Source organism: Dysidea avara, chromosome 3, assembly GCF_963678975.1.
Source record: "Dysidea avara chromosome 3, odDysAvar1.4, whole genome shotgun sequence".
Classification (NCBI taxonomy): domain Eukaryota; kingdom Metazoa; phylum Porifera; class Demospongiae; order Dictyoceratida; family Dysideidae; genus Dysidea; species Dysidea avara.
In genome coordinates, this window is record NC_089274.1 from 40,730,974 (window position 1) to 40,797,198 (window position 66,225).

Genomic DNA, 66,225 nt, shown 5'->3' on the forward strand with positions numbered 1-66,225 from the left:
ATAAACCGTCTGGCACGCGAAACTAATCGATCCCCTTTTAGAACATGTATTGTATAAGTTTTTATGTAGTAAAGCATCTGTTGTATAATTAATTTTTTGTTTTTTAGTGATGTGCTTGTAATGTTTGCTCTTTTATCTTGTGTTTTTGTAGGTGATATATGCGCTTGCCTTTTACTCACCCTACCCCTCGCCCTACCCTTTGTGGTTAAGTATAAAAAACCAGAGATTAACGCAGCTTCAATATAATAAGTGATTGTTAGTTGTTGCCCCTGCGGGGCTTTGCTAATTAACTCAGTTTCGCAATTATGCGTCATGAATGACATCATGCCGCTGTAGGACTTTCCCAGGGTCTCTCCCAGCGATACCGTTTAACCACAGATGTAGATGACCCAGCATTTTATTGACTGACACAATGAGTTTTCTGTGATGGACGAACGGGAAGCTGATATCAACAGTTCCGTCTACATAATTGTTTTTAGCCTTATAGTTTGTCTGACCTTCACGGTATGGCAATGGTGGTCGTACTCTGCAAAGAAAAAGAAGATCGAGAAGAAGGCTGGATTACAACCTTTGCTGCCGCCACTTCCTAAACATAATATACAACAAAGACAAGAAGTGGTCAAGTCAATCAGGTTAAAATTTACTAGTATCCGTGATCGATGTCCATCTCACGATTCCGTACTTTCGGTATACCTGGAAGGTCCTCCAGCCTTTGGAAAAACGCAAGCAGCCCGTCAGTTTGCTAAAGAGTATTACCGTATGAACGTAAGTAGCTAAGTGTGTTCATAGTTAATATACATATATATATACACTTCATTTCAGCATTGTAAGTGGGCCGGGTCATCTGGATTATCCGGGTCACTATTTTGGGTCACATCTTGTCTGGGTCAAGTGGGTCTTATCCACTTCACTGAATATCTGCCGGATGAGATCACGTGTGACGATAAATTAATAAGCTCGATTGTATTGGAAATGCAGTTGTAAACACTCAAGAAACTTATTTGGAGCCACACCCACTATTCAGGAATGTGCTTTGCTGTCTGTGCAGGATATGTAGAACCACTACACAGCTTCTAATAGTTCTTGCGCGACAACAAAAACAAGCAAAATCACTCTCTGTGCATAGGATTTCGACCAATCAAATCGATTCATTTTTGAACTTCAAACTATAATTACCACACGTGACTTCCGCTTTAAATTTGTCGACGCGCAAGAACTATTAGAACCTGTGTACCACTGTTCTCTGTGGGAATGCATGGCATCACCGGATCTGTGTTGCTACTTGAAATGTAGGTAACTAACTCCTGGAAATTCTTAATTGCTGTAGCTGCATGTAGACTTAGGTGAAGCCACACACCCTTGATAATACATAGCTACTCACTACTTGCAGACAATCCTTTCTATAGTGTAAAAAATGCAGAGTTATCTAATGGAACTTGGAACTTGTGGATGTTTAATCTAGCTCTAGATGCACACCTCTATTTTAATTAAACCGGGTCATATGCAGGTCAGATCCGGGTCCCATCCAGATTACTATTCAGTCAGTGGATCAACCAGTTCAACAGTATTGAACCACTGCTTTATTTATATTAAATATATTGAGAAGAATTCATAATCTATTTCAAATTTTAAAAAAGGTCTTAATTACTAGGGGAGAAAACCTCTGCCAATCCTGTGTCGATGGAATTAAATTGTGTGTGCGTACGTACGTGCATGTGTGTCTGGAAGTATATATTATCTATGGTGTGTTGCCACTGAGATTAAAGTGTTGAAATAATTGTGTCGGTACCAGTTCAGAATAGAATGGCTATTTCATCTGATTTTACTTAACTATGCATTTAAACACACTAATTGTATTAGTAGACAGTGAAAGACATCAATTGTGACAGAAGCAATCCAAATCACACATCAGGGAAAATCAAACGAACACCACCAGTGGAAGGCTATACTATCATACTACTAGTTTTGACCTTCAAACTACTCAAAGCTGGCTTTAACAGATGTCTTTTCTGGGTGGTGTGGAGAGCTCAAATGGCGGTTTCCGGTCTTGTGAAGGACCTGGCTTGGCAAGAATCAGTGGTTCACTGGTGGATAGCCTGATATGTTGGCCAGACGTTTCTTCTGTTGATTTTGCTACATATCAGTCACTAAGCAGACAGCACAGCCCTGTAATCTTGTGTTTGGACTCCAATCATGATCTGCTTCCATTTTGTAGTCTATTTCTTGCCCACCCCTCCACCCCTTTGTGAGCACTCGTGATACTACTTCACTTGTCCAACTGCTCATATTTTCTATCTTATTTGGTGGGAAACTCTACAAGCAGTACAAATACTGGAAGTGGTCTGAAAGGTAATAGATTGTTGCATCTTTTGTGTAAGTCCTTGGCACTTTAAGCTGACTTGAATCCGTTTATCTCGAAACTTCTAATGTGCGATTTGCATCATTTTTCCAAAATCCAGTCACATTTAGCTATGCCTATAATGCTTAACAGACAAAGGGTTAGGGGGATGGGTTCAGCTTTGATTTCTTCATTGATTTGTTCTTTAGTTGACAAATTTATAAGGTAGTATTAACACTGGAAACTGCGGAAAGGCCAACATTTACCAATTCCTAGTTTCCCATCCATGCCCACATCTATGTTTGGCTGCCACATCAGTGTTTATTATGGATTTCATATTTCTAAATAATTTGAAATACATTGTAATTCTTCGTAGTTATATTGGTAGGGCTGTAGTAGAATAAATGTGAGCATAACATTAGGAGCTAAAATTATTCCAGCAACTTGAGAAAGAAATCAGATCTGAAGTTTGTGAATTTCAAGTCTAATAGAACACTCAGCCCACTCTACTGTAGTGATGCACTGGTAAGAGAATTTGCCGATTAGCCAATATTGAAAATCATATAATGGCTGATACCGATAACCAATCCAATGTTTATGTTTACCAAAATTTCACACATATTTTGTAAAATTGCCACTTTTAAACTTTATTTTTGTCTTATTTTTATGAAAACAATAGCATCAGGGTCAGTAAAATTAATCAGCTAAATAATCTGCTAATAATTACCAATACCCATATCGCTGAAATTTGGCCAATAAACCGATTTCCGATTATTTGCTGATTAATCGATGCATCAGTACTCTTCTGCATACTACTCTAATAGAACAATCATAATTATTTATGAACATTCAGAACTAAAGCAACCTATGTAACATAACTGCTGTTTAGATTATAGAATAATAATGCGCGAGCTACTGCTTCTCAGGATAATAGCTATGTATCATGACTATAATGTAATAGATGTGTCAAGAATGCAAAGATTCTAGTGTAGCTAACACCCATTATGAAGTCTATATGTCTGTTCTCCAAAGATAGATAGTTTTATATTTCCTGTGAACAGTGTAAATAGCTACCAAATTAGCAAACTCTTACTGTGAGCAATAGTCTACCTCTTGCACTGAATATTTTCGCACGCATTTATTTTTTTTACATTTTATACATTGTTTCCAACATTATTTGTAAATAATTAAATAATAATAATAACCTCTTACCCTCACCAGTTCAGTGGTATCTAGGAGATGGGAAACAAGGTATTGATAAAATGATGGCCTAAATACACTTCCTGTATACCAGACTACCAGTTAAACACAAAAATTAGTACTATCACGAAATTAACTAGCTACACAAAAATAAATCTAAGTAAGTGTCTATTAAATAACAATTTAAAGCTGTTAATTGAATTAGCATTTACAGTGTAGTCAGGTAAGCTATTCCATTCATTAAGAAACCTGTTTAATTCTGTTATCTTTGTTATCCTTTTCTACACTACTTACTCACACAGTAAAATGACTGTCCTGAGAAGGCAGCTTAATCTTTGCCTTTTGCTTAATATTTACCTTGTTCATTGACTTTCGCTTTGACAATTGCAACTGTAATACAGTGGCTATTAGTGTGACACCCCTTGTAGTCTGTTATGGTTTATGTATGTATATTAAATGATGTTTACTTCAGGCCCAAAAACGTGACGTGGTGGTTGGAACACTGAATGCCTCAACAAGATCTGAACTACTTGACTCATATGTTCAACTGGCTGCACATTTAGGGCTGAAGATAAACATTAATCAAATACCACCAGATGAAAGACTAAACAGAGGACTTCAGTTTGTGTCTAATACTGTAAGAAATTTGCTAAAATCAAAGGATGAATGGCTATTAATTGTGGATAATCTGACATCTGAAGTGAAGCAAATGGATTATGATGGTAAGACTCTGTGTGTGTGTGTGTGTGTGCGTGCGTGCGTGTGTGTGCGTGTATGCAAGCAAGTGTTTGTGCATGTATACATGTGTCTGTGTGTATCTGTGAATCGAAAGGTTCCAGGTTCAATGCCTGGTCATGCCCAGTTGCTATTGTTGCTGTTCTCTTGAGCAAGAAGCTTTACTCACATTGCCCAGCTAGGACCTGGTGTGTCAACTGGAGACCAAGTTGAAACATCAGTGGGTACCTAGAGTTAACTGTGGAAGTAAATTCCATCTGTTAATGTCTCACACAGCAGGTGAAGGTCCAGATGGGACTTTGGGTGCCCACACCATCACCTATGGAACATGGTACAGCCTCCTGCGAGCTACTAGTCCTTCCCTAGGATGATTTTCCTGCGCTAACTCATAGCACCTGAGTAGTGCACATGTGTCCTAGTGCTGGTTCACTAGCATGGTTGACAAAGGCTTTGATTTTGCTTTTTGTACAAGTGCACATGCATATGTGTACATGAGAGTGTTTGTGTGAATGTGTGAATAAGTGAGTGTATGAGTAATACATGTAAATGTGTGAGTGCACGAAGTGCATGAGTAACATGCATGGGCATAGGAACAGTGGGGGCCACAAGGGCCAGGGCCCCCTAGTCTGTGGCCATGGATAGATAGAACAGGTCAGTTTGCAGCAGGAATCATTTTTACAGTAATGCACCATGTGGCACGTAATAATTATAGATCATTGGCCTACTTGGGTGCCGATGTGCTATGTTCCTTCCTCACTGAGTAAAAATGTTGGTCCCAGTTTATTTGAAATAATATTAGAGACACTTAAAATGCTATGATAATGAGCCCACCTCAAGTGTGATTTGTGTCATAAAATAATTAAAGAGCTGTACAGCTGCAGAGAGCTAACTTATGTCTCAGTCTCACTGCCAGAAACTTTTTTTCATAGTTGTAGCAGACCTATTTCAAAGAGACCAGTTGTTAGTGAAGGAGCTTCCAGTAACGGTTCCTCGAGCGGGTCTAGTGAAGGTAGCTTTGTTCTAGCCCTGACTCTAGCCCTAATAACAAACCGTTGATGGAGGAAGCTGAATCAGAGCAGTCCCACTCCCCTGAGGACTACGTATCTGCAAACAAATGCAGAATGTAGTTACTACTTTGGAAGATGTTAATTCATTAATTCATCCATACAAGTAATTGTGACCGGGCCTGCGATAATAGGGCATGTGGGCACATGATTTTTGCCTACTTTTTCACACTTTCATCACTCATAACATTTTGTACCATTATGCTATGGCATTGTAATTTTCAGCTCTTAGTAAGCATTTAATTGGTATCACGATGCAAGTTACAGAATGGAAATATACATTTCCAATACTGAGGTATGACCTGTAGAGTGATGGGGTGTAGTTTGTGCCCACATTCCCTGTTTTCGCAGGCCAGGTCACAATTTGTAACTATCCTATCTATGTGTATTTCTGGAGGTATATGAAATAAGTTCAAATAACAGCCCCTTATTAATTGTGTTTTATGATGTCATCAGTCCTATCACATCATTAACATGGTATACAAAGTTGCTATAAGATTACTTATCTAGCATAACTCTGATTATGATTATTGGCTTAAATTTCCTCCTTATAGTGCCTATTTTTCAAAATTTTCCTAGGGGACATGCCCCCAGACCCCCTATGTTTGCATACTCTGAGTGTGCTTCACGCACTGTGCATGTATCCACAAGTAGCTATACCCTCCTCTGCCACTGCTTTAGTTACCAATAGTACCCCCCCCCCCTCATAATTTTTTACTTTGCTGTGCCCCTGATGTGTGTGCTTATGCAGGCATGTCTGTATGTGTGTGTGTGCATGTGTGTGTGTGCATGTGTGTATGTATGTATGTTAAGCTTACTGTGTTAAACTTACTGTGCTATGTTACTGTGCATGTGTGTGTGCATGCATGAGTGAGTGAATGAGTAAGTGAGTGAGTGAGTGAGTGAATGAGTGAGTGGAGCTGCTCCTTTGATTGTTATGTATCAAAACCCCAGTGGTGGTTCTCATTATTTATTTGGATAATTAGAAATTGAAACCGATTTATGTACATACTCTGTTAACAAAACATACTATACTTTGTAGTCATTTTCATTTGAAGTCAAAAGTGTACAGATCCACATATGAGGATTGAGGATCTAACATGATATGAAAGCTGTATAGAAAAAAACTGTAACGTTATAAACCATTGGTGAATTTAGTGAATTATCCTTTATTTCACCAAACCTTTTCAACAAAGCATAATTCCAGCTGTCCTTAGCTATAGTGTATTGACACGTGGCAGAATGCAGTGACTTGCCAAAGTTTTTTTTTACAAATCAAATTCACCAAAGTTTTATGCTACCACATGCAAAGTTTCCTACTGTATGGCACATGAAATTGATCTAGAGACACTAATTTATTAATTATATGACTCCCTGTATTCACAGACTAAGCTTTCTCAAGTGGGACAGCATTCACTAAGTATACTAGCATAGAGTTTGCTAGTTAAGATAAATAATTATTGCACACTCTTGTAGTTCTACAATTTTATTATAGTAGAAACTGTATCTCTATAAATTTAATTGTCATATACATATTAGGAAAACTTCCATCATGTTTTCCTTTAACCCAATTTGACAGTTACAATTCAGCTGTATACACTTGCTTTGTAGATGTAGAGAGAATTGATTCAAGTCGTATACTTCCTCAAAGTGGATGCGAAGACTGGGGTTATGGGTATGTGCTGATCACCACAAAAGAAGGTTCATTGGTAGAAAAGGGTGGATCAGTGTTCTCTGACTATTACTATCTTGATCATGGATTTTCTGAAGAAGAAGGGATTAAGTTCTTAACTTCTACTTGTGGTATTAATAATGATGATGAACTATCTGATGCTAAAAAGCTTATTAAGAATCTTGAGGGGATACCTCTATCAGTTGCAGCGTGAGTTGTATGTGTATTGACACTTGACACCATGATGTACACTGTACATATGATCAGGACACATGATAGTATGTCATGTGGCCAAGTACAACTAGTGCAGATGCATGTGTATTTTACAGGAACCAAGAAAACACTGTTTTGTAGCTCAATAGAACCTGAATGAAAATTAACCAGTTTTGCTGTGGAAACCCCTCAGGGTACCTCCTATTCCAAATTTGAACTGAATCCACCCAGCCATCACTGAGGTATGCGCCTTCAAAGTTTATCTTATTTTCTTCATATTTTCTTCTTAATCTTCTTACGTAAATTTTCTTTTCGCACACTTCAGAAAATTGCAATACCTTGTGTATGCTTTAGTCAATTGACTTCAAATTTGGAGGGCAGTAAGAACATAATGCAGCACATTTACAGTCCAATTTTTATACAGATCAAACTAAGAACAATGGAATTATGCATGATTTTGAAAATTTCAAAAGCGATTTGTTGTCACACCCACAAGGTAATCCGCTTGATGGAGTAACTTGAAAATTGGTCTGTATATGAAGCTAATATCATAGTGGAAACCTTTTGTGGTTGGAAGTACTGAGAGTATTAGCTAAAGATATAAAGCAAAACCAAGCATGTGAAAAAAGCACAATTAAGATACTCTAATAGAACAGTCACTGAGAAGTAAAATTATGTGCAAAAAGCGTCAGAAAAAAATTCTCCTGAGTTCAAACCAGCGACCTCCACACTTATATACCCAAGCCCTTTACTACTCTGTCACTGCTGTCAATTGCTCACCTCACTTAATTTCTACCTTATAAATGAAAGTTCTGGTTTAATACACTAGAATGATAACTTGTAGATTTATTAGTGGAAATTCTAGAATGTTCTATATACATTGTATTGAAGTGCTCAGAAAAATGTGTGTTCTATTGGAGTATTACAAAAATTATGAAAAAATAGTCTGTCGTTCAGCCAAATACAGTCAGTGTGGGTAGGCAACATACTCAACCAGAAAATGCCATTTACAATTATCTGTTGCAGCCTCTTATATGTAGGTGAGACCCTTTGATATGCAACAGCTAATTATGAGGATGGAGCTCGTGTAGATGTTCTGCTTTAGGATTCAAGGGAGGTAAACATCAGAAGGAATGTTTTGATGTCAAAATGTTTAATGCTATTAGTACCAAATGCACCTTCATATCATGGTACCCATGTATTTATCAACATTTTGAACATGAGAAACAACAGAAGTATGAACAACATATTAGGGAAATTGAGACGGGTTCTTTTACCCCACTTGTATTTCAACATAAAGGGGTGATATGGGTCATGCTGCTGCTGTATTTTACAGAAGGCTTGCTTTCCTTGTCTCTTCAGAAGGAGTTGTCATATAGTTCTGTGATGTCATGATTACGCTTTGCTATTGTGTGTTTGAGAGGAGCTAGATGACATCAGGGCTCACTAGGAGCACTTGACCATGCACTAGCTGAGGGTCAGGTGGCTCTAGCTCATTGATTGAAATTTGACCTTAGTATTTGTCTAGCACTTTTAACATCTTTAGTGTAGGGGTGGTGGCAAGGGGTACTGCAGGTAACCCCTGAAATAATAAAATTTTAGATTTTTTTTAAATTTTCATGCATTCATACTTTCATAGTTCCATAGTGCTTGAATGATAAAATCAGGAGCTTATAAGCGCTGAAGGCGCGAAGGAGCATGATACTAGTAGTTCCAACATTTGACTAATTACTTAAACCTCAGTCCATGTAGGTCATTCATCCTATATTCACTGCTACTCAGTGGTTTATTACATCATCACTTTTAAGCTGTTAATTTTCAAAGGAAGCCATGATGAGTCTAAGTACTTGTGTGCTATTTGTAAACTAAAAGAGACTGAACAACTCTTAACAATGAACTAAGTAGCCATATGTTTTGTAAGCTCTCTGTGCTGTACTGAGGACCAGAAACAGAGCTGTGTTGAAATAATTCTTTTAATTACCCTACCAGTATTACTGACACTCTATGGCTGCATATTAACTGCTAGCACCTGTTAACATAACCAAGCACAGCCCAGGAAATTACTGCTCTCTTTATAAGGACATGTTTCATTAACAAAAGATAGAACACAGCTATATCCTGAGTGTTTCTGCTGTGAAAGCTTCCTCAGGGTAGGGCATCTCCCATTCCTAATTATTTTGAGTCAAATCTGCCCAGCTATTATTGGAGTATACATGCCTTCAAAATTTGTCTTACTTCATTTCTTCATATTGCCATGCAGTCTTCAATGATTCCTGTAGGAAAGGGAAAAAAGTTAAAAGGAGTTATCAATGCCAACCATAGGCTAGCTTTGGAACTTACAATTACAAAAAAATTGATATGTGCACAAACACAGCCAAGCTGTGAAAAAAGGTGTGACTTTAAAAGCCTGGGTGAAAAAGTTGTGAAATCAAAGGTAGCAGTCAACAAATGGCTGCGATAATGTTAATGTCATAATGGCTGTGTGCATTGTTACAATTAATTTTATTAGTATTAATATCATTGCAGCCATCCACCACCTTTGATTTCACAACTTTTTCACCCAGGCTTTTTAAGACCACACCTTTTTCACAGCTTAGCTGTTTTCATACAATAAACAAACAGCCAATATATTAGACAAATCCTGTAAGTATACCTCTGGGTAAAAAAAAAACCGAAAAAAAATTTTAAAAACAGCTTGCCTGTCAGGGTTGAAACCGGGTCAGCATCACTGACCTGAATGGTCCACTATCCTGAATAGTAATCCAGGTCAGGTCATTTGACCCATATGTAACCCGGATTAATGTAGAAGCCTGCACTAGATCCTACATTTCAGGCACTTTTAATTGGTTCTGTGTTATAACAATGTGTTTTAGAAATATGTATATTTAGGCTATATCAAGTAGGCCTGCACCGATTATGCCGGCATAATAGGTAGCCAAAAGCATTAAGCATAATGCCAGCATAATAAGCACAATTTTTGTGCATTGGTTATCAGAGAGGCTGAAACTCTGCCTATTTTGCATAATGTAGAATAGGATAGTGCGCAAACTTGATAAAAATAAGATTTACAGCTATGTTATGAAGAAAAGGTTAGTTGAAGATCTATATACTCTAATAGAACAGTTACAGGATGTTGAAACATCCTAATAGAACATTCACAGATGCATTAGATACTCTAATAGAGCAGTCAAGACACAATTTTATATAAGCATATTTAGAGCATAACTGTGCATAATTGGAGCATAATGTGGAAAAGTTTGGAGCATTGCTCAAAAGCATAATAGGCTCAGGCCTAATATCAAGACACACAGTAGTGTGTCACGCAACCACGAAAACCAGCAGACTATACTGTGTGTATATTTACAAGAAGAAATGAAACACAATATTCATAGTAGCTCCGTGCTCCCTTTTCGAATTGGTATCATTTTTATACTGCAAATTCAGCACCCCCATACCAAATTTGAGCAAGACTGCCTAATGCAATTGTGAAACATGTGCCTTCAAAATTCAGCTTAGTTTCTTGGGGCTCAGGGGGCTTAGATTATCTTTCGTACACTTTACTAAAACCATTGTAAAATGCAAATGTGTAACTCAATTTTCTTGAGCTTTGGTACACTTTAAGAGCATATTGTGGCACAATTATGTACCAAGTTTGGTCCATATCTGATTAATAGTCATAGAGCTATGGACGATTGTTTGCAATTAAAAAGCCAACTTTTTGTCACACCTGCAAGGTAAACCACTTATGAGAATAACTTTAAAATCAAATTGCATATAGTTATAACCATCATAGCTCAAACCTTTTGTGATTTCAGAGAAATTGTCTCAATAGCTGTAGAGTTACAAGACAAAAACCAAACAACTGTAAATTATGGGGTGAAATACTCTAATAGAACAGTCACTGTGGGGTAAAATGGTGCATGGCAAATGTCAAAAAAACTTAGCAGCAGTCAAACCAGGGACCTCTATACTGAACACCCAAACCCTTGACCACTGAGCTTCTGCTATCACAGCTGTTCATCTCACTTAATATAAATGAAAATTCTAGATAAAATCTACTGAATAGTACAAGTTCATAATGTCATAGATCTACCAATGAAAAATCTAGATTGTTCTAGAACATTTTATGTATGTTCTATTAGAAATCCTCAAAAAATGTCCACTCTATTAGAGTATTGCAAAAGTAATCAAATAAACTCTGTAATACAATACCATTGTAACTTCTCTAGTATTCCATCAAATCAAAACTGATATTGTAGCCATTTTGGTGCTTATCAGTAGGGTAGTATACTACTGTTCTGACCTACTCGTGCCAATCATCACCATCATAATCATCATAATAAGTGCTATGCTAGCAAAACTTGTGACAACAGACTGGAAATCATATTCTAGCATAAAAAGTGCAGGGTTTGCTTTGTTAAAAAAATTGAGCAACTGCAACTTATCAGGTTTTGCATGAAAAATGAGATACTCTAATAGAACAGTCATTGCATGAAGAAGCAAGCACAAAATTATAGAGCCATTATTAACATAGATCCATTATTAACATAGATCCTTTGGCTTTAGAATCAGAATGGTAGGTATATTTCTGTATTGGTATAGAACACTAGTTTGTCTTATATGATTGTCATTGTATCTGTAGATAAGAAGAACAATGATTTGTGCAAAAACAAACCTCAAAGCCAGTTTATGGTTGGCTTTGGGGTATGTACTAAAATACAAAGAGAAGTTCCAACCAGTATGTGGCCTTCAAAAAGCCTGGGTGAAAAAGTTATGAAATCAAAGGTAGCAGTCATGAAATGGCTGCAATGATGTTGACAATAATTTTCACTCAGACTTTTTGAAAGCCACATCCTTATTATACAGCGTGGCTGTTTTTTTATGGATATGCATTAACCAAAGATCAATACAGACAAGCCTTATTCATAATGTTGCTCTAATTGGACAACTTTGTTGCATTTTCATGCTGTATTAAAAGTAGTATGTAGATGATGTGAGAATAGTTATCTGCATGTACCTTCCAGGAGTGTTTTAACCAAGCACCGTACAATCAAATTACTCTAATAAAGCATTGTGCAACTGTTCAAAAATGCTTCCACACTCTTATTCTTTTCCTTATTCTGGCCATTCTACTTTGTTTTCAGCTATGTTCCTCTTGTTATACAATGTTATCTTCAATCAATCCAATCACTACAGAACTTACTGATGACTCTCATGATAGTCACCACTGAAACCATGATGTGGCGGTACCTGCAAATCAACACCTACATGGTAATGGAAATGGAGGACAACTTTAAGTCTATAATACATGCATTGTAGCTGTTGCAGTTGGTAAAAAGGCACATACATCTCAGGCCAAAACAACATTTAACAATAAGCCCATAGCCTTTGACCATAGTAAAGTTAGGCTGGCTAAAGGAGTCGAGTCAGTTAGTCAGGCAGTTAAAATTTAGTTAAATAAAAAAAGATAGAAACTTGTTAGAAGTGATTGGGGTTGTTCTGAAGGCATGTTTGGGATTTAATTATGCTTAACTAACTGTCTTGAAGGAAAAGTGGGCTGGTTTTAGGACAGGAAAGCCCAAACTTTACTATACAATACTACTGCACTGTATGATGTGTGTATAGAGGACTTGCAGGGTGACATAATTCATCGTAATTACTAAGCAACCGCAGCTGTCAGCCATGTTTCGGGACAATGTGATGACTGAAAACCACCTTTTCACTATTTGTAATGGTCTATAGTGAAGCAAATGCATATAGTGCTGTTGAATAATAACATCCAGCTCATTAGAAACAGGCACCTGTTTCACGAATCCAATATTGAGGAATTCTATTTCAAACCTAGCTCTGCTTCCCAGTGTCACTATATCTAGCCCTTAGTGAATAAATTTCATTACCTTTGCTCTGACCCAATGTGCGTTATAGGAAGTTGTCCCGAAACATGGCCACCTGACAACCGTTGCTAGCCAGTGTCATCACACATGCGGGTCCTCTATGCAAGCACATACAAGCAATCATAGAAAATTGTTCCTGCTATCTTATTGTTATGACTAAAGCATTCAACATAGATCACCATTTCCAATATTCCTTAAGTTCAATTCAATTGCTTTTGCTGTCATTCTTTAGGGCTGGATGCTACATTGTAAAAGAGCGGTCATACAGACGAAATTACAGTTTCAGCAAATATCTAAAAGATCTTGACAAAACACACCGAGATTTTGCTGAGCAACAGACTAAACAAATCAACAACTATCCATGGACACTTACCACTGCTCTGTTGATGTGCATTCTGCAGCAAAGACCCTTGTACAAGGTAACACTTATGTACTGTATATGGTTTCTTGCAAGACACTTGCATGGACATTTGCACATGATAATCCAGGTTATAAAAATTTCTGTTTAATGAATTATCATTAAAAAAGAAACTTTTATCCACACATTGCATTCTTCTTTATATAATTAGTCATTTTGACCACTTTATAATTGGTTTATACAGGTGTTTTGTTTCCTGTCAAGTTGTGCACATGCACCCATGCCGATGAGGCTGATAGCCCGAGTGCTTAAGGAGGATTTGGAAGTAGTCACTCCTGCAATTCAAGAAGTGCGCGACTCAGTTCTCCTACAGATTGCCTACTGGAGTACAACAAATGATGATGATCCTATTCCAGTGGTACAAACTCATGAAGTAACGTGGAATGTTATGAGAAATCTTTACTATCAAAATTTAGATATTAGTAAGTATATGTATAAACATGCATATAATTGTGTGTTTGTTTGTGTGTGTTTGTTTGTGTGTGTGTGTGTGTGTGTGTGTGTGTGTGTGTGTGTGTGTGTGTGTGTGTGTATGTGTAATGATGTACAAACAAATTAGTATCCACACAAAAACAGCCAAGCTGTGAAAAAATGGTGCAGCCTTAAAAAGCCTGGGTGAAAAAAGTTATGAAATCAAAGTTGACGGCCAATATACTTTTTTCACCCAGGCTTTTTAAGGCCACATCATTTTTGACAGCTTGGCTGTTTTTGTGTGGATTTCACTTCTTTTGTACTTTATAAGGCCCCAAAATCAGGCTATGGATTTTGTTTTTACTCACACTTCTTTTCTATACAGACACAATGATGATTATTGAGGACAGACTTATAAATGTACTGTATTGCATGATTTACTTCAATATTTGGTAGTATTACTATTGTAATACTCTAATAATGTACATATTTTTTTGAGGATCTCTAAAAGAACATACATAGAATGTTCTAGAATAATCTAGTACTTCTATTGGTAGATCTATAAAATTACAAAAGTTTATCTATAAGCATATTTAAACTAGAGTTTTCATTTCTAAAGTAGAAACTAAGTGAGGTTTTCAGCCAAGATAGCAGTGGTTCAGTGGTTAAGGATGCAGGTGGTAGGTATGGAGGTCCCTGGTTCAAACTCTGGTAAGTTTTTTCAACATTTTTTGTTCCCTTTTTTTACCCCACAGTGACTGCTCTATTAGTGTATCTCAATCCCGCGATTTTACACTTGTTTGGTTTTTGCTTTATATATAACTTTGTCGCTGTAGCTCTATTGCTATTCAAACTATCAAAAGGAACTACTACAATGATCAACCAATGTACACACCATTTTGAAGCTATTCCCATACTCGGTTTACCCTGTAACCATGACAGAAGTTTGATCTTTTTTACATGAATAAATGCTCATAACTACTTGAGTATTCATCATATTCACAACAAACTTGGTATGTGACTTAACCTTTATACACGCTTCATTTGTGCCAAAGATTGAGCCAATCAAATCACACATTTATGTTTTATAGCAATATTTGCAAAGTGTGTGAAAATAAATCAGAGTCCCCGTAGCCCCCATATGGCATAAGAAGAAATTAAAACCAAATTTGAATGCCCATATCTCACAAATGGCTGTTGCGAATTTAATCAAATTTGCTGTGTGGCCTACCCTTCCTGGCAGACAGCTATAATACAAAATGGTGTGGTTTGGAGAAGGGGCCATGGAGCTATGCAAAGCTGTTTTCTTTCTTCCTGTTAATATACTCACAGTGTGGAGCACAGGCTTTCTTGGCCCACGACACACTACTGTGTGTCTTGATACATTCATATGGATATTTAAACCCAAATGCAGTCAAACTGAAAATATGTGGTGAGCCTAGCTTCATTCAAAACTACACCCATGTAGTTAATATCCTTTGCTAAATAGGAAATCAATCGATTATTTAATCACTCTACTTACTATGATATAATTAGTCAGTTTTTGTAATACAATATCTGCAATTCCATGTATTTCATCATTTCATAAATATTTTATGCTATGCACCGTTGAGAAAGCGTAACTGAAACTAGCCACTATAAACCACACGTTTTACACAGAAGTACCTTCTTTACTGTTTTACAGTTTGTCTATTGTGTTGTCTCACACAAATTCTCAAGGCAAAGCCTCAAGGTTGAACTTCATTTTTGTATGCATAGCTACACAGGGGATGCACTTGAAGAAATTTGCTAGCCTACGAACTTAAAGAAATTTGCTAGTCCACAAGGCTAGATACATTGTTATCAGCCATTCAATGCCCATAGATTTCTTTTGGGAAAGGTGTTCTTTAAAAACTTGCTTCATATGGATATTATTCCGTAATGATAAACAGTGCTTGGAATTTAATACAGGCCCTATATATAAGTCCTGTATTTCTTACTTAACCTGCCGCTTTTTTCTAAATAGTTTATTAGGACGAATATTTCAATTGCATACTTGTTACAATTTTGGCTGGTTGTGGGTGCACGCCTGGTTAAAAAGATTGTAACAAGCATGCAATTGAAATATTCGTCCACAGCCAGCCAAAGGCCAGTTGTGGGTGCACGCCTGATTTACTGAAATTGTTTTCCAAAATGTGTGTGTGTGTTTGCATGTATGTATGTTTGTTTGTATCTTTGTTTGTCTTTCCGCACCCACACGAGCAAAACTTTGTTCACTAAAAACAGCCTTTATGTGATAAATAAAGGCCATATGTGACTGGATTTTGGAAAAACGATCCAAATCGCACATTAGAAGTTTCGAGATAAACAGTTTTAAAGAATTGAAGCCAGCATAACTCTCCAAGGATGGCAAGCATGCGTATGAAATTTACACAAAAGATGCATCAATCTGTTACCTTTCAGGCCACTTCCAGTACTTGTAGCTGCTTGTAGAGTTTCCCGCCAAAAATCTGAGCAGTTGGACGAGCGAAGTAGTATCACGAGTGCTTACAAAGGGGTGGAGTGGCGGGGAGGGCAAGAGATAAACCTCAAAATGGAGGCAGACCACGATTGGAGTCCAGACACGAGAATACAGGGCTGTGCTGGCTCCTTAGTGGCTGATATGTAGCAAAATCAACAGAGAAAATGTCTGGCCAACATTATAAGGCTGTCTACCAGTAAACCACTGATTCTTGCCAAGCCAGGTCCTTCACAAGGCCTGAAACCGCCATTTGAACACTCCACACCACCCAGAAAAGACGTCTGTTAAAACCAGCCTCGAGTAGTTTGAGTAGTACTGAGGGTCAAAACTAGTAGTACGATAGTGTAGCTATCCACTGGTGGTGTTAGTTTGATTTTGCCTGATGTGCGATTTGGATTGGTTTTGTAAAATCTGGTCACTTATAGAACCTGTAGTAAACTTCTGGATGGGTAAGCTTTGGTTTAAGTTAATACATTCCGGTTTGTAATATGGATAAAACAAGTTTATAAGGACGCAGTGTTGGCCTTTCCCAATGGGCTCTACGGACATCAAATAGCCGAAAAACAACACAGGAGGCCTTCTAGGCTACCGGGTATAACAAATTCCTTCAAGTTGAAAAGGAGGCGTTCCTGTACATATGCGAACGAAAATGAAGAGTAGCTTTGAGGCTTTGCCTGGAGAGTTTGCATAAGAAAATGTTATAGACAAACTATAAAACAGTTAAGAAGATATACATTAAAGTGGTTTGTTTGAGGTACGCCTCCTTAGCAGTGCTTAGCAACATAATTACAGAATTACAAAATATTTCATCAATTACAAATTACTGTGATAATTGAATTTTGTATGTAGCAAAAAAATATTATTTTAGTACACTGTTAGCTAATTAATTCCAGTTAAGTTTGTTTGCTACATGGCGCCTGGTTTTTAGAAGTAGCACAACATTAACTTGTTTGTTTTTATATTATATCACCCTAGCCTTTACTTCAATTATTTTTGAATTTCCAATTGGCATGGTATAGTTGCATAGCCAAGGGTGGGCCTAGGTGGGCATGTGCACACTCAAATTTTCCTAGGACAATGGTGCCTGCTCATTATTGCTATTATGAACAGGAAACATAATTGTATACCCTGGCAGCACAATATTAATTTTCATTGTAAATCAGCAGCTGATTTTGAGAAACATTCAATAATTGCATTATGTAATCCAAAAAGTAGTTCCAGTGCTATTTAGTGCACAGCATCAAATGATCAAAATTTTAGGTGGGGCAGAAAGCAATATGAGGAATCCAGTCTATTTTTCCACATATGAAATACTGAGTTGTGAATAACAGCATGGATTCTTTTGTTGGCGGGGTTAAGTGACCTAAAGTAATAGGTGAAATTAAATTCTGTGGTGTTAGACAAGTCAGTTGGAGATGTAAATTGGTCAGGTGGCTGAAGTAAGCCTTGCGATAATCTCAAGAGTCAGACTGGAGTGTAAAGAATTGTGTACAAGTACAGATGAGTCAAAAGAGAACAAGACAAGGTGTAATTAGTTAGTTTTTATTTCTGTAGCCTCTCATTCATGCAGTATAATTGATAAGCTGCAAGAACAGCAGTGTAGCATATTATGAGCTAGCTAGATATATTTATACACTTTTGAAACAGTTTTTAAACCACATGTAGTGTAGAGTCCACTAAGGATGGACTCGCATTAGTGCTAGTTAGTTTCATGGGGTGAAACATGAGGTCCACCCATTCCTGAAGGCCTGACTACACCACTGGCATGTTACTTTATTTTCAAACCAATTTCAACACATTTCTTCAAGTGGTTTACCCTGCATGTGTATGTGACAAAAGTTTGTAAGTAACTCTGCAAATGTTCATCACATTTCCATTGAAGTTAATTGTTATTTTTAAGCCTCCTTTAATTGTGCCAAAGGAAACTAAATAATGCATTTCTGCCTTAGAGCAGTTTTGTGAAGGAATGGAAAAATGAAGAAAACTTAAGTCATGGATAACTCAGAAATAGATAAGGAAACAATAGTAAGCACTGAGGGTACACAAAATTACATGTGTATAAGAATTTGTTATAACACACCAGTGTAGTGTATTAGCTTTTTTTAATGCACTGTATGACACACTACCAAATGTCTTGATATATGTATGTACATATGATTTGATTTTCTGTAGATAGAAGTCATGAGAACATTGGCCAACAAATTCCAACTATTGCAGAACTAAATAGTATTCAAATTGTGGATTGGTTTTCTCTTGGATTGAAGTTGGGAATTAATGAATATGAACTAAACGTTATCCAAACAAATGATCCAAAGGATAACAAGGCCTGCAAGAGAACAATGTTTAGTATGTGGCTTAGAACTGACCTAAAAGCTACTTTTAGAAAACTGATTTTTGCCTTGGAGGAAATTGGTGAAGTAAAGGTTGCCAAAGATTTAAGAAAGCAAAACAGTTTGTTATCTATTATATACTATCTAAACTAAAACAGCCAAACTGTGAAAAAGGGTGCGACCTTCCAAAAATAGACTAAGATGTTATATCAAAGGTGGAATTCAAGAAATGGCTATATACAATGATAATTCTACTGTCACTTAATTTGTAGCTTGGCTGTTTTGGATTAGATATCATTTATTTTTGTATTTGTATAGCTATGCTGGCTTTTGTCTATCTTTTTTCCTACAGGTAAACAAAAGAACTAGATTTTAAGACACTTTTAGTCTATTGAAATTAATTTTTGAGTTATTTTACTTCATGTTGTATAGTTGCTGAATGTCACATGTATATGACTGCTCTATACAGGGATCTCGAAATGCGCTTGGTACATGCATGTGTGGTTGGTTTTCACATTATAACTCATTGGTATTTAAACAGATTTCCAATACATTACTGAAGGTTTGTACTTTGATAGTTATCTGATCACATGCAAGAAAATTCTGCATAAGAGGTTTAGCCAATAGATGTCCCAAACAAATCACAGACTGCTCTATTAGAGTATCTTAGTTGCATGACTCTTACGCATGACCATTTAAATTTTTTGTAGTACAATAGAGCACACAGTTTTTCTGAGCACTTCTAATACAACACACATAGAATGTTCTAGACTTTCCGTGGATAGATCTATGGATTTATATCCTAGTGTAGTAAACTAAAACTATGTAGAAATTAAGTGAAGTAAGCAACTGACAGCAGTGGCAGAGTGGTAAAGGGTTTAGACATACTGTATAGGTGTGGAGTCCCTGGTTTGAAAGCTAGACAAGATTTGTTCAACAATTTTCATGTAAATTTTACTTCTCAGGACTGTTCTATTAGAGTATCTTGATCGTACTTGTTTCGCATGCTTGGTATATCTCCTTAGCTACTACTCTTGATACTTTTTAACCACAAAAGCTATGTATGTATGTATGTATGTATGTATGTATGTATGTATGTATGTATGTATGTATGTATGTTTGAATTGGTTTGTGCAGGAATTATAAATCTAATGATACACAAATGTTACTGAATTTATGTACAGTATTGATATATCTATAGTGTATATCTATGTGCGTGTGTGTGTGTAGGCCTTTCAAGAGATAATGTTACCTTTATTTATTCCTGGAGTGAGATGAAACAGCTCCTTAGTGAGTTTGCTAACTGTCTCATTATTGAAACAAGTAGTCTAGATGAAATTCCTGTTTCTCCATCTCCTCTTTATGACTACCAGCATCGATTGCTTCCCCACATTGAATCACTGGTCACAATTAAAGTATGTGGAAAATATTTTTTAATGTTTGTATTTTGCACTTAAAGTAAATGAGAAATTATCATATTAAGTTTTATTTCAACAGGATTTTGATGCTCTGTTTAGTCCTGACTTACAATTTCAACTTCGTTATTATGTTGGCCGGCAGTACCTTATCACTGCTCAAAGACAAAAAGCGAAGAGATTATTGGAAGATGCATTGAGTATGATTGAGAGTTGTTCAGATGCAGTTAAACGATCTATTATACATCAAAGAGCTAAATTACACCTTGGTGTTGTTAACAGGTACAATGTGCTGTTGGCAGTGCAACAATTTTAATAGTTATTCCTCATTTTGTAGTCACCTTGGAAGGCCCAATGTTGCTACAACACTGTATGATGAGCTGCTCATTAGACTTACTGACACTTATGGTGATGATAGTGTGGTGTGATCCAATACTGAACAACATGCACACACATACTTTGTATGTAACCTTCTAAGTGTAATGTATTAGCTAGCTATAATTGACTTATACTGTAATGATGTATGACATCATGTGTAGTTGTATGGTTGCCTCTATATATATATTGTGTGTTGTACTTACTATTTATCATTCTGCTATTTATTGTGTTAACTAACTGGCTATTGGTAATAATTGTGAGTAACACAGCAACTAGCTTCACACTGCATGGTGTCAGAAGTGGGATGGCAAGCAACATATCGCTAAAGCCCCCAGCAGCATTCAACTTCCGAAAACCAGATGAATGGCCACAGTGGTTGAGAAGATTTGAACAGTTCCGACTTGCATCTGGTTTGTCAGAAGAAAAGAGTGAAGCTAAGCAAATCAGCACTCTACTCTACTGTTTGGGTGAAGAAGCAGAGAGCGTATTAGCCTCTACCCACATCACATCAGAAGAGAGACAAAAGTATGAAACTGTTGTAGCTAAACTTAATGGTTACTTCAAGATTCACAAAAATGTCATATTTGAGAGAGCTAGATTTAACCGCAGGAACCAATTACCAGAAGAATCCGCAGAAGAGTACATCACCATACTCTACAGCTTGGTAGAAAACTGTGAATATGGAGATTTGACTTCCCAAATGATCAGAGATCGCCTAGTTGTGGGGATCCGTAACACTGCACTCTCTGAACGTCTGCAGATGGATTCTACCTTGACCCTAGACAAAGCTATGCAGATGGTACGCCAAAGAGAAGCTGTACAACAGCAGCAAGTATTCCTAAATCAAACCACCAAACCACAATCATCAGTTGACCATGTGAAAGGCAGGAAATTTAAATCCCTTCCTGCTAAAGGTGCTACATTGAACAGAGACAAACAAACTCAAAAACAGAAATGTATCCGCTGTGGAAACAAACCTCATCCTCGCAGTACTTGCCCAGCTAGAGACTCAGTTTGCCACAAGTGCAAGAAGAAGGGCCACTACAGTAGCCAATGTCTGTCAAAACATGTTCATGAAATGACTTCAGACAGTCAAGAGCCAGATGAAGACCTAGATGTGATCTATCTTGATGCCATAGAGTCTAGGAAAGGCTCCACCTGGAATGTTACAATTGATATCAATGGTCAATCTGTGATGTTTAAATTAGACACTGGAGCAGAAGTCACAGCTGTTACCCAAGAGACAATGACCAGACTTGGAAATGTTGTGCTTAAACCAGCCACCAAGTCTCTGTGTGGGCCAGATAGGAAGCCACTAAAAGTCCTGGGTAAGTTGACTGTAACTTTGTCCTCCACACACCACAAATGTGATCAGGAAGTTTATGTCTTACAGCAGCTAAAACACAACTTGTTGGGCTTACCTTCTATTCAACAACTTCATTTACTAGCTCAGGTTAATCAAATTAACCAAACTCAAACTGACATTGTCCAAAAATTTCCAAACCTTTTCACAGGGCTAGGATCTTTTACAAAACAGTTTGAAATCACACTCAAGCCTGATGCTAAGCCATTTGCCCTTCACACTCCCAGAAAAGTTCCACTCCCACTTCGTCAAAAAGTGAAAGATGAACTAGACCGTATGCAGTCAATTGGGGTGATATCAAAAGTTGACACACCCACACAATGGTGTGCGGGCATGGTAGTTGTGCCGAAAAAAGACAAAACTGTGAGAATTTGTGTAGACTTAAAACCTCTAAACACAAGTGTTCTAAGAGAGATTCACCCTCTTCCAAAAGTGGATGACACACTTGCCCAACTTTCTGGAGCTAAATTTTTCACTAAATTGGATGCCAACAGTGGGTTCTGGCAAATTCCCCTAGCAGAGAAATCTCGCCACCTCACTACATTTGTTTCCCCATTTGGCCGTTTTTGCTTTAACAAAATGCCCTTTGGCATATCAAGTGCCCCTGAACACTTTCAGAAATGCATGAATGAGGTAATTGATGGCCTTCCTGGAGTGTTATGCTTGATGGACGATGTTCTTGTGTATGGCAGTAACCGACATGAGCATGACACCCATCTTGATGCCGTTCTCACCAGAATCCAAAATGCTGGCATAACCCTCAACAAAGACAAATGTGAATTTGCTAAGAATTCTATAACATTCCTTGGTCATGTCATCAATTCAGATGGAGTATCCCCTGATCCAAAGAAAACCTCAGCTATCAGCAGTATGAAACAACCAGCAAATGTGTCTGAGCTACGACGTTTTCTTGGCATGGTGAATCAACTTGGTAAATTTTCACCAAACATTGCAGAGCTTTCACAACCTCTAAGAGAACTGCTTAGTACCAAAACTGTTTGGGATTGGGGTCCTAGTCAAACAGACGCCTTTAACAAGTTAAAACATGAGCTTACCTCCACCCCAGTCCTGGCCTGGTATGATCCTACTGCTGAAACAAAACTCACAGCAGATGCATCAGCCTACGGCCTAGGTGCCGTTCTCATGCAGAAAACTAACCAACAGTGGAAACCTGTGGCTTATGCTTCAAGATCTATGACTGAAACAGAAACTAGATATGCCCAAATAGAGAAAGAAGCTTTGGCCACAACATGGGCTTGTGAAAGATTTTCTGATTGCATCTTAGGAATGAAAATTCATATTGAAACTGACCACAAACCACTTGTTCCTCTCCTTGGTTCAAAGTTTCTAGACAGTTTGCCACCAAGAATTCTCCGTTTCCGTCTCCGCTTAATGCAATTTGATTATACAATTTCACATGTGCCAGGCAAGTTACTTTACACTGCCGACACTCTCTCTCGCTCACCACAACAATTTTCAGAATCTGATCAACAACTTGCAGAGCTTACTGAAAGTCAAATGACCAGTACCACTATTCAATTCCCAACTACGAAAGACAGTTTAGACAAGTATCGAAGAGCTCAAAGAGAAGACCCAATTTGCTCAAAACTCATCACATTCTGCCAAACAACTTGGCCAGAAAAACATGTTATTACTGGAGAGCTTAGCAAGTACTGGAATGTTAGAAATGAACTGACTGTTTGTGATTCTTTACTCCTTTACAGAGCTCGTATTGTTGTACCTGCAAAGCTTCAACATGACACCCTATGTAAAATCCATTGTGGTCACCAAGGTATAGAGAGATGCCGTCTTCGAGTAACAACCTCGGTGTGGTGGCCGGGAGTATCTTCACAAATGGAACAATTCATCAAACAATGCCCCATTTGTGTGAAAGTTACACCTCCTGCCAGAGAACCAATGCTCAGCTCAGAACTGCCTAAATATCCTTGGCAGAAAGTGGCTACAGACCTCTTTGAACTGAATAAACAATCATATTTGTTAGTAGTAGATTACTACTCACGTTATCCAGAAGTCATCAAACTAAATTCCACCACTTCTGCAAGCATTGTAAGTGCCATGAAGACAATTTTCTCCCGACATGGAATACCTCAGACAGTTATAAGTGATAATGGACCTCAATATGACTCTTCAGAGATGAAACAATTCTCCTCAACTTATGGATTCAAACATGTTACATCCAGTCCTTATTACCCACAAGGGAATGGTCTTGCTGAATGCATGGTTAAGACTGTGAAAAGTCTTCTAAGGCAGACTTCCGATATGGCTTTGACCCTCCTTAGTTACCGAGCTACACCACTTCCATGGTGCCTCTTGAGTCCTGCTGAACTCCTGATGGGGCGACGGTTGAGAACAGATGTACCACAAGTTGCAAACCAACTAGTTCCTAACTGGCCACATCTACAAGGCTTTGCAGAGAAGGACAGGCAGTATAAGGAACAGCAGAAAGAGCAATATGATCGCCGCCATAGAGTAAGATCTGCAACACAGCTTCCAGCAGACACAGATGTATGGGTAAACTCCCAAGGTAAACAAGTGCCAGGTACAATCACTTCAAACTCTACCACACCAAGATCATACATTGTCGACACACCATCTGGCAAAGTTAGAAGGAACCGATCTCATATTACAGAACGACTTACTGACGAAACAACTACAATTAATACACACCAAACAAGTGATCCTGACAGACGAATCACTAGATCTCAAACTGGCACACAGATTAGACCACCTGAAAGACTTAACTATTCTTAAGACTTAAGAAAGGGAGATGTGGTGTGATCCAATACTGAACAACATGCACACACATACTTTGTATGTAACCTTCTAAGTGTAATGTATTAGCTAGCTATAATTGACTTATACTGTAATGATGTATGACATCATGTGTAGTTGTATGGTTGCCTCTATATATATTGTGTGTTGTACTTACTATTTATCATTCTGCTATTTATTGTGTTAACTAACTGGCTATTGGTAATAACTGTGAGTAACACAGCAACTAGCTTCACACTACAGATAGCCATTATGTTGCTAAAGCTTTGCATTTAATTGGGGGCTCTCTTACCCCACATCAGAAATATGATAAATCAGAGTAAGTACTAGTGTGCTTTCTATTTCTACAGTACAGTAACAATAGTATTGAATGTTCAGGGGGGTTGTTCTGACAAATGGTTGAGCATACCACAATTTCACATGCTTTACAATAGCCACTGTATCAGTAGCTAACAACTGATGTTCATGCCATCTTATAGGTCTTTAGCCATCTCCACAGAACTATCCAATTATCTCCCTCCATCAAAGTCTGGCGAAAAGTAGCCTGTAATTGTACAAGAACTAAGCCCCAGCTTGTTTTCAAAATGTAATTCAATGGTGTACTCAAGTAGCTACTATAAATGGCTAAAGTGAAAAATTAATTTTCCTACCATAGTCAATAAGGCTTGCTTTTAATTTTTGAATGTCATGTGATGCTTACTATTGCTTACATTTAATGCAGTATCATTTAGTTGGGCTTCGACTGTTTTATATATGCACGTATGTAATTACAGAGAAGTACAATTGTTATGTATTAATGATGTTGTATTTGCACATAGAGAATATTTGAAAAGAGCATTATCCATTATGGAGAAGGTTCATGGTCCAGATCATCCTGAAATTGCAACCATCTTATGCAGCCTGGGAGAAAATATGATTAACAATAGTACAAAAACTAATGACAGTGTGAAAACTCTTAACAGAGCTGTTTCCATAATAGAGCCATTGCAAAGGCACAGGCGGGAGGTGTGTGTGTGTGTCTACATGTGTGTGTGTCTATATACGTGTGTGTGTGTGTGTGCGCGTGCGTGTGTGTGTACATTGATGCAAATAGACAGTTAATAATGGACAGGTAATCATGTACACTACTGTAATCACATTTGGTTCATGAAAACCCTTAGCTGCAACCATTTTTGCTGGTGTTTGCCTTTGCAACAATTGCACAATCTGTTAGCTGTCAACAAGCTGTTAATCTTTGGAAACTGTAAAGTACAACTTTAAACATCCTTCAAGTTACTCAATTGTGTGTAGTAGCATAAGTACTGCTCTGGTCTGCTGCAGCTTTTCAACACTAGATTTGCTCTAGAATTAAAGTGAATAATAATAATTTATCATCTATCCCTTTGCCAAAGGCAAGAAACCTGACATGCATTGGAATTGCTATTATGTGAATTTCATTGGAGTGTTTTGATGGCCTTATACAGTTTACCAAAGTGCACTCTTTTTATTTATTTATTTATTAAGGCTTTACAGCACAAATGCTGAAGGTCTGTAGGACACCTGGTCCTACAGCCTGTTTAAAGTTGTTACAGAAAGTATGTTTGAAAAGGTGGAGAAAGGAAAAAAAATCCATGACTGGACCTGGGCAGCCTCGAACCTGCAGCCATCCGATTAATGCTCGAACGCTTACAGGAGTCTGCCGGGTGGTCAGGATATCTTCTCCTTGTCAATTTCAAGTATATATATCCATTGGAACTCTAGAGAGTGACTTATTATCTCAAATTACCCCTTGTGGAACCAAATGGACATTAGTTTATACTGCCTTGCACTAGATAGACAACTCAACTACATGTAATTGGGTGTGAATTATGAAACCCATTGACAGCTGAATTCCTGGTGACTACTGACTGAATTGCTGAATTGTGTCACATTAACCTTACTATACACAGAAATACTTAGTAACCATACATCTAAATATTTATAAGAATAAGGAACTCAGCTGTGTTGTTTATGTTTACATAATATTAAGCGCAACAAAGTTATCACATGGCAAAATCTAACATTTGGTAAAAACCAGACCAAACAAACAAACAACAGAATCCCAACTAATTGTTTACAAAGCTGCCTTACACTGCATAGAACTATTCTATATACAGTAGTTTACTTCCAGTGCGATCGTCTCCCCCATCTCCATCAATGTATAGCAGAGTCTTCTTGGTAGTACAATAGATTTCAACCAGAAGAACAACTCAACTCACCTATTTTAGTAACAAATGCTTATCAGTGATTGGCATAACAATCGTGCACTTGTTTGGGAAGGATCCGGTTATCCCAGAAACAGGACCCCTATGGGCATGTCGATTTTAGCACTAGTGCATCTCACTATTAAAAGCACTAAACAATTTGTAACAATGCTAGATTTTATTCCTTACATGATTTATAATGCCATGCCATCATATTGTGGCTACAGCAGTTAATGGAATAAATTTTGAAAAACTATAACTAACTGTTGTGCCAAGCAGTGCAATATTGACAACTGACTGAGTATCTCTGATTGAATCCTTGTGTGTCTATATCAGCATACATTTTTATATCAATGTATGTGTCTGTGGTCATGTCTACATACTCCCAAGTTCACCTTTTTTAGTTCAGAATGGAGGTTTACTGGGTACAAGCAATATGACCTATTGCTTGACCAGTTACCAGTATGAGTTTATTTCATGCTGACTCTCTCCAGGCTTCTGTTATTTACTTCTACCTCCAGCAGTAACCATTTTTTGTATCAAACGATATGGTAGTACCGTTTGAGTAGGAATTGCCCTGAAAATTTCGTATGCTGCCCAAAATTCTGCCTTAAAATCATCCTAGAGACATTTTACATGACGAAATCACCTTTACAGAATAGTACGTACTAGTCCACATAATATTCTTTATTTTCTTAATGTATTTATTAAGGCTTTGCAGCACAAGTGCTGAAGGTCTGTAAGATACCTGGTCCTACAGCCTGTTTAAATTGTTACATAATATATATACAGCATTACATATAGCAATACACTTACAGGTGACCGGATATAGAATTTTTTTAAATCGCCAAAACTCAAATTTTAGTCTGACTGCCTCACTGACCACAGTTGCAAGGCTAGAGGCCAAACGAAGCAGCGCATTGCCACCATTTTACCCCATAATAACAAACTCACCAATATGGGATGTGCCTTTTGGGGTTCTGACAAGTGTAGGCCCCTGCACCTTGTCTTTTCTTTTATCTTCAATCAGGCTCCTTGTCTTCTTCATCCAACAAAACCACACTGAGGTGTTAATTTTCCGTATCAACACTTTTCAGCAGCATATATATAGATGCCACAGATATATTTCAGATCTGGATTTCAGAAGCGCTTCAGTCCCGATGCTACTATATGAGATATACTTATACTAGCTAGATATCTACAAGTTCACAATTGAGATTCTGCTCACAATATGTGACTGTCTCTGGGAAAACCGGTCTTATCACCCATTTAAAAGTATCAAGAAATTCCGGTTTTAAATATTCGGAGTATTGTAGCTTGCCAATGGTGGTAACTACGCGTACCAAATTTTCACGTTTTATAAAAATTTATTACCTTCCAATCATCCACTAAAGAAGTAGTCAAAAGCTAAGTTTCCCGCTATTTTAGATAGTTTTTAAACAAGGTTGGCTGTATCAGGCAAGCTCCAAAAGGGGTGAGAGGTGGGGGCCTGGAAAGCGGGCAAGATGCTGTTTAAAATAATTGAAGAGGAACGTCTTGGGATGAATTAGGCCAAGTTATGGGCCATTCAGGGCTCAAAACTGGCTAAAATAAAAGAACATTTACAGCACAGGTCATTGTCCAACACCATGGAGCTGTACAACCACACACAGCCATCTTCTGGTTGACCAGGGTTCCATCAAGACCTCAGACCAGTCGTACAGCTCGCCACTGTGCTTGAAAATAGCAGCTAGCAAAAGCAGACCACTTTACTCTGGTCAACTGTGACAGTGAAATTTGATAGTGCATTCATAAAGCTTTGTGTCTGTGTGAAACATCTAATTTCCTATCTTGGGCAATAAGACCGGTTTCACAGATCCACTCACATATGTGACTGGATCTACGAAAACCGTTCTTATCGCCCAAGACAGGAAGTTTGATTTTTTCACACAAACACAAAGCTTAATGAATGCACTATCAAGTTTCACTGCCACAGTCGACCAGAGTAAAGTGGTCTGCTTTTGCTGGCTGCTTTTCTAGAGCACAGTGGCGAGCCGTACGAGTGGTCTGGGGTCTTGATGGAGCCCTGGCCGACCAGGAGATGGCTGTGTGTGGCTGTACAGCTCTGTGGTGTTGGACAATGACCTGTGCTGTAAATTTCCTTTCATTTTAGCCAGTTCTGAGCCCTGAATGGCCTATAACTTGGCCTAATTCATCCTAGCACGTCTCTTTTTGTAATAGAGTAGTACTATAACTGACTGAACAGCTATTATCATTATTATGTATGATGTAATTACTATATTGCGCATGCGTGAGCTCTTTAATTAGAATATGACTTGTGCCTGAATGTGAGCGCGCCGACAGTGGAGGTCCTACCGAGATCCGAACGTACCGGGACAATCCTGCAGTGAAGCGTCGTTGGAGGACAAGTCAAGGAAGACTGAATGTTTCTTTTCCACTTGGACGCAAGATCTCGGATAAGATCAGGCTGATTCTCACCAAACACGTGCCGCTCAAGGTGTGACTCTTCTGATTTTCACGCAGCAAGTCTGAGCGAAGTTAGCCGTGAGTAACTGTGAGTTTGTCATATTCTCAAGCACTATTTTAACAACAATGAGTAATGAAAGTGCATCGGTAACAGGCGTGGTAGATAACACGCAGGGGGCGGGGTTAGGACGAAACCCTCGTACCCACGTGCACGTAGCTCTTAATTCGGCGCGACTCAAAGCTGGCCAGCTGCGCAGTCTAGGCAAGGCACTAGGTCTGCCTACGTCGGGGTCTTTTGGTGATCTGAGACTCATGATTGAGGGGAAAATCACGGAGCTTGGCCGTGACCCTCGCAACGTACAGGTTGCACTGTCCAGAGAAAAGGACGAGAGGAGCTTCACGCTGTCAGACCATGAGGGAGTGTTCCTCGCAGTTAATCCGGAAAGTGATGAACCGGAAGAACAGGACGACATCAGTGAGCACACACGTGGTCACGAGCCCTCACATTCACCCATGCCCACAGACGAATCCAATGAGCTGGAGACAATTCGTAACGAGAGAGATGAGCTACAAGCCACAGTAGATACACTAACTCAAGAGAAGGCTACTTTACAAGAGCAGCTACAAGCAATGCAACAGGCACTAGAATCCAGTAAGACAAGAGTGAAGGAGATTTGGAAGATGAGCTGTGAGCAAGTAGAAGAATTTGATGAAACAACAGCTGCCAAGGATAGAGAGATTGCAGAACTGAAGCTAAGACTGGCAGGGCAAGTGACAGAGGGAGGTCACTCACCCACACCCAGCATTGATGGCTCAACAGAACTGCCCATAGCTTCTCGACAGTCGAGAAGAGGGAAAGCACCTCCAGTAGAAATGTTCTCAGGAGAGAACACAGGTATTCGCTTAGATGACTGGCTACCTAGTTTGCGTCGTGCAGCGAACTGGAATAACTGCACAGAGGAGGAGCAGTTAATACAATTTGCTGGACATTTGAAAGGGCGAGCCCTGGCAGAATGGAATCTCTTGACAGCTGAGGAAATCTGTACCGTAGAAAGAGCAGCTAAGAGCATGAGAGATCGTCTTGATCCATGTAGTAAGGTCATGGCAGGCCAAGATTTTAGACGAACAATGCAGAGAGATGGAGAATCTGTCTCAGATTTCATCTGTCGACTTGAGAAGGCTTATTCAATTGCTTATGGTACTGAGAAAATGAGTAAGGAGACGAAGGATGTAATGTTATATGGACAGCTCCAGGAGGGTTTGCGTCTGTCAATTGTGAGGAGTCCTAGTGTATCCGGTGCTCTCTCATACAAAGAGCTTTGTATGGCAGCAAAACATGAGGAGAAAAGACTTGCAGAGGTTAAGAAGCGTCAAGACAATGAGAAGTCCTTCACAAACACTAAGTATAGATCTGACAGACAAGTAAGTGGGTCTGGTGCAAGCAGAAATAGTAGTGTGAGCTCAAGTCAGGCAGTAAGTAAAGATGTCAGAAGGTGTTATATTTGTAACAAATTAGGCCATGTAGCTAAGTTTTGCAAGGCATCTAACAAGGAGAAGGAGGCAAGTGGAAACCTCATTAAGAGTGATGATAAAGCCAAGCTTCCAAACTCACAATATACTGGTAGTAAAGGTACTAATAAGCAAGTGAGTACGAAACCTTTAAGTGTTACACAGTCAGAGCCTTCTAGTAGTAGAGTTAGTGTGGATCCTGTGTTGCTATTGTATTCCTCAGATTCAGAGAGTAGTGTTGATATGGTCAGAGTTTGTGACCAAGGTAGCAGACCACAATATGTGAATATTGAGATACAAGGTGTACCTACATCAGGTGTGATAGACACCGGAGCTGACATAACAATTATGGGTGGTGAGCTATTTAAGAAGATTGCTAAAGCAGCCAGATTGAAGAAGAGGGATTTTAAGCAGGCAGACCGTACTTCATGTACATATGACAGAAAGCAGTTTAAATTACATGGAAGAATGGATTTACAAGTAGTATTTGATGGCAAGATGTTAGTCACCCCAATTTACATTAAGATGGATGCTCACGATCAGCTGTTGCTGTCCGAAGGGGTCTGCAGTCAGCTAGGTATCTTAGAGTACCACAAGAATGTGTGGCCAGGTCGTGAATTATTGTCAGATTCCCCAACTAGTTCAGGTGGAGCAGCAGTCCCATTGGTAAGGACTTTTCGTGTTTGTCTTTCAGAGCCGGTGACCATTCCTGCTAATAAGAGCACTGTAGTTTCTGTGCATGTGGAAATGGACAAAGCTGCCAACCCAGTTTCACTGTATTTGGAAGGGAATGGAGCTGTATGTAAGAACACTGGTCTGATTATTGATAGAGCTCTCCTTCAGCCAAGTGATGATGGCAAAGCTTGTTTGAAAATTCACAATGTCGGAGGCTTTACAGAACGGATTGAAGAGGGTGCCTTACTGGGAGATGCAGAAGAGACCTGTGTGATGATCCCACCTGAAAACGACTGTGCTGTACCTGGAGAAGTTAAGCAGATCAGAATGGAAAGTATCCAAGAGAACCAGAGCCGTAGAGGTAGACTTATGGAATTGATCGCTGTTCCAAATTTTCCAGAACCAGAGAAGACTTTGTTATGTGAGTTCTTGATGGACCATAATGATGTTTTTGCCTTAGATTAGATCGATAGAGGGGAGACAGACTTGATACAATTATAGATTGACACAGGAGAGGCACCACCTATCAAGCAGTCATTTAGAAGAATGCCGTATGCCGCACGAGAGGAAGTTGCCAGTCAGTTGCACAAGATGAGGAAGTTGAATGTCATACAACCATCAAAATCTCCCTGGGCAAGTCCAGTGGTGTTGGTAAAGAAGAAAAATGGTTCCTTCCGATTTTGTGTTGATTATAGGAGTTTGAACAGTGTTACCAAGTCTGATAATTTTCCCTTACCTCGAATTGATGACTTGCTTGATGAACTTGGCAAGGCAAAATTCTTCTCAACGTTAGACCTAGCGTCTGGATTTTGGCAAATCCGTGTTCACAGTGATTCTCAAGAGAAAACTGCGTTCTCAACTCCATTTGGGTTGTTTGAATTTCGAGTTATGCCATTTGGGCTTAAGAATGCACCAAGCGTGTTTCAGAGACTTATGCAGCAAGTCCTGGCTGGAGTGAACCCGGAAAATGGACCAAGTTTTGTTGCTGCTTACATTGATGATCTTCTGATATTTTCAGTTACTTTACAGGAACATTTGGATCATCTTCGCCAAGTTATTCACAGACTTAGAGAAGTCGGGCTTAAGGTCAACCCTGGCAAGTGTCAGTTTATTAGAAGTGAGGTAGAGTATTTGGGACATGTGATTACGCCAGAAGGATTAAGGCCCAACAGTAAGTTAGTTGAGGCAGTCAGAGACTACTCTCCTCCCAAGAATGTCCAAGAGTTACGAAGATTCTTAGGTCTAACATCATATTACAGACGATTTGTCAACCACTTTGCAAAAGTAGCAGAGCCGCTTCATCGTCTTACTTGCAAGAACACTGCATTTGAATGGTCCCAGGAGTGCCAAATTGCATTTGATGAGCTCAAGAGGAGGTTAGTTACACCCCCTGTGTTGGCATATCCTAATTTTGATGTAGACTTTGTATTAGAGACAGATGCATCCCACCAGGGGCTAGGTGCAGTATTATCACAGAGGCAGGAGGATGGCAGACTTCACCCTATTGCGTATGCCAGTCGTGCTTTGTCAGGGGCAGAGAAAAACTATGGGATAACTGACCTCGAGACTTTGGCAGTGGTATGGGCTATTTCTCATTTCCACTATTATTTGTATGGCCACTGTGTAACGGTGTATACGGACCACTCTGCAGTTAAGGCTGTGTTAGAGACTGCTAGTCCTTCAGGTCGCCATGCCCGCTGGTGGACCAGAGTGTTTAGTAGAGGAGTCAAAGAGGTAACTATTGTGTATCGTCCTGGAAAGGACAATGTCTTGGCTGATGCACTGTCACGCAATCCTACTGGTAGTGCTCCTGTGAATGGTCTGGCAGAGGAAGAAACCCAAGTTGCAGCTGTGAAATCTGCTCCAACTACAATAGATAGTGTCCTCAAGATGACCCCAGCAGTTGGTTGTTCTAAGTATGACCTGGTGGATGAGCAAAGTAAGGATCCTGATGTGAAACGTATGTTAGATTACCTACGAACCAATGTGCTCCCTGAGGATCAGAAGGAAGCCCGCTGTATTGTGGCCCAAGCACCATCATTTTGTATACTTAATGGAGTGCTGTATTTCATTGATAGCCGACGAGGGAATACAAAGCGAGTTGTAGTACCCCAGTCACTGAGAAGCCTTATCATGACTGAGAACCACAGTGGCCCGTGTGCTGGACACTTTGCAGGTAATAAACTGTACAATATGTTAGTCAGACACTGGTACTGGAGAGGTATGTATGAGGATGTTATGAAGCACTGTCATAACTGTCCCCAGTGTGTTTTTGTGTCAGGAAGTGGCAGGCATGTGAAGTCACCACTTCATCCAATACCTGTTAATAGACCATTTCAGGTGTTAGGGGTGGACATTATGGATCTGCCAGTGACAGAAAATGGGAACAAACACGTGGTAGTGTTTCAGGATTACTTTAGCAAGTGGCCCCTAGTGTATGCAGTACGTGATCAGAAGGCAATTAGACTAGTTGAATTGTTGACCAAAGAAGTTATTCCTCTCTTTGGGGTGCCCGAAGCCCTTCTTTCAGACCGAGGCACAAACTTATTGAGTCACTTGATGTCAGATGTGTGTGCAAGGTTAGGAATTATGAAGTTAAACACAACTGCATACCACCCGGAGTGCGATGGTATGGTTGAACGTTTCAACCGAACCCTTAAAGCAATGCTACGCAAACACGTCAGTAGATTTGGTACACAGTGGGATAAGTATTTATCAGGTGTTCTGTGGGCGTACAGGAATACACCCCACGATACCACAGGCGAAAAGCCCTCATATTTGCTCTTCGGGTTGGATTGCCGATCCCCAACTGAAGCTGAACTCACACCTCCCACAGAGTGGAGTCCCATCTCAGTAACAGATTACAGAGAAGAGTTGTTTTTATCACTGTCTTCAGCAAGACAACTTGCAGTGGAAACTATTCAAGAGGCTCAGAGAAAATATAAGGCTTATTATGATCAGAAAGCAAAGGCAGACAGATTTCGACTTGGGGAGTGGATACTTATTAAGTTCCCACATGAAGAGTCAGGGAAGCAGAGAAAACTCTCCAGACCATGGCACGGTCCATACAGAATCATGAAGTTGACTGACACAGATGTAACTGCCATCAAGATATACTTCCCGGAGGATGGCACCATCAAAGTTCATCAGAACCGAGTGTCACCATGTCCAATGGGCCTTCCAGCCGGTTGCTACTGGTATGGGGAAAAGCATAAATGCCCCAGTTTGCCAAAGTGGGCATTGTCATCATTCCAGGAGCAGGTTGACAGTACTGAATTACATCAGACAACAAATGATTCTGTGTGTGAAGAACAGATACAAAGTGATACTACAGAGCAGAGATATGATACTTCTCAGTCCCATTCATCAGTGAGTGGTAAGGACCTCAATGATAGCAGTCAATTGTCAAGAACACCCAAAGCTCCAACAAAAAGTGATGTTCCCTTGCCAGCTACAAGGAAAACTCGTACCAGGAACATTGTTCTTCCAATGAGATACAGAGATCAGCCCAGGTGTGCTGATAATGAAGGGGAGGGGTGATGTAATAGAGTAGTACTATAACTAACTGAACAGCTATTATTATTATTATGTATGATGTAATTACTATATTGCGCATGCGTGAGCTCTTTAATTAGAATATGACTTGTGCCTGAATGTGAGCGTGCCGACATTTTCAATTTTTGAACACCATCTTGTCCGCCTTCCAGGGCCCCCGCCTCCCACTCCTTCTGGAGCTCGCCTGATACAGACAACCTCGGTTTAAAAACTATCTAAAATGGCGGGAAACTTAGCTGTTGACTACTTCTTCAGTGGATGATCAGGAAGGTAAGAAATTGTTGTGAAACGTGTGAAAATTTGGTATGCGTAGCTACCACCATTGGCCAGCTACAACACACAGAATATTTAAAACCGACGTTTCTCGATACTTTTAAATGGGCGATAAGACCGGTTTTCCCAGAGACAGTCACATATATGTTTGCAATCATGCCCATCAATTAAAGATCTAGGTGGACTAATAGCGATAGAGTACGAAGACCACACCTTCTTAACAATCTAGCTGTTTACTTAACAGTAAACAAGATGACTCACCCCTTATTGGTCTAGCTAGCTGAACACCCCTTGGCTGACTCGAGATATACTCTAATACAACAGTCACAAAATAATTACATTGTAGCTAGCTGTTCTACAACAAAAACTAAGCAATCTAGTATTTTTTTAAATGTAAATTTTAAAATGAAGTAGAGATCTATGCAATACAAAGTAGTGAAACAAGAGATGAATGATTGTATTACAGCATAACTCAGTGGGAAAGTCCCTACTTTGGCATGCACATTAGCTATAACAAGTATTTTGCTCAATACCAAAGTAGGGACTTTCCCACTGAGCTATGCTATAATACAATTATTCATTCCCTGTTTCACTACTTTTTATTGCATGGATCCCTACTTCATTTTAAAATTAATAACTTGTTAAAATACTAGTAATAAGATAGAATTATGTAATATTACTATGATTCCAGATGTTCAAGATAAACTGTGTTACATAGAATTTACTGTAAAGTTACAATACAACAGCTAAGGTTATTGCTATCTAAATTGTGTAGCTGGCAAGTACCCTGGCCATGCTTGGAGCTGCTTACTGCTATGCAAATAAGCCACAAGAAGCCGCACACACTTTCCAAAGATGTCTGGACATATATCAGAACTTGTTTGGAAAGAACAACATATACAATGGAGTTGCTTATTCTGGTCTCTGTGTTTCTCACCATCTGATGGGATGTATAGTTGAAAGTAAAGAGTATTCAGAATTAGCAACAGAAATTTTTGATACTTACCCAGATGTATCATGCTATAGAGGTATGTATGTATGTATGTATGTATGTATGTATGTATGTATGTATGTATGTACAGTATGCATATCATAATTTGTATGAAAGGATTAATGTGCCAAGGATTGCTTTAAAGTAGCAAGGGTAAAGATACAGTATACAGTTATTTAATTTACTTATGGGTGAACTACACAGCTATGAAAAGAATACCTATTATATTTCAGCTCAATCATGTATACAACATTTTAAAGTGATCCTAGATATTTGTTCTACAACCAGAAACAAATTGTATGGAATTCACTAATGGTCTGATGGCTGAGTACTGTAGAGTCACACCATTATACTTATGTGTATAAAAATATATACAGCACTCCAAGGAGTGTGCCAAGACTAATAGAGCATTATTTTTGCCTCATGCTGTATTATGCTCACAACACCCACCCTTCATGTTGTATTTTTGTACACATCTGCAGCAGTGCTTTATGTATTACACAACAGAAATTGTACATTTATAAAATATCAATGTCTAAGTATTATACCCAAGAGCAGTTTGCTTTATAAAAGATTATCCAAATGATTAGTGATAAATGATATCATGATTTTAATTTTTTTGTACAATGTATCTCCTTATACGTAATTTTACAGTTGAAACCCCAGGCATGTGCACGTGCTCAATTCTCTTATTAGAATAGAATTAATTCTTTACACAGTTGCTGCTCTACGTTATCAACACCTAGCTGCAACACACTGTATTCAGGGTGACTATACTAAAACTAATTTGTTGTTGGTTAGAGCTGATGGCATAATCAGAGAAATCAAGGATAATCAACTACACATGTATAGCAGATTTCTTACTAGCTGCAACTGCATTCTAAATGGCAATTTTAAAGAAGCAATTCAGGGCACTGAAATACCACGAGAACAATTTACAGAAGGTATTTATGTGTAGCTGTATATTGTATATATATGCGTGTTTCTGTTTCATATCAAAAACTTTGTCGCATTTACTGTACATTTAATTTTTTACGAATTAAAATTATGGAAAATAACACCGTTTTTCAAACAACACATTATAACTTCCGCATACTTCAATTTATGGACATGGGGTTGCATTTATCAGAATCCTTGATAAATTGCGCTATGCAAAATTTTGTATAGCAACAAGAGAGGAGAGAGCCTTGTACAGTGAATTTATGCATCCAGGTATGAAATTGTACTGTGAAGAAACCTTGTTTTGTGTTTTGTGTTTTGTGATGTATCTTTGTAGAATGGCCAGTTAAGCCATTAGTTCAGGTGGATTCTTAATCAATACAATTCAACTCATCGAATGATATAAAGTTTAGCAAATTTGGGTAAGGGCAACCGAGCACACTTTTGAGGTTTGCGTACTGAGATAACGAATTTCTCCTATGGAAAATTGTATGGAGCACAAATTGTGGTGGAGTCAACTGTTAATAACTTCCAGCGTTACAACAAAAGTTTGGATGCCATTGTATAGAGAAAGTCAAAGGCTTTATTTTTATGTTGGTTTGTTGGGCAAATTATGGATTCTAATGGGTGCACTTTTGCCTTATTTGTAATACATGTATTTTCTATTGGGCAAGAAACAATGGCTGTTGACGTGATTTTTTAACTGATCAGCGGGACCAAGTTAAAGCTACAAAAAGGACTTTTAGGCTGTTTTAATGCATACTTTATAAGAATTAAGGTTCAAATTTAGTGTTTTTAATTTTTCCAAATATGACAATTTCCAATAGCGTTTTTTGATATGTCACATTGTTTATAGAGAAAATTTTCACTATCACAAACAACCATTAGACTTGTTTTATGCTGAAATATACGGTAGAGTATGAATACAAAACATGGAAATTACACTCCTGTATCAGTGACAGTGCATGTGCCTTTATTTGGACAGCAACAGCCATACTGAATTAGGGAAAAGGGTAAAAGGATTGTTTCTTGTACAATCTAGTTAAGAGTTTACCACAACATAGGACTTTCAGGTAACTGTTACATGTATGGAACTCTGTGGTTTCAAAATCTCACTAATGTACAATAATTAAACATGCACTGTTATGGATTCATGTGGAGATAATTTCCTGTTTGTGACTACAGTTACATTATGTGACTGTCTCTGGTAAAACCAGTCTCAATGCCAATTTACATCAAATATTGGTTATTAAGTATTCAGAGTGTTGTAGCTATGTGTGCCAACATTTTATTCCTTCCTGATCATCTACTAAACAAGTAGTGATAGCTAAGTTTCCTACCATTTAAGATAGTCATTAACCAAAGTTGACTGTATCAAGCAAGCTCTAAAAGGGGTGGGTGGCAGATACCAGCAGAAGGGCAACAGGCTGTTTACAAATTTAAAGTAAGGATGAACTTGGCCAAGTTATGAGTCATTCAGGACTCAAAACTGGAAGGAATTGAAATTTACAGCACAGATCGTTATCCAATTCCACGGTGCTGTACAGCCACACACAACCATCTCCTAGTTGACCAGGGCTCTATCAATCATGATCAACACCTAACGAACCCTATTCCTCTTGTTCAACTTTACCATTTTTAGTTTCCCTAGTTTCTGAAATATTTTTCATGTACAAAACAGTTTATAGTACGTGCCTGCAGGTAGATCCATCTCAATTATGACCCTGTCAATTTGCAACACAGCAAACAATTACAGTATACCACTTTCCTTTTAGTAGATAGATAGATACCGTATTTTACCGGTTAATAGCCGCGGCTACTATAACTTTCAGCAAGCAAAACCATGTGGCTACTATGTGAAGGCGGCTACTATCCGAAGGCGGCTACTATGAGCTTGTGTGGCAGCAGCCCGTGGTGTTTATATGGATTCACGAGTGACTGACCTTGTTTAATCATCTGTCAATACTGTCATTCATTTTAACTTCTCTCAAAAATGATATTTCCTGGCTTACTTTGCCTGGTTTCTGCTTCAAACATGTCTATTCAACACTTGCAACAGTATGTTCAGATACAAGCCACGGCTCTTATCCGAGGGCGGTTCTTATGACAATTATTCTAAGCTGTGGAGCGGCTACTATCAGAGGGCGGATATTATATGAGCCGCAACTATTAACTGGTCAAATACAGTAAATCCACTTTGCCTAAGTTTACTGGTAAAAGAAGAGTTGTGAAAAGCATACCACAAAGTAGCATCCTCAACTCCAATTAAAACACTTAGTATGTGGAACACTCTGCTTTTTTGACAACACAGAAAATGAAGAGCTCTATAAAACTTTTAAAACCTGAAACGTTCAGAATTGGATTACAGTGAGTAGCATTTAATTGTTTAGACCATACTAACACATCTTGATGCATTTTATAGTTCCATGCATTGCTGCAAGTGGTGTTTTGAAACATCACTTCTATGGCTGCTTTTGAGCCTATTATGCATCTCAAATTTTAACTCTTGTGCTATATCTTGTGAACACTGCAACGCAGACCTGGGTAAAAATGTTTTAAAAACATGCAATTGATTTTTAAATGCTTAATTCTGCTTGCTGTGGAAGAAGATGGAGATTTGAGGCTATTTTGGAAAGCTCAAAAATGTTTTAAACTATTTTCCTGGTGTACAATAATTATTGGCCAGCCTTAGTAACACTTCAGAAAGCTTTAGATAAGTTATTAAAACATGCCATAATTCGCTTTATTTTTGTGCCAAAATTTATTCATAATAAAAATTTTCGTGTAAGATATTTTCGTGATTTACATGAATGACTGCTCTATTAGAGTAGTTCAATCTTATGCAAAAATTTTCATGTAATAAATTTTCACATAAATACTTGCATCCAAAAATTATTTTACAATGAAATTAATGTTTGACACTCACCTGTACATCTGCCTGTCAACCCAGGTCCTGGATATTCTCATCCTGATATTGTGGCCCCCTTTTTATCTGATGATTAAAGGGGGTTTGGTTGGTGTACAAGGCCTCGACCGCTGCATGGGAAAACCTGTTAAGTTTGGAAGGCTTGAGGGGCAAACATGCTAGCTTAGTGTTATTTGCTTGGGTGAGAGCAGAGGGCACAGTGAATTCGCTCGCCACTGATTCCTGATACTTGATGCCATAGAAAGATTACTACTTTAGTAAGCTTTCCACCCAAGCATTAAATCTTGTGCTTATGACAAACCAGCTGGGCCTGTACACCACCATGCGCGTCTGTCACCATGATTCATATGGAGTGGGCATTATATTAAAGTATAGAGAGGTATAATGAACTGTATGCATAAAACAGCTATGTGCCTGTGATTGCTGCTATAGTGGAAGTTTCTCCTTGTGGCTTTCAACAGTCTTGCCATTGGTAGCTTGAAGTTAGATATTTTGAGAAGCGAGCAAGCTCCTGTGGGGGAGTTTTAATGTATGTCTGGTAGGTATTACTCTTCCATCTTCCCAGCGTTTGAATGGGTGTGTCTGGAATATTCGCTTGCTTAGCAGTAGTAGCTGCCTCAATTCGGAAACTGTGAGTGTTGTACTGAGTGCTGTCAAAACCAAGTCTAGAGAGTAAAGTGTTCAGGATGCTGCTGAAACGCTGGCAGGTCAGGGTGCTGCCATCCTTGAAGATGAAGAGGGGGCTGTTAGGATGATCAGGTCTTATTGCAAGGTAAGGTAGTATGGCTTTAATGGTGCAGAGTGTTGCATCTGTTGCACCAAGATAAATGTCGACCTCCTTTCAGAAGGGGTCCATGTTTGACTGTTTCATTTTGACGCAGAGGAGCTGTGGGTCATCACAATTGTCTACTGAGATGTCCTCAGTGGAGAGGTGACATGTGCTATCATGGCTAGCATCATTGGGCACAGTGAATTCGCTCACTCTGAGGAAGCCAAAGAATGCCAGGCAGCAGGCTGCCCATACCAGGATGTTATCGTATGAATATGGTTCTTGTATTAATAAGTCATTGACAGACTGCATTATCTCCAAGGTGATGGGTAGACGGATTCTTTGAGGGTGGGAGGTAGCTTGGCTCCTCTGAATACCTTTCAGCGTCAGTTGAAGCCGAGGAGTAAGTTGAGTATTAAATTCTTCATGTAGTCCTGCTGTCACATGCATGTGCCGGATGGCGGAAATGTATACTTTGATGGTGGTGTGGGCAATATTGGAAGCTGCTAGGTGTGTGGCGAATAGTAGAAGTGACTTTTCAGAGGCTGGGATTGGAGCAACGTTGATGGCCTGGCAGAAGTTTGCAAATTTTTGCTAACCAGCTGTGTAGGTGGTTCTGGTGTTGAGGGCTAGGCCACTGGTAAGAAATTCTGCTGCCTTGTGTTCAAGGTCAGTGACGTCCAGCTGCTTCTGTGACCTTGGTCCATGCCATCCTGAGGGAGACCCTGCGTGTGGACGAATATGTAATGGTGCTTTTTATTTATTTATTTTTGTATTGAGGTATATATTACATGTGTACTGTTTATTGGTTGTTTGGCATAGTAGTATGCATTAACTGCATGAGATGAAGTGCTTAACATAAATTATTTTGTCAAATGTACAAGAGTGTAACATTATTAAGTGTCTGGTTTGGTTTAAATAGATGAATAGTGTTTTTGAACGTCTGAGTAGGTCCTCCTAAGGAGTCTTCTGAAGCTCCTGGACGTCCAGTCCAACCTTGATGGAGACACAAGGCGCAGGATAGATGGTGGCAGCAGTGTTGGTATGGCTGGCATGTGTGGGTGGGCTTCTAAGAATTTTGAAGCCTGGTTTCTTGACAGCATGTCAGCATCATTATTGGATATTTCCGCTATGTGGGTTGCTGTGATGTGAATGTCAAACACTGCTGTGAAGAACCACAAACACCTGATGAGGTGCATCACTATTTTATCCTTCGAAGAGCCTTTATTAATAGCTGCCACCAGCCCTTGGTTGTCACAGTGAAACTCAGTGTTTTTGTGTTGAAGTAGTGGTCCCTAAACCGCACAGCTAACCACTATAGGCACCAGTTCCTTTGCCATGATGGTAATAGTGGACAATTCTGATGACCATGGTAGTTGGAACCAATGGCTGGCAAAAACAGCTCTGAAGCCCCATGAGCCAGATGCATCAGTAAAAATATGATTCTGAAAGGTGGGATTGGCTGGGCGGAGGAAGCTGACACCGTTCCAGCTGTTAATGAAGATGTTCCACCAGTGGAGGTCCAACAGGAAGTTCCTGTTCAGGCGAGAGAAATGCAGCATATTCTTTATTTTTGCAGCAGTGTTGTACATTCTAGCCACAAATGTTCGGCCTGGTCTTACTACTTTGCTGGCATGTTGGAGTAACCCAACCAATGAAAGTATCTCCCTCTTTGTTGCCTTCTTTCAGTGTAACCATGTAGAGAGTTGGCACTTTATACACATCAATTTGTCATCAGGCAGTCTTGCTTGCATCTTCTGCGTGTCAAGAACAATGCCGAGGAAGGTGAGGCAATGAGATGGTCCTTCCAGTTTTTCCATGGCCAAGGGGATTGCCAGGTACTCAGCTATGTCCATCATTTTGTTCAAGTTGTTGAAGCATGTGGGGTCGCCAGCTGGTCCCATCGTGAGGAAGTCATCCAAATAGTGAATGGTGGGAGATGCTCCCTGCTGATTTAGTAACCATGACAATAGGTCAGCCAGAATGTTGAACAGCTTGGGAGCTGACCTGAGGCCAAATGGGAGGCGGGTGTCGATGTAAATTCCCCCATTCCACTCCATTGCTAGCAGGTGGCGGTCAGCCAGGTGCACTGGCAGTAAACGGAAAGTGCTCTTGATATCCATCTTGGCTAGCAGAGCCCCAGAACCCAACTTAGTTATATGGTCAATTGCCGTATCCACTGAGATGTAGGTGAGACTGCACAACTCCTTAGGGATTCCGTCATTGACGCTGAACTTTGATGGATGTGATAGATCAACGATCAGCCTCCATTTGTTTGGTGTGTGGTTCTTCGGGATGACGCCGAAATGGCTGACATGTGCAGCTGGGATGTCTTTCTTGTGGAAGGGGCCAACAATGCGATGTTCAGCAATCTCTGCTTTGAGGTAATCATCCACCACTTGGGGGTGTTGGAGAGCTCCAATTAGGTTCTTACAAGCTGATCGGAGCTGAGATAAGGGTTTGTTGAAGCCAACTCTGAAACCGTTTATAAGACTGGTGATAAAAAGGTTTACCAGGGCTTGATCAGGGTATGTGCTCAACAATCCATGCCATTTGTAGGGGTGTAAAGGAGTCGTGATAGCTGTCGCGTCAGAAGGAACCAAAACTTGGTATGAAGCATCTGCCATGTAGGATATCCATTCTGATGTCCATGTGGAGTAAGTGTGAGACAGGAGGTGTGGTCCATTATCAGTTAGTGGGGCTGCAATTAAAGAATATAAGTTGTATCACTTATAATGCATATGTGAATAGGTTACCATATACATAAAATTTTTGAGGGGGAAAACTTTCGTTCATTACATTTCACTAATGAAAATTTTCCTCCGGATCTAGCAATTATGCAAATAATTAGCAAGAGTAACTGCCTACAGCTACAAAAATTTTCCTCCGAATCTTGCCATAGTTGCTCATCTACGAAAGTTTTCTATCTCGAAACTTTTTACGTATACGGTAACAACTATCATAGCTCAAACTTTTTCTGATTTTAAAGTAAGTGGACTAATACCCACAGAGTTATAATGCAAAGACCAATCATTGGTAACAAACATGCAATCTAAATTCATTGAAAAAACTGATTGTTTGTCATGCCTACAGTACAAACCGCCTATGGGACTGAATTGAAACTTGGTGTGTGGATCATCTACCCATCACCCTTTTGTAGTTGGAGGTAAATTAGAGTAGCAACTATGGAGTTATGATGCAAAAGCTAAGCATGTGTGAAAAGCACTTTTAGGCCCCCTTGTAAGCCACCTTTATTTTCACAACTATATTCACCCTGGTTTTGGTTTTGAGGGACTCACCCAGATATACCCAGCGTAACTCATCTTGTAAATATTTGTAAAAACAAATTGCTGGGTACACAAATGTGACTGGATCAATTTGGAATATATCACAACTGGTTCTGTCGTGTACATATATATATATGCTTTGTGCTTTGTAAAATGAGTGTACTCTGTAATGTATGTAGCTACGTATCTCCACATGCTCAGTAAGGTTATCTCCACATGCTCAGTAAGGTTGATACAATAATGAATTTAGAATGTACAATTTATTTGATTGAAGTACACGTTTAGTATGCACTGTATTTACAGCACACAGTGTCATCGTTTCCACCTATGGAATTGTTTGTTTGGAAATGGGAGATGTATCAAAACTGATAGCAGTTCAAAATGCACTGAAATCTCGTCCCTTGCTAAAAAAGGTAGTTGTTTGTTTATAGAGCTGTAATCTGTGATTGATTAGTGTACACTACTGAAGTATGCCAATAACATGCACTTATTATTGTGGGAGATTTACAGCAGCGTTGTAAGTGGGTCAGTACTGTTTACCCGGTTGACCCACTGACCCAAATAATAATCCAGATGGGACCTGGATCTGACCTGCATGTGACCCAGTTTAATTAAAATAGAGGCGTGCCTCAAGAGCCAGATTACAAGTCCACAAGTCCCAAGTTCCATTAATTAACCCTGTATTTTTTACACTATAGAAAGATTGTCTGCGAGAAGTGAGTAGCTACGTATGTATTATCAAGTGGGTATGGCTCCACGTAAATCTACATGCAGCTACAGCAATTAAGAATTTCCAGAAGTTAGTTAATAATAACATGGATCTGGTCTGGTGATGCCATGCATGCCCACAGAGAACAGCTGATACAATTCCGATAAGTAGGTGTTGCTCTACATATCCCGCACAGACAGCAAATCATATTCCTAAATGGTGGGTGTTGCTCCACGTAAATTTCTTGAGCGTTTACAACTGCATTTCCACCAATACAATCGTGCTTGTTACCTTATAGTCACATGTGATCTCATTCAGCCAGATATTCAGTGAAGTGGATAAGACCCACTTGATCCGAACTAAATGTGACCCAAATGACCTGGATAATCCGGATAACCTGGCCCACTTACAACAGTGATTTACAGTACTGACTGTACAGATGCATTAATAGTTCTTGTATGACTGGCTACCATATAAATTGAAATTACGTGTATACATAATAATTAATTTCAATCACTTAGAAGTTTGAAAAGGAGCAATTGGATTGACTGAATTGTTGACTGTCTCATACTCACACAGAACTTACTTGGTATAGGTATCAATACTACATGATAAAGCCATTCTTTAGAAATTTTGACTAACTACATTAACTATCCATTGATTTCTTACCATAAGTTGGATGAGTCACATGCAGTTCCCCCTTCCTACAGCACTGCCCTTGACTACTTTTTTGCAACTGTAATACTTCTATAGGCATCGGTGATTATAATATGTGTATATATGTTAAAAATATAGCAGTAAAACCAGATGTGTAATTGCATAGGTTTGACTGCATATTGTATCCACAAATATTATTTTATATTCTATATTCTGTAGCTACTTGCTTCTATGCTTACATTGGTGAATTACCCTACTCAGCCATACAAGATACCAACTATTCACATATTGGCAACTCTTGTGAACACATATCTTAGCAGGAATCACATAACATGGCCGCCATTCAATGCTGCTTTAAAAGGAATTTTTCTTTTGCAGCAAGGCAAACACGAAGAAGCAGAATGCTACCTTCAATCAGCTGTTGATCAGTACACCAAAATGTTTGCACAAAGAAGCCTGTTAGCTGTAGAGGCAAAGCTATATTTGGCCACTTGTGTGCTGCAAAGAGATGAACAAAAAGCACTGGATATTTTGAGTAAAGCTCGAGTGGAGCTTGAAAGCTTTTCATGCAATTGTCACCCCCTTTCAGCAAAGCTGTCTTACTTGACTTCTCTGATTTATTATAAGCTGAAAAATTTAAAGCTTGCACAGTTTCATATAACTGCTACACTGGAAAAGGTACAATCTTACTGTAGTGAAATTCACCCATGGGTGGCTGAGCTGCAATTCCAGTTGGTTTCTTTCACCAACTGTTCAGAGCAGAAATTAAAAGTTAAGGGTATTTATGAGAAACTGATTGAACGAGAGACTGCTATGAGTAGACTGCTGGATGTTGAAGAACACTGTGACAAAGTTATCAATCTGTGGCAATCACAAATTGACAAACTTATAGCAGAAAGTTAATTATTAAAACTACATATGGCTGTGTACACTTTTTGCATATGTATATATAGCTACGTTATAACCATCAAATATGTATAATAAAATAATTTTTTAACTGCTTTATAATAAGTTGAGATGTAAAAAGTATAACCACCATAAAAAACATGGCAGCTGGCCAACATTTAAAAGAGATAATGGTTTACACTTTAAATTCAGTTGAGAGTTTTGTGTGAGGTGATGTACAGAGGTATTGATAATTATTAACACAAGTATTACCTCTGTTGAGTGAACAATGATGTTGTCAATCCTTTGTTTTATAGTATATTTAGAAAGTATTTAAGAAAACACAATATAAGAAAATGCATACATCACATGTATTTCAGGCACGCTAGGATATCTGACAACTTGCTGTAGTTTTGCATAGCACAACTGCTCTGACATAAATAGCCATTTATGCCAACGGTAGGCCATGGTATACAAGAAATGTCAGTATTATCTCATGACTAGTAATTGAATTTGCAGTGCAAATGTTTAAACTGTTTTATACACACTGGAGTAATCACATGATTGTGTTGAAATTAATAGTGACCTAAGCAAATACTGTTTCAGGTCTGGGAAATATCATGAACCATGATAGTGGGTTCATGATTTAATTTTTTTCCACTAGCAGGTATAAAGGTAGGTAGGTGGAAATGGTTGAGATGGAAGACTATAAGGTAGATACAGTTAGCTGATCCTAGGTTTGTTCTATTGACTCTATATGTGCTAACACAACAAGATATGATTCTAGGTACTTGTATAGGTCTATGACTTGAAAAGTACCTAATATCATGCAATAGCTTCAAATGTTTTTATATATTATGACAGGATAAAACCAGGAAATAGTATGTAGCTATATATGGTATTATGTAGGTATAAGTAATGATGATATGCGACAAGGAAACTGCAGAAGCCATAGTAATGATGATATCCATTATGAAAATGGTATATTATCAGGGGCGGCTTTAGGGGGTTTCTGAGGTTTCCAGAAACCTCTTTGGAACAGCTGTTCAGCTATTAGGCAACTAGCTATAAGCTAGCATTACACTGATTCTTCCTTAGCTACAACTAAACCACCAAACAGTACTCATCAGCTAACTGACACTTGATACTATCATGCAGCAAAACTTAATTGAGGACTGAGGATTACACCCCCAAATTTTGAATATCTAGTTTTTACTAGTTTACTGAATAGTTTGCAGATCATTAGTAGTATGCCTTCCAAGAAAACACGAAAGACAAATGCCAAGTAGTATGAAGTCTAATGAAGAAACAAAGAGTTGATACTGAAGCAGAATCATCAGTGCATGGTGAGCTATATAGTCATAGGCTAACTTCTAACCATATAAGGATTCAGTAGATAGATAGATCGACCTACCCTAGTAGACAATCATATCCAACTAGCTACATAACTGAACTTAGCTATCACTTGAAATAAGGCTTTAACTCATATGAAGAGAAGTTTTAAGCACTAAAGTTCCATTGTATTTTACATAAAGCTTTTAAGTTTCCTATACGCAGCATTGATCATAACCAAACATTGTAGACCTATTTCTACACTGCTGAAGTCCAAGAAGTGTTCAGAAAGTGATGGCATTAGATGATAATCAGTAGATCAAAAACTGAAGTGTATAGTAGTTTTACACATCAAGTTTCATTAAATTTCAAGCATTATAAAATTGAAACCTGGGGGCGCACTCCATACCTCTGCAACTGAGTCCTGCTACCACTGAAAACCCCCCTTTAAAAGTCCTAACATATTCCAAACTAAATAAGAAACCAAAACTTTAAGATGTGGCAATTTTTTCTCAAAGACACAGCAAATTTTCTGTGATGTACCAAAATTTATCCTTGTGTAGGAAGCATGGTTCCTACATGTGTAGGGCAACATTAAGAAATTTTGTAGGAAATATTCCTGCACTGTTGAGTTTTGTAAGAAAGATTCCTACACATGACATAATGTGTAGGAATAATTCATACATGTGTAAGAATTATAGGAACAATTCCTACACTTGTAAGAATGATTCCTACACTTGTAGGAATTATTCCTACACTGCAAGAAGATGTCTTACACTTTGTGCCAAGTGTAGGAATCTTTCTTACAAAATTCAACAGTGTGGGAATATTTCCTACAAAATTTTGGCAAAATTCTCAATAAAGCACTACACGTGTAGGAACCATGCTTCCTACACAAGTGTAAAATTCCTTCCAGCACTTTACCTCAAAATTATGATTTCTTATTTAGTTTGGAATATGTTTCCTGGATCCACCTCTGATTATTGTGCTACTTAATTGCTTCTAGTGAGCGTCTCCATGTAAAGTGGAATATATACACAGTGTAGTTAAGCTAAAGTGGAGGCTTAGCTTCTCCTCAAGAGTATTGATCAAGTTTCCAATTTTGTTTGTAAAATGATGTGTATGTAAATGTAGTGCATTGCACAATTTCTTCTTAATCGTCAACGAAGTTCCCTCAACAATTGTTTTTAGCAAGGCCATAATTATGTACTATACAGAAAGATCTAACTAGTTGTGTATGATGGAGATTCAGCTACACACAAAGCCATACTCAAGCACTATTGCATGGCACAATAGAACATACTTACTGCACAATATTATAATAACAAAGTTATGTCTAGATGACTTGAATTTCTCTGTGTATGTACATATACCACAGAAGTACACAAAATTGGAAGAAAGTGATGAGATAGTTGTACTGTTACAGAATAAGTTCTGCTATTGGATTAGTTGTCAGTCATATGAGTAGCCTTGCATTCCTTTCCTTGTCAGTTTTCCAGAGAAACACAAATAGGGAAAATATTGTGTATAGACAGCAAACATATGCACATATTAGGAATTATATAACATTGGATTTGTATGGCTGTATCCTGTGCATGCACTAACTTTTTTCAAGTATAAAAGTGATTTAACTAAATACATGCAGATATTCAGCTGCAGTGTACTTCAGTGCTCTCAGGCTAATAAAAATGGCTGCTCCCCATCATGTCCATGCTCAAGGAACACCGCAATATTTGATTGATCTAAATGCTGGACAAGATGAAAACAGCATAGGGTTTCAACAGCAGTACAATATTAATGTGGACTGGTTTATCAACTGTGCAGCTTGTTGCTGGACCTATCTCACTCAAACTAGACATTATCAAATTCAGCAAGGAAATGACACCAGAGTGACTTTTGGGCAGCAAAATTTGGTGCAATGTTACATTGCTCCAAGGACTCCTCAGAATGTGCATGGGCAGTTTAAAACATTTCAAAATGATCAGTTTGGAAATCCTGTGCAAGGTCTTCTGGTAAGGAACTACAGCACATTCCAACTCTACTCTGCACAGCAAGTGGAAAGACCGGAGCAAATTGCAATTGGGACCCCTGTAACAGCACGGATTGAATCCATTGCCATCATAGCTGTGACAGATCAGAAGATCATGGGATCTTACCTGAGTTACAATAATTCTGCACTTTGTGAGCTATATCGTGAAAGAGTACATGACCCATTCCTTCCTCCACTTCAGGGAACATGCTATACCACACAGTACATACATCAAGAAGATGTCAAACCTGAAATGGATAAAATCACGGTCAAACAAGAAGAGACAAAAGACACTCAATTAGATAAGATCACTGAAGACTTGAAGCAACTTTCCACTTGATAGTGACATTAGTTGATGCAATAAACTCAATAGCAAGACATTATTATGTCCACTTTTAATATGGATCGCATATTTTTGATACATAGATAACACTTTAGCTATAACTATTCCTTGTGCTAGTTTAACCTACATGTTTTGTGTAATGCAGTAACTAACTATGCACAGATACTGAGTTGCCACATTTCAGTTACTTCTTGGAAAGAGGCTATTTAACTAACTGTATTGTAAAATATGAACACATGTACAAACATTGCAGGTGACTCAAAATCTTTTAATTTATGTTTAACTTGCAATTGGTTAGTTTGTCATGACTATAAACTTTTGCTGAGAGTCCATGTATATAGCCACACTCCATTCTATACTGTAAGTTTTTAGCTTTGTACATATTTAGTAGAATGTAGACATGTGCATCAAGTGCAATGACCAAACCCTCTGAGATGATCAAAACATATGACAGATTTGGGGAAATATGTATATGTAATAGTTATACCATGAGCAAGAGTGCTTTGCCTGATATATACACACGAGCATGAGGGTCGCAGGCCTGAATGCGATTGCGTATATACAGGCAAAGCACGAGTGTCCATGGTATAACTAAATATGTTCTACTTTAGAATGCAGACTCAAGATCTTTGGTTGCTATACCCTTCTCCTATATAGGGAACTAAGTAAGCTGTGATTGTGGGATTGAATTTTACCATACAAACTGTGATTGTGGGATTGAATTTTACCAAACAAACTGTGATTGTGGGATTCAATTTTAATACATCAAACAGTAGTTGATTTTACTTTTGTTATTATAGTAATTTTAAGAGACTAATGTTAATTATGTTACTTAATTACTACATTACAAAAGTAAAAAACAAACTACTGTTGATGTGTTAAAATTGAATCCAACAATCACAGGTTGTTTGGCAAAATTCAATCCCACAATCACAGCTTGTTTGATTCCCTATATAAGAGAAGAGAGATAACAGTGTAACATCAAAGAAATCTAATGATTTCTGGATATAATGTGCACTCCTTAAGTGTGCAATGTCTCCAGCTAATGAGATATACGCACTACCTTAACAAGATATACGAGATATACACACTAGGGTTGGGCGATATTGAATTTGTGACATGAGATTATTGCATGAGTCATTTAATGCGATTATTGCATGAGTCATTTAATGCGATTATTGCAATATTACATGTGAAAATTGAAACAAAACAACATAGTTTGAAAGTCCATATGACTGCTTGTTTTCACCCAGAATTAGTTTACAAACACAACTTCTTTGCTAACAAGTTAACCAATTGACATAGTTATGCATGAACTGTATCAAATATGAGGCCTATAGAAGAGACACGAAATGGATGATCAATACAAAATGCGATAAATATTTCTTATGCGATAATATTGCGAATGCAAAATACATGCGATAACGGTATTGCAAGCACTTGCTTAGGCGATATTGGCAATTTATTGAAATATTTCCCAACCCTAATATGCACTGCCTTAACGAGATATATGCACTGGTACAGGCAGGGCATATATCTCGTTTGCATTTTGAGCCAGTGCAATATGTGATGTATGTGCACTGGCTTTCCTTTGATCTGAGGTGTGAAAGTGGCACTAGTAGTAAAGTAGTAAAGTAGCAATTAAAGTAACATAATTAACCCTAGTCTCTTAAAATTACTATATTAGCAAACGTAAACTGTTTGATGTATGAACGATTGTTTGGCAAAATTCAATCCCACTATCACAGCTTACTTGGTTCCCTATATAAGAGAAGGGTATAGCAACTAAAGATTTTTCCAATTAGGTGAGTCTGCATGCTAAAGTAGAACATGTTAGTTATACCACAGGCACTCGTGCTTTGCCTGTATATACGTACAAGCATGAGGGCCGCAGGCAAAGCACTCGTGCCCGTGGTATAACTATTACACACATAAATACACACACACATGCACACTCCTTTAATAGTTGTGGCAGCTTCCACTGCCATGTTTTAATGTAGTTATAGTTTAAACAGGTGTTGACCATAACAAATTAAAGGGTGGGTACCTGTACAGTGAAGTCTAAAATGCTGGCAAAATAGCTACATAAGGATTAAGATTTAAGGATATAATACAGTGATAAATCCAGAGAAGACATGTATGTACTTTCCTTCACATTTTTACTCCTGTATTGACATTTCCACAAGGTTCTAATGGGATGGCATCTAAATTCTAAACCAAAAGAAGCCAAGCTGTGAAAAAGGGTGGGGTTGATCCAAAAACAACAGGGTGAAAGAGATGTGAAATCCAAGGTGGTGGCCAAGAAATGGCTGTGATGGTAAGTTTTTTTTTTTTAATTTGGGTGAACTCTCTACAGGATGAATTGTAGTGTAGCTGAATTTTCTACAGGGTGACTTGTAACTTAGCTGAACCCTTTACAGGGTGACTTATAAACATAGTTGACCATGAACTCTCTACCGGGTGACTTGTAAATTTACTGAACTCGGTAAGTAGGTAAGTTATTTCAACCTTTTAAAAGTTGGCTTTAGATTTATGTGAGACTGTTGTCAAGTAGTAAGCCATGTGTAGTGTTTATTGTACTGCAGTGCAATTCATCAAACTATTCTAAATATTTTAATTAGGGTTCACAGTGTCTTTAACCATAAATTAGTAATCATGGATGCCTCATGTATCACTATTCTCTGGTTTCTTCTTTTATACTGTACATACGTGACTGGATTTGTGTTTATTTTCCACTCCTTATAGCATATAGGTCATCCATTGCGCAGAGTGATGCATGTCTCACAATTTTGCTGGAATGTATTTGTTTACACATCCTCACACTACCAACCTAGTTTCAAAAATGCAAAGTTAATGCCTGTCCCAAGCCTAAACCTTACAAGGGCACTCTAAGGTGGCCAGACATGCACAAGAGACACCACATGAATGTCATGCCATGCACCAACACACATGTGCACATTCACCTACGAACATTGCGTGCACACCACCCAAAAACCAGCATCACTTTTTCCTGACAATGATGAGGCATATTGGTTAGGTAAAACTAAGTCCAAACACGCCTTCAGATTGACTCGAAGTGTTTTCAACCAGTTGTTTTATTGAACAGAATTTTCTACTGATTGACAAGTTAACTGATGCCTTCAGACAAGTATAATTCGATAATGGCTAAGGCTACATGCTTGATTTTTCCACTGTTCAATGTCGCTTCAGCTGGACACGTGTCTTTTGGCATACTGCAGTACATATGATGCATTCTTCATGGACTTACCAGTGTCCTCTGTTGTGTCTCATTCATCTTTGCTGACAACAAAAGGTGTCAATTTGGTGGTAGCACATGATGGCGGCTTCCCTTCATAATGGAAATCACCATGTATTTTTCGAACAGTTCTTGATTCATAATATTGTGTAATGGGTTGAAAATAGCTGACAACAAAACGTATATGGACACTTCACTTTTCAGACGATGATTGGTAACTGGGGCACACAGTGCCATTTCTTTCTTTTGATGTGGAATACATGGGTTCACCAGTCATAATAATTTTATTTCACAAAAAAGTTAACAAACATTGAAGTACACAAAAAAATTGGAATAGAAATTGGAATATAATTGGTCAGGTTCAGCTTTGGTTCCTTCTTCTTTAATAATATAGTACACCCTTTGTGGTTTGCTACTAGTTGCATTTATAATGTAGAAAACAAAGGAAATTGGTAGCTCCCTACTGTGCATTTCCAATATGGTATCTTTAGCACAGTAGGGATATAACACTTCTTATTGTTTTATTGTGATTTAATATTGTGCACACTCCAGCTTGTTTCAGTATCTTTTATTGATGTGCTATGGTCCCTACTCTAGTTGAAAATTATATTTTTGTGTACTTGTATATATAAAATGCCTATATTAAACTTCAAATAGGAAAGAAGACTATGTATGGTATTATGCAAACTTGACTCTTATATACATATCAGTACTAGTGCATAGAATGGTGGTGGAAAGGGAAGGAAGGGGGGGTAGGGGCACTCCTCCTTGGTCTGCTGAGGGGGGCTAACCCTCCTCTTGGAATGATATCTCACTGAAATTATCCTTCTTGGAGTGGGGGCTGAAACCATTAAAAGATCGATATGCTCTATCATATAGAATGCTCAAATGCCCTAATAGAGCAGTCAAAATGCCTCATACAACGTGTTCCTAAAAGCAGTCTAATTTTTTTGCGTAAAGCAAGAATCGAACCACTGACCTCTTCCTTGAGAGAGTTGGTGTATTACCACTGTGCCTTTTAGATGTCTGAATGGCTATTTTGTACTGCTTATAAATTATTAACCATAGTCAACATTGCCAAAAGAGTTTTATAAATTGCAAACAGTCTGTTTTAAATAAATTAATTCTGGTGAACTTTAAGACATTGTAAAACCTAAAATGGCTACAGTTTCTCACAGCCCCCAAGACCCCTGCTGCCAGATATTCTATACTCTGGTCATCCCCCCTACATCAACTACTTCCTCCGCCACTGCCCCAAAACCCCATAAAAAATCATACCAACAACCTTTTTTAGTGTGTCCGCAAAGCTAAACATTATTGGACAATATGTAAAATAATACACCAGTGGCGGATCTAGAAATTTTCAGAGGGGTTTCAGATTCCACTCAACTTCAGCCTAGCTGTAAGTCGAAGACCAAAAAAAAAAAAAAAAAAGGTCACAACCTGCTCTTCAACACCATAATTGTGATTTCAAAGGAAAAAGTGAAAGTTTCGCCAGTAGAAAGTCCTACTACAACACACTACGTATAACTCATGGTGATTTTTATCACCCACACGATGAGTCATTAATAAGTTTGGGGCGCGCGCTATTCTCAGAGGGGGTTTCAGCTGAAACCATTGCAACCCCCCTGTATCCGCCACTGTGTAACCTGGCTAAGTAGAGTAGGTCAGAGCTTTTATGTACATATACTGTCAGTAGTAATGACAAATATGAAAGTACCACAATTATTTAAAACATTTGGTTGGCACATATCAAGATGCTCTATTATACAAAATACAAAATTTAGAAGGTAACACTGAGAGTATATATTGGTTGCCAATTGCAGTTTCCATGAATACACATTTGTCATTTGTATGCTTGAACTGGTTTCCTTGGCCACATGTATGACACAATGTGCCTTGATCATGAATTTTAATAGCACAATATACTGTACACCTGTACTTCTCAGGCACTCTGATTATCACCTATATACAACACACAATTTCATTTGTTCTATTCCAGGACAAACAAATTGTTGGACCTGAATGTGATATTGTAGGAGGTGTTCCAGCAGAGGCTGGAAAGGGCGGATCCAGAGTCTGGAAAGAGGGGGGGGGGCACCTTGTTGAAGAGCAAAAAAAAATCATAGCAATAATAGCTACACTGCCTCATGAACACTGTGACTGCTTTATTAGAGCAATTGACTGTTCTATTAGAGTATCTTGATCTTGTATGCAATTTTTTGAAGGGGGTCATGTGCCCCCCCCCCCCCCCCCCCCCCCCCAGATCTGCCATTAGCTGGTCATAATTTATATCCTGACTTGCAAAACTTATGCATATAAATTGATAATCAAGTAGACATTTCTGATTTAGATGAAATTTTATCAACCTTCATACTTAGACTATACTCTGGCATGTTAACCGACAAGGAAGTAACATGTATATAGCTACAAGATTATTTCACTATCCATCTATCCTGGCCAACTCAAAGTCATTTGGTATTTGTACTTATGTACCACTAATAACAGTAAAACATTTTTGGTATGTTAGTTTTTTACTCACTAGATGCTGGTTAGCCTATAGACCTGTGCACCCAGTCACAGTGCAGTGCCTAGCATACCAAGCTAGCAGCTATGTACTTAGGGCTGCCAAGGAGGGGGTCAACTGGGGCAATTTTCCCTGAGTCCCAGCCTGTTTGGGGCCCCAGACAGTGCTGAAACAGTGTATTTCACCCACACCGTAGGCCCCAATTTCCTATTCTGCCCCAGGCCCCCTACAGTCTCTTGGTGGCCCTGTGTATACTGTAGCTAAAATAAGTCTTTGGAAAACTATGACTATGCATGCATATATGGCTTTAATACCTACATAAACTGCCTTTACCCACCACTTAAATTGGAACAGTTTGATATAATTATGGCCTAAAAGCATTTCTTCCCCGATGAAACCCTGAAATTTGAATCATTTCCAAAAATAAAGTAAATAAACAAATGCTCTATTATAGTAATACCTCTCCATCTCGATCTTTCACTACGAAGTTACATCTTTCGTGTCCCCTTTGTAGATGGTCTACTTCCCTTGAGGCGAATGTCAAGTTTCATTTACTACTGTTATTAGTGCCAGGAGCGTAGCTAGCTTTCTGGATTGCCCGGGCACAAGGTTCAACTGTCCCCATGCAAACCAAGTATTTGGCAAGAAACGCAACCCATCTCTATAGACTCTTTATTACACATTTGCTTTCGAAAAACTGTTGAAAAGTGCACTGATAGTCTACATGTAGCTACCTACGTACTATACACTGCTGTGTGTGCAGCTTAATTAGACTAAGATACTACTGCATGAAAAATATAGAAGCTAAATCTAACGATGATTGACTAACTTAGCCTCCAACCCCAGTATCAGACTTCTTTTTCGGCACTCTTCTGCCCTTGCTTCTGCCTGACACCGGCAGCGCTTTACATACATAATACTTCATCAGTGACAACTCAAGCGCCAATATCGACTTTTTGTCTTCTCTACTTGAGTGCTTTAGCATACCAACATTGAAAAAGCTTGAATAAAACTTATTATTTATGAATAGTAATTGTAATCAACACATGCACTGTTTATTATTAGTAGGCATTCCAGCCCAATTTTTAAATTTTGGAAAAATGGGCTTTTTATATGCTCAATAGATAGAGTATTGATTGCTGATCTCAGAAATATATAGTTTGTTGGGCTGGAATTAGCTACTTTGGCATGCATAGTGCTTAAAAACTGAAAAAAGGTACATTTTTTCTCCGGGGCTCCCCATACATTTAAAGGGAAAAATGGCACAATTAAATCAGGAAGCCATCTAGCAATCTGGACTATCTTGAAACTGCAGTTGCTTCTAGCTGCAAGTTTGTACATGTAATGAGAGTTACTTCAGATTGTATCAGATCTCAGCGATCTTTGTATGCTTTGTGGTGAGCAAATATGTTTCACCTACTGCACACTTCTTCAATACAATGGTGCATGCCTATAGGCAAGAGGCTATGTCAAGTAAGCAAAAACATCAAGTTAACAACTTATAAAGGTAAACAACTAAAGTGGAGGTGTCACAATGATGCAACAGTACCTAAGGTGGAGTTGCGGTTTTAATTATGGCATTGTTATGCCGACTTTGAAGTGGTTTATACTTTTGAGATGACGACACAGCCATCAGAAAATTGCTCTGGAGCTGAAAATCGCTAACCAGAGCGAAGTAACTACGCACTTTAAAGTAAGCACCAGTGACTACCTTCCACCCGACAGTACGTTTTTTAAAGTTTTAAAGTATTCTACATACATTACAAGGCTTGAAAAGATTACAAAACAACACAAAACTTACTTATATGTAACGCGCACGATAAAACTAAGATTGTCATGATGATCAGCGTGTGGACAAACCCCACAGCGATTTTCATCCTCATTGGAGCTCGGACGACGGAGCAATCCCAAGTTAAACACGAGTTGTTATTTTGTGCCAGGGTTCTATTGGGGAATATACGGAGAATTTTTTTATTTAAAAATCTCGGATACTGGAATGCCTATTATTAGTAACTGTAACATACACAATGTAGCATACATACTTTAACTTATTGATTGTAACGTGTTCTGTGATTTACATCCTAGGCAAACCAGCTGTGCTGCCTGCCTAGTAGTTAATAATAAAGATAAAGATAAACAATGATTCTGCCTCCAGTAAGACGGGCACCACAACAGACTGGGAATTGGCTTTTGTCCGTCTATACCATTAGACGTCTAACAAAACAATTACTTTATATCCAGTACTGTTGTCCACTGAGTGGTTCTACCAAATTGCAGCACAAGTTTGACCTCATCTTCAGTTGACTCTCGACCCGCGCTTAAATCTTAAAATGTTATCACGTGATGATGGGCACTGCATAGAACAGAAGTTTACTAAATTGACGGAGGAATCTTGGCAAACTCAGGTATACACGATTTTTTTTGATGATGCTATTATTACAAGACGCTCCAAAAAGATAGCAAGTGCGTATTTTAGTGTGTATTAATTACGGGCGCCCCGGTGGGCACCGCTATTACCAGGCTCACTACCCGGGCACCAGCAATGATTGCCCGGGCCTGTGCCCGTGCAGGCCCGGGTGTAGCTACGCCCCTGATTAGTGCTTTACAGTGACCAGCACTGAAGGTCTGACAGCAACATGTGCTGCAGCCTTAGCCTTAGGATTACCTAACCTAATTTCATAGTGACTGAAAAGGTGTTGTGCTGTAGCATGGATAATACATACGAGCTAAGTTTTCTGGAGCCCTGGAAACAACACTAGAGTGAAACAACGTTTCCCACCATGTTTGGCCCACGACTGAGCTTTCACGTGTCAAAGCGCTTCTATGGCTGTAGCAAGTACCGGTACGTGTAGTGGCACGGAAATAAACGGAATTCCGTCTATATGCAATGTCACTAAAAACGCTCTTGCTCTCGATAACAACGATCTGTAATGGTTAGTACACAGTAACTATATGTAAGATGCATACTGCACATATTTATATGCACGTGAATTTAACATGTTCTTGTGTGACGGATTCACTGATTGACATGTAGCTAGCTAAATTCATGGCGCGGCCTTTTGAGTCGCCAACCGAGCGGAACTCGCCTCGAGGCTCACCTACAAACTTACCCATGAAATTCCGTGTCCAAGTCAGTGCTATCCAGCTATTCAAATGACCGTGGCGAGTTAGACTAATAAGAGACACTATAAATTAACTTAGTTTGTGTAGGCAGTGTCTCATATGATAAGGTCATGTGCAGTAATCTCCTGACCAGCCTAGACCTGAAATTATTGGTAGCCTTGACTATGAATCTGTGTATTCTATAAATAACATCATACATGCATACCTTTCTCATTATGGTCTAGTGGTAAGAGCTGACAATGCTTGCATTAAAGGACTGCCCAAAAGCCTGTCACTATGGGAAGAAGATTCTATACCAAATGGAACTATAGCATTTGTTAATAATCAATTTACATGTAATGGAATAATCACTCATGTCTCTGTTGGCTATGAAGTTGTCGATGGTGGTTATCACAATAATGAAACAGGTGTGCATTTTGAGCTTAGAAGGGTGGCACAAAATGGCAGCTTTGATGTGGTCCAGTCTATACCATTACTGATAGAACAAGCTTGGAATGAAACAGATGATCGTGATCGTTATATTCTTAATAACTATGAACTGTCTGATACTATTCAGTTTCAAGAGAATGATTATATTAGTATCTTTACACCAGTTAATTCTACTGTTAAAATTCTAGTGGATGTAAACTCCACCAATACCAGCAGATATTTTGTTTGTACTATTGATCAAATAAGTTGCATAAACTACAGTGGAGCTATGCAAGTAAAGATTACTACCAGTAAGAAACTATTGGATTGTAGCATGCATAACATGTGGTGTAGAAAATCTCCAATAATTTAGCCAGAGCACATTGCTGTGTAGGGTAGAGTATATCATTGATGTGAGCAGGGATGACCAGAGTAGAGAAGCTTGGGAACTAGAGGTTGGGTCTAGGGTACATAAGCCCTTCAGAAAATGTAGCCAGTATAGTTTAACCGTCATCTATATAATAGTTGTATCGTGGGCCTGAGTAATTTACTTGATATGTACACCCAAGCCTGGCCCAAGGGCATGGGTGTACATATCAGACAAATCACGAGGGCTAGCCCTTGTGATTTGCCTGATAAGGGCATGGGTGTACATACCATATTTCTATAAATATAAGCTGCGAAAAATTTTCACGAGTTAAATTTTCATGTTAAAAATTTTTTACCTGTGTCCTCAAGCGACGAAAAATTTTAACAATGAATTACATAACTTTATTAATTCTATATCGCCTTCCTTGTATATAGGAGAAGCAGAATGACAAGTTGTGAAACTTTTTTTTTCTGAAGTGTGGTGGCTCCGTTCCATGGAGGCTGCACCCCAGATTCAAAAGTTGTCCATCACAAATCAAGCAATGGACTGGAGTGGAATTGCTGTAGCTAGAAGCTCATTCCATGCAACTTGCATATTTGAGTACTATAATTATATATTTCATTTAATGTGTGCTGTAGTAGTTGACTATCATGGAATGGCATCGTTACCAATGCTATCGCTTGTGTGGGCGAAATAGACGAAGACAGCTCTCCTCTAGGATGGAGGAGGCCCTTGTTTTTAAAAGACTGCAGCAAAGACATATGCTTGACATGCCAATGGCCAAGCCTTGATCCAGGTGGCTATAAAACAGTTAACCGAATTCATTCTGTAGTGTTATAATTGAAAAACGTGTTATAATTGGAAACTTGTCAATCAGTACATCACGTGCACAATCTAAAAATAACCTAAGTGTTACAATCATGGTGTGTGCATGTGCAAGTTCTGTCAAAGTCTTATCACTACATCTCCCCTCCTTTAAGGTTCAGAATCATAGTCAATCTGGTGGACGTATAGCCGTTCCAGTCATTGATCGGGTAACAGTTTGTGAGGGGTTGCCACTATCTTGTTGTGTGTCCTCCATAGTGGGGCTTACTGTGCCCACAGGATTGGTGCCATCTTGCTGTACAGCATTAGTATTGCTACTGTTTGGGACCACACAAAGACAGCAGTGGTTACGCCTGATTGGCCCCTGAGGTGTGTTTACAATATAGGAGCGAGGGGTGTCAGCTTGAGACCTGACTTGACCAGATGTTCTTGACTGGCCAGATGTTACCCACACCTCCTCCTCTTCAGGGATAGGAGAAAGAGAGTGAGCTTGATGGTGTCTATCATAAGCCGTCTTCTGTTTGAGTTTAAATTTGGCATCTAGCTCTTTAAATGATTCAAGGTATTGCCAGAGTGGTTTGTATTGGTCCTCCACCTGTGGTAAAGTGGTGCACGGGAACGTCCCATCAGTAGTTGTGCTGGGGACAAGTTGCACCAAGGTAGGGGGGTAGTGCGGTAAGTCAGCAGAGTCAAATATGAGTCGTCCGAGCTTTTAAGCAGCATTTTTACAATTTGAACAGTACGTTCAGCTTGTCCGTTGCTTTGCGGGTAATGCAAGCTGCTGGTGATGTGACGAAACTTGTATGATGAGGTAAACTCAGCAAACTTGTGAGAAGAGTACTGAGGCCCATTGTCACTGATAACTATTTCTGGGATGCCATGTCGTGAAAACATGGATTTGAGTCCCTCAATAATGGTTTGTGATGTCATAGTTTTAAGTTTGATAACCTCAATGTACCTGGAAAAGTAGTCGACTGCAACCAGATAGTTGGCTCTGTTCAGGAAATATAGGTCTGTCCCGATCTTTTGCCAGGGGTAGTCAGGGAGATCTGTTGGTAAAAGAGGTTCTCTCCCTGGTGTTGAGATTCTCACGCAAGTTGGACAGTTTTCTACCATGTCCTTAATGTGGTTGGTAATACCAGGCCACCATACCGATATATTTGCTCTAAGGCGGCACTTCTGTATTCCCTGGTGGCCTTCATAGATCTTTGAAAGAATCTCTCTTTACAACAACTTGGAAATCACTATTCTTGGCCCATACAGTAGTAGGTTCTTATGCAATGTAAGATGACCCTTAGCTTGCCAGTACAGTTTGAGTTCAAGTGGGACATTCCATTTGGATGGCCAACCATTCTTGCAGTAGTCAATCAGGTTAGAGCAAACTGGGTCACTGGCTTGGGCTTCGCAAAATTCATTAAGCCAGTGAGTGCTGGCTGGTAGCATAGTAACACAGCTCTCTAAAAGACATTCTACTTCTTCCTGTAGGGAGCAGACCACTGCTGAGGCTGTGGACCCCTACATTGTAATTGAGTAGTTAATAATTTGTGCCAGTCACCACGCCAGTATGTAACTCCATTTCTGGGTGAATTCCTTCGTGATGAACGAGATTTTCATTTTCCAGATGGCTGATTTGCTGTATACATAGTGAAGGAAGACCTCAAGAGAGACATAAGCACTTGAGGAGACATTAATTTTTCAGTACTTTCAGCTTTTCTTGCCGTTTCTTGCTGTGTGTAGCTTCATTGTCGCATTTTGCCATGTGCGCTTATCATCCATGGTTAATTACAAGAAATGTGTATGAGCTTAACAAATAATATGCACTTGATAGATACATGCCAAAAAAAATTGCGTACAAGATCGAGATACTCTAATAGAGCAGTCACTCTAATAAAGCAGTCACAGTGTTCATGAGGCAGTGTAGCTTAACTATGAAGCTATGAATAAGGATCTTTATATACTTTATAGTAAATACATTTGGTAAAGGGCAGCCATTATTGCTGTGACCTTTTTTTTGCTCTTCAACTTTTCAGCAAAGTACACCCCCCTTTCCAAACTCTGGATCCGCCCCTGCTTAACAACCTGACTCTACAGTACTTTGATTGCAGCGGTGCTTTTCAAATAGTTCTTCCAAAAATGAAGCATAATGGATACTTCACTTTTCAGATGATAATTGGTAGCTGGGACGCACAGCACCATTTCTTTCTTTTGATGTGATATGAGTGCATGGGTTCACCAGTCATAATAATATTATTTTACAAAAAGAAGTTAACAAACATTAAAGTACACAAAAAAATGGAATTGTCAACTAGAGTAGGGACCATAGGACATTGATAAAAAGTACTCAAACAAGCTGGAATAGTGCATTATATTAAATCACAGTAAAACAATAAGAAGTGTTATATCCCTACTGTGCTCAAGATACCATAATGGAAATGATATAACGCTTCTTATTGATTAAATATCATGGACTACTCCAGCTTGTTTCAGTACTTTTTATCGATATGCTATGGTCCCTACTCTAGTTGAAAATTCCAATTTTTTTGCATACTTGTTAATAAAATCAAATAAGATTAAAGTGTTGAACAGTATTATGGAGGTACTTTTTTGTCACTGTCCAGTTTTATCATTGAACACTTGTCACTGAGGTAGCTAACTAGCACCTTTCACACAATACTCCAGCCCAAAATTACTTCCAAATAGCACCTTAAAGTGTGCAATTTCAAAATTTTCCTGGGAGGCATGCCCTCAGACCCTCTTAGACTGAGCATTATGCCACTTTCACTTTTATTCTGATGCCCCTGTTGCAAACATACATTATAGCTATGGTGGATTTCATTAATTTAGGCCACCTGATTATAGTGGCCAGATCTCACTTAAATGGTGTACATCGTAAAGGACAAACTAATTACACTGTTGATGTCAAGTATCCAGAAAGGTAATGGTATACTTTGTGACCTCAACGTCATCTCTCACATTTTGGTCCACACTTCACTCAAGTCATGAAATAACATCATCTGTACTATAATTAGTAACACAATGTGTCATACACTTTGTCCATGCAAGTGAAGTGTAGTACACTATATAACATCATTGTATCAAGAGGATTGCAGTCTGATATGCTAGGACCTTAAGTGCCCAGCTAGCTGACCTACCATAGGTGTCTTATTAATAATAAGTACAAGTATAAGAAAAAAAATAGGAATTTTAAATTAGAGTAGGGACAGTGTATAGTGCTGCAATAAAAAGTACTGGATCGGAGTAGTATGTAATGTCCAAATACTGTAATACAATAAGAAGTGAATATCCTTATTGTGGTACACTCAATGCACAGTAGGGATATTCACTTCCTATTGTTTTACAGTATTTGGACATTACGTGCTACTCCAATCCAGCTTGTTTCAGCACTTTTTATTGCAGCACTATACACTGTCCATACTCTAATTTAAAATTCCTATTTTTTCTTATACTTGTTTGTGAACTTATTTTACAAGCTCATGACCACTAAATAGCCTATTTTTCACAAAACCGGTCACAATATTATATAGAGTTAATCAAAGCACTACAATTTATACTAGATTATGACTCATACAATAACAACTGATTAGAGGACGTGGCTTTACATAAGCCTGTAGACAATAATGGATGTGGATTTGAGTGTACCTACCGACTGATGAATGGGTGTGGCTACCATATGTCTACAGACATAAGTGGGCATGGCTCACAAAAGGAGCAGGGCTACGCTGCGATCTCATGTTACTACACGTCCACATCATTACACTAATTAATTTAGCATGTGACCCAATCCTGGTCAGACTCGGATAATCTGTAAAGTGGGACCTGGATGGCCCGACTCAGTTTTAACATTGTTACTAAACTATATTTATTGATTTACATGTTGCTAGTTCACCGCGAGTTGCTCTCACTGATCGATATCAACTACCAACTTTGAAAACCAGCGAGCCACGTGTATTCAAATAGTTTGGTGCAGCGCTAAGCTAACTTCGTATATTCGAATAGTTTGATGCAGTATATACCTGTAGATGGAAGCCGTACTGTAGTCTATTAACACTCAGCGGTAGAACCTGGACTGATGGCCATGGTAAAGAAAGATAAAAGGTCTTCATTGAATTAGAAACATTTCTGTAAAAGCATTAGGACTGTAGCTATAGCCAGTTTTTCGCTATGCTTAACTGAAGGCATCAGGCAGGCAGGCGGTCGGGCAGGCAGGCAGGCAGGCAGTAGAAAATTCCATTGAATAAATTTTTTTTAAATTCTGTAACAACTTAACAGAAATGTTTCAGGTCAATCTGAAGACACTTTTGGGCTTGATTTTACCCAACCAATACTGTCATGTTGTTGTGAGGAAAATCGAGGCAAGTTTTTGGGTTATATTATAAGAGTCACACCCACACCTTCTCTGTCCCTACTATACAGTACTATCATACTGTATGATAAGGAAAGATTAGAAATTTTAGGGATCATAACAAGGGAGGTCAACTACACCTGCAGCTGGACATTTAATTCCTACTTCTAAAAATTGTTAGCTACAGGTGTAGTTGACCTCCATTGTTTTCTTGCTTTATGTTCCCAATGTTCCCTAATAAAATATATAATTTTTGATTTTCCTTATACTTTTTTGTTTACTTTTTTGGAACAGTGACTGGTAAACCAACTCATGCCACATGAAGGAAAGAATGGTGCTAACCAGACATAATGCATGCATCCCAACTATCAGGGTAAATGTTGTTATCATTTTGCTTCATTTTAAACTTCGTTCCACCTGTTACAAAGCATTACAAATGAAGAATATCACAAGAAGTGCCTCTGCCATTAATCATATTACTACAGAAATTGAAATTAAACATGTGCCCCGACTATTCATTGCTGGTAAGCAAACAGCTATTCTACTTCATTTTCAAATATTTTACATGTTACAAACAAAGAACAGTACAAGTAGTACCTCTACAGTCAATCCACTCACTATGGAAATTAGTAGACAGCTTGCACTGTAGCCATCGCACATACAGACACCTTTAAAATATAATTCAGACAACTCCCAATATGTATGACATGTCCAAATCTGTCCTTAAACAAATGTTTACTCATATACAAAAGTAGATATGAACTTTTAATGATCAATGATGATCAATGATGATCAATGACTTTTAATGATCAATGATGATCAATGACTTTTAATGATCAATGTAACTGTAATAGAGGCATTATGTGCTCTCAAGTGCAGTACAAATGTTGATTACAAAACAGCCATTTGGTGCAAACAACTGTAAAGAGTTGCTGACTTTACCTCTACTGATGTCAATAGGATTTTCAACAGAACTAATTTGGAAATGAAAGGTTGTACACTGCACCTTATTATGTTGGTTTTAGTAATTATAAAGTTTTGTCTAAATTGCATTTTAAAAGT

At 38.6% G+C, this 66,225-nt stretch overlaps 2 protein-coding genes across 8 annotated transcripts in view; both read left to right on the top strand.

The window, feature by feature from the left end:
• The first annotated feature begins 358 nt into the window (after nucleotides 1–358).
• LOC136251002 (uncharacterized) lies at nucleotides 359–46,674 on the top strand. The gene is made up of 15 exons (XM_066043368.1): nucleotides 359–765; nucleotides 4,011–4,260; nucleotides 6,949–7,219; nucleotides 13,349–13,535; nucleotides 13,719–13,956; nucleotides 18,618–18,896; nucleotides 20,006–20,190; nucleotides 20,273–20,472; nucleotides 20,528–20,603; nucleotides 24,967–25,043; nucleotides 25,543–25,729; nucleotides 36,200–36,452; nucleotides 37,135–37,359; nucleotides 44,640–44,749; nucleotides 45,922–46,674. Exons 1-15 carry the CDS (start codon nucleotides 427–429, stop codon nucleotides 46,603–46,605), a joined length of 3,561 nt encoding a protein of 1,186 aa, XP_065899440.1. The 5' UTR covers nucleotides 359–426; the 3' UTR covers nucleotides 46,606–46,674.
• Nucleotides 46,675–58,427: 11,753 nt separating this feature from the next.
• The window catches only part of LOC136251003 (uncharacterized), a 19,776-nt gene continuing 11,978 nt past the window's right edge, over nucleotides 58,428–66,225 (top strand). For 2 of the 7 annotated variants that reach the window (XM_066043369.1, XM_066043371.1), the window contains exons 1-2: nucleotides 58,929–59,007; nucleotides 59,422–59,916. In XM_066043369.1, coding sequence (XP_065899441.1) covers nucleotides 58,962–59,007; nucleotides 59,422–59,916 — 541 coding nt within the window. In that variant the 5' untranslated portion in view covers nucleotides 58,929–58,961. Of the gene's footprint in view, nucleotides 58,538–58,919; nucleotides 59,008–59,421; nucleotides 59,917–66,225 lie in introns of those variants that run through there. The other 5 variants (XM_066043372.1, XM_066043373.1, XM_066043370.1 and 2 more) reach the window with 4 other exon arrangements.

What these genes read in the sequence shown, in the direction of transcription:
- LOC136251002 (XM_066043368.1), top strand. Translation starts at nt 427, where the DNA reads ATGGACGAACGGGAAGCTGATATCAACAGTTCCGTCTACATAATTGTT. An exon ending in TGCAAAGGCACAGGCGGGAG is followed by an intron (nt 25,730 to 36,199) that starts GTGTGTGTGTGT and finishes TAAATTGTGTAG; the next exon opens with CTGGCAAGTACCCTGGCCAT. An exon ending in AGATGTATCATGCTATAGAG is followed by an intron (nt 36,453 to 37,134) that starts GTATGTATGTAT and finishes TTCTTTACACAG; the next exon opens with TTGCTGCTCTACGTTATCAA.